Genomic DNA, 72,089 nt, shown 5'->3' on the forward strand with positions numbered 1-72,089 from the left:
AACTCTGACGTTAAGAACTGATAGATTCAGTCCTCAGTTGTATGCTTACAGATAATGGAATTATTACACTCCTCTCTGTCCAACACCAGCATCTCGTCACTTGAATTTATGTCCTGCCAATAAAGAAATAAATAAATATAGTTCCTTACACCCAGACTCTTTCCTGCCTGCTTGTAGGTATAGGGTAGAGTCTGTGTGCATCTGCCACTAGTTTACAAACGTATTTAAATGTTTTTCCTAGCAGGATAACACCAGTTGAAGAGCGTCGTCAATTTTTGAGCTGTATTGCGAGATTAGATAGTCCCTGTGTAGCGCCATGCATATAGTTACGTAATTAGGCCTAATATTTATGATTAATTATGTAATTAGGACCGATCTTTACTTCAGTTTCCCAACCAAAATAAATAAAGAACACTAACCTAGCTTCCCTCTCCTGCATCTGGACAGTTTCCATGAGTGTGTGTGTGTGTGTGTGTGTGTGTGTGTGTGTGTGTGTGTGTGTGCGTGGGGGGGGGGGGTAGTTGTGCTTTCTGTATCCAGGAGGACTGGTGTTCGAGTCCCAGAAACGGCATCGTCATTTTTAATTTCCTGCCAGTTCCCAGGTGGTGTGTGAGTGCGACATCCGTACAGCCCTGTGACAAAGAAAATCTCGCCAAAATTCGAAATTCCAGCCAAAATTCAAAATTCCTGTCAAAATTCGAACTTCCATCCAGTAGGGTATTTGGGGGTGGGAAAAAGGGAGGGGGAGGGGCCGGGTACATACGTGTCGGCTGAGGAAAAAACATGACGTCATCTGGGAGTAGGTGGGGCGATGGGGAAGCAGGGGGCTAGTTAATTGATCAGTTTAATTAATTTGCGTATCAATTTGATATTAAAATTGCAGGAGAACCGCGATCTCCCTTCTACTCACACTGCCCCACCTCAGTGTGGTGCTGCATGGGTAACAGTGCCCATGGCCTCTACTGTGTAGCACAATTTTGCTATGTGGTGGTGACCGTGCACCTGCCTAAGAAGTATGTGTGGAGCACTATGGCCCGCCTAAAGTAATAAAATGGCAGGCCCTGATGGTGATAACAAAGGTTTAAAAAAATGTTCAGTTTCGAAATCGACCAATGGACGACCGCCAAATCCCTCAACACAAGCTTGGCCTCTTTCCCTTGTACTAAAAATGTTGTTTATATGAAGTTTTACACGAGACGTGCGTCTCCTTTCATTATGAATCCGTATTTGTCCTTCTTTTCACTTATTAAATTAGATCGCTTACTGTGCTTTTTACTCTTAATAATGACTCGCCCTTTCCCGCTAGTGATTTTTCCCGTTGTTATGTTTCTATGTGTGTTCAGTTGAAAATTTCTCCTCTCGAGGGCTGACAAGTATAACAAATTCCATGCTCGTGCCGCAACAGTTGCTTTAGGGGGAAAAGAGAAAGGACAGGTAGATACGCGGCCCTCTGGCGGTCTGCTGGCTTGTTCCGACAGCCCGACGACTCAGCCGTTTTGTCAGGCGCATCCAGGCACGCCTCCTATCTGGTTACATGACGGGCTCTTCATGTGAAACGTAAGATCTCCACTCCATCTAGCTCTGTTAGAATATGGAGACGTCACGGAACTGAAAGTTAACTTAATGTCGCCACACAGGTCTTGATGGTCTCGCTGTATATTTCGATCACTTTGGTTCTTCAGAAAGCATCGCGAAAGAATTCTAAACGACACGGCCTCTCGGTGGATTTACTTTGAAGCTAGACCGCCGGCACCCGTTACTCAAAACGGTGAGAGTAACGTAACTGAAATATGTAAAATTCATAAAAAGAACTACACATACATGAAATCAACGAATCTAAAATTGGAAGCATATTCATCACAACATCGAAACATGCTGTGGTCGTTGAAAAGCTATACATCTCCAGTTGAGACAAACCATACAGGCGGTATATAAAGTAGCAGAAGACGTATTTACGACTGTAATGAAAACGGTGTCGAGGTGGCCGGGACGCGTAGCCAAGTGAATGGGCGGCACGTGGGAAGAGGATGTTCCTTGCTGGACAGGACCGAGACGACGGAAAAACCGACGAAGGTTGCATGTTCTTAGAGGACACACAGAATTAACATGGATCCGTATTGCAGAACACTGACGCTTGAAAAAATTTAGAGCCGTTAATTCATCAGTGGATGACAAATGGCTCGTGATCTAACAAACCCAAAACGTCCGGTGTACGCTGTTATCGATCGTGGGTATGTCCACCTACATTATCGGTAAGGCATCGTTTCTACAGAAGTTAAACTGAAACGACGTGGAAAAGTGTACAACTAACCATTAATAAGACATGTCGATACACTGCTCCAGTAATGACTGAGTGTAAACACGTGTAATTACACAGAACAACTCTGAAGAGTTAGTCTAATTTGTCATTAACGGGAGAAACAATAGTATAATGAATTTTTAATAATAAAAGGAAATAAAACGTTCAGAAATCGTAAAATGGGTAATTTATAATTAAAACAATTAGCTTTGATTAAATTTAAGCACATGTAACAATTAACAGTTCAAGTATGTGCGATAATGATCATTACTAAGGAGGAATCTAATTTTTGTAGGCAAAAGATCACAAAATTACTTAGCTAAATCTAAATATATGTTCAAAACTTCAGAATTCTTTAAAGAACTTACAGAAGAAGTCCAAGCTAAGTGAATTATTCCATTACGCAGTGCAGTAACAATTATATTGTCTAACCTCATGTTAATTTTTACTGTTGCTATTTTTAATTAACCATGCTTGCAAATAATTATCATTCACTCTCAAGACTATAATACTTACATATAAATTACTTCAAGACAACAGCAGAATACTAAGGCATCGCTAAAACACGATGGCCAACACATCGATACACAAATTTAGTAAAACGCATAAAAATAATTGGCATACTTCAATGAAATTCAGAATTCACTGTTTTTTTCCAGGTTCTGTAATTTCAACAGTCATTAAATATTAATTTCAAAGGTTAATTGAGATTTTTCTTGTACAAGAATTTCGTGCTGACTTTGAGTAACTGACAAAAAATGAACTTACAATTTAAGAAAAATGTAACTATACTGTCTGGCCAATTGTGATATGTTATTTTAACATTTCATTCATGGCGTGATTCACCTAGACTTAAGATAATAAGATGTGGACCCCGTTTATGGTGACAATGACTTGGGTTAACGACCACTATAAATTTATGACTGACGTTCATGTAAGTAATATACTGTTTAAAGAAAGCTCTAATACATCGGCAAGTCTTTGAGGCACTTAAGTGTCTCAGATGGTTCAGTTTTACCACATGATGAATAAGACTGCTTCAGCTGTATGATAAATCTTTATTTCTGACCCAGTTATTTGAGCGTCATCAGAGCCACGTCTTCAGGGATACAGATTCGTTTCATTATTTATTCCAAACGATGAGCAGATGACCGAACATCCTTTGTCCAACAGTGATAAGACTGTTTAACCGCCAAGAGGTCGTTAGTCCAATTTAAAATAGAGCAGAATGCCGACAAAACATCCCGATACAGGGCTACTAAGACTTAAAATCATCGTGACAAAATGAGGTCCGCAGTGACCACCTAGACGAACTCACGATGCTGCGGATAACCAACAAACAAAATGCTCTTCCTCGGTTTTACTTTCTGCGAAGCTGACGGTGCGACGTACTAACTCGGTGCCAACAATTACAAACAATAATCGGGTCTCAGTTTCCAGCTGTAAAGATATTTTATGAGATGCTGTGGTCAAACAACACTCAACTTTTATAATTCTCTTGAAGCCCCCATATAAATCATCAATGTACTGTGGTCCATGGAAATTGCCTTTCATTCACAGTTAAAAGGCATTCCTGCAATCATAGCCACTATGCCAGCCTTACACACACTTTCGCATTCGCTTTCTCCCGCAACTAAAAGACGCCGACTTCTGCTCACTATTATGTCGTATTCTCCCTGAGTACACCAACGACTTTACTTTCACGGCTCAGACAGCATCATACAGTTTTTGCGAAACTACATTCCTCACATTGCCAATGTGTCAACTACTCTTATAAAAATGTTACGAGATTTGTTTTTAATCGTTTACAACAAGAAACAAGAGAAACATACCGTTCATGAAAAGGCACAGAATTCAGTAATCCAAAATTCATGTACTAATATAATTTGACATACTGTGTTGTAGTGTCACAGTGAGATGATTACGATAATCAAGATCGTGAAATTTATATAAAGAACCAGTCACCCTGAAAGCCTGAAATACATAAGTAATCAGACTAATCAAGCTGGTAGGAGCACTGCGGCCACACAAAATTTTAACAACTGTCTTCCATTCGACCTATTATCGTCTAAAATCTAAAATAAGATTTTTGGTAAGCCAAAGGTTTCCCTGTTGTCATTATATAGGGTACAGGACGTTAAAAAATCGAAGTACTGTGAATTCTACGGCGCAAATACTTCTATCGGGTGGATCTTCTTGTCGTAAGAGACACGCGTAATGTCCACTGAGACGGCCAGTAACAAATATTTCCCCACTCCTGTGAGAATGGATGGAGGTGCGACATTGGCAGATTGTCAAATTTGCCACCCTCTCTCATGGCGCAACAGACTACAGGAAGATGTGCACTGAGTAACAGCGTTTTCGTAGGTATCAGCCTTTCCAACTTTGTCATTTCGTTTGCCTCGAATCGCATATGTCCTGATGACAAACAGCGTATCTCTTTCGCTTTCCTTTGTAAAAGGTCGGAATGCTATATCTGCTTCGGTAGAGATACATTATTAACCCACACAAATATTATAGGCCTATATTATTTACATCATATCCCGTGTAATAGTTAAAATATCGCACTAGGAAGTTTTAGCATCAATGTTTGAAAGGTGTCTTTATTGAGTATCGAACTGGATTGTTTATGTTCAGGCCCTTTAAGAGACACACATATACGAACATCTACAGGATACACTCACTCTTACGCGTGAAAAAGGAGAAAATACTGGCTCTTATGTGTAAAGATCTGCCTTTCGTAATACTCAAGGTCACGTGGCTTATGCACGGTAGAAAGCTAGTCTGCTTCAAAATAATCATTCTAGAATAAAGACAAGACGAAGCATAGCGTTTCTCGAGACACTTCTCTTCGCCGGACTTCAATTCTCTTGACGTTTTTCTCAGCGATGACCTGGAAATTCTCGGTGATGCTCTGCCAGGCTTAAACATGCTGTACCTTGAACAACGTATCAAAAAATCGTATAACGTTATTCGGTTACTAGTGTGAGTATTCGATTCATCGTGGGACGTGCGGACGTTTGTATTTCATTGCATGAAGAGCGTTTTGAATATCTGTTCCCAAATCGGCATTAATACAAACAGAATAAATGCACCGTGGAAGACTAACCATACCAACTATTTTGTTCTGTTCCCGATAAGCAGTGTACTTCCTGATGTTTACAACAGTAGTTTCTACTCACCTACATACTTCTCAAGTTGACGTGTGGTGTATATTTAATTATGCGCTCCATTTATGATCCACTGTCTCAGTACGCGAAATAATCTGCTTTGTCTCGACTTACTAGTTATCATGCAGTTATATGGTGACGTAATACGACCGTTTTACGCTATGTTTGAAACAGTGATCCTTTAGACATACTCAGAAAGTTCACCTCGAAGTATTTGGCCTGTTTACTTTTTAACTGCACTCTTTTAACCTCTCTGGACATCGTCGTGATAGTATCACACTGGCGGATCGACACTAAGAAGGATATCAATTCCTCTGATCTCTTCTTTGAGCCTCCCCTTCTGCCTCCTCGTACCTTCCTTGTTGATTACTTACTCTAATGCCGTTCAGCTGTAGGTCACATCAGAATTAAGTATGTGACCTACTTTTAAAATTTATAGCTCTAATATTTCGGACGGGCAACGGCCTTGCCGCAGTGAATACACCGGTTCCCGTGAGATCACCGAAGTTAAGCGCTGTCGGGCGTGGTCGGCACTTGGCTGGGTGACCATCCACGCCGCCATGCGCCGTTGCCATTTTTCGGGGTGCACTCAGCCTCGTGATGCCAATTGAGGAGCTATTCGACCGAATAGTAGCGGCTTCGGTCATGAATACCATCATAACGACCGGGGGAGCGGTGTGCTGACCCCATGTCCCTCCCATCCGCATCCTCCTCGTAGGATGACACGGCGGTCGGATGGTCACGATGGGCCACTTGTGGCCTGTAGGAGGAGTGGTAATAATAATGTTTCGTACAACAAGTCAAAGTTTTACAAGCGACCGTTCATATGTTTTCGCAATGCAATCCCCCAAAAAAATGGGAGCTGATCGATACGCCGCAACCCACCTACACGCAGAAACCGGTCGGCAGCAGACGTCGCGACTGAAATACGCGTCGGTGCGGGGACAGCAATATTGCGCGTGGCGGCGGCAGTTTCCTGTTTCGGCAGCCGGCTGAATACCACGTAAATCATAATTAGGACCGGCAGGCAGTACGTTATTCTCAACGGCTCTTTTCCCCTACTCACTTTCGCGACCTCTGACCCGCCGTGCGACAGTAGGGGTCGCATTTAACGCCTGGCCGAGGCGCTTCCGCGACATTATGTGACCGCTCACTTGGCTATGCCTGCCTGGCGAACTCTAATCACGAGCCCGAAAACCCAGGAGGTTGTTTGCATCACCAGCTAGTTGCTTATTAATGTCAAACACTACTCCAGTTGTCGTGGGACGTGCCGCAGTGGTAAAAGTTCCTTTAACCTCAATATGAAGAAGCCACTGGTGGAGTGGTACCGATCGCCCGTTTTATTATATCTAATTGTACTGTTCAGACCAGATCAGCCAAAAATATTCATGATGTTGTTCCCTGTTACTATCTGCTTTGCAGCTCTCCTTCGGACAATCTGTCATATTATTTAACCATGATTTATTCCGTCGAACATCTTCATACCTAGTCTCATACATTGACGAAACTGCTCGAATTGCTCTTCCTGCTGTTAAAAACGTTATAAAATTATGCTAAACTAGAGAATAAGTATGATGTCTACCACTACTACCTTTCTTGAAGGTTTCGCAGCCAGAGGTTTTGATGCTGGAAACACGTGAAATGTTCTGGAAGGTATTTTGTAGAATTTGTTTTGCAGCTTAGGGAGCGTCTTCGTTTGTGATAGTTTATCAGGAAAGAATAAGACGAAATTGTTCTCCAAAACTAATTACAGTTGGTAACGATACGAGGGGCACGAATTTTATCTGTAAATTTTTTTCTAACAACATAGGGGCTATAAGAAAATTATGGCGAAGTACTGATGACATAGTCTGACGACCCCGTCGGTAATTTGTGTTGTTCTGAGAGGTAGACCTAAAACCGTAAATAGCTTAGAACAGTGTTAAGTAAGTAGATAGATCAATATTTAGGAAATTTTATTTCTTATGATTCATAGGTTTAGAGACAATATTTTATTAAAGTGTCAACTAAATCTTTACTAACAGCCAGTATTCACTCAATATGTGCTCGTATGCGGATATACGGAAGACTATACACGTCAGTGGTACACCTCCAATTAATCTTTATCAGGGTTGTGTAAAATTCAGAAATGAGAGAGAGATCAGGCAAAGACACATCATCAAAACTATTACAAAATTGGCTTATTTTCCATCTGTAGATCGCTACTTTTACTATCTAAAAGTGATTCATCTCAGACAATGTCATCTATCGAATATCATTTCTCGTAGTAGCGATCAAGTGACGGACAGTAAGTATACTTCCCGCAAATAAGAATCGCGGGTAAATCCTTACGACAAGTTTGTCCAGTTTTGACAAAACAAAACTATGCTCAGCAACCGTAAAAGAAATTCCTAGATTCCTAGACCTGGAAAACAGAGGACGAGGAGGACTGCATATTGCTGAAATATATTTGAACCACCCTTGGTTTCCTGACAGCAGTACTATTTGCTTAGGGCACAGAAAAGCTGCAGCGAAAAAGCAAAAAATTTAACAGAACAAGTTTGAAAGTAGGTGCGAAAAACCTTTATAATATAACTAAAATAATAAACACATCAAAAAATAACAGTACAAATCAACAACAAACAAAGCCAGTTAACGAGTTTAGGTATTTCGGGCAGATAACGTAATGAGTATTTAGGGAAGATAAGGTACGGAATGGATGGAGAGATAAATAAATACGCAGAAGAGCGAAAGCTGCTAGAGTGTTTCTGGGAAACAAACTACTGCATTCAAAACTAAGCTTCCGGTACCTTTGGAAAGACCATTAAATTGATGGTTCCTGACTGATATGCATGCTGAGCCCTGTTAGGTGACAGGAATCCAAGAACACGGATCAGGGAGGATACTTGATTGGAAGACGAAGCTATGAAAACAATTAAAAAATTGGTTGAGATTGGCGGGGACGTGACGTCAGGCGAATGGGTGGTAGGTGGACCAAGAGAGTTCTCTGCTTGATACGAGCTTAGAACGAGATGACGGCGTGATACAAGATGTGTATATTTAATTAGAAACCTTACAGAAGCAACGCGGTGAAGATCGTAATATATTAGAGAGCTAGAGAAGACCTTTACTCAACCATGGATGTCAAATGGTCCACAGTGATGATCATAATTGTAGTTAGCCTACAGCAGGCACTAGGGATATTTTCTGTATGCACTCGTTCACAATAAATGCTGCGTTGTACTATCCTCACATACTCTCTGCCTGTCGCGGATAAATTCCTTGATCCTAACTTACAACCACGAAAATAATGTTAATAGAAGCTCGATGTCTTGACCGCAGTCCCTCTATGAACAGGATGAAACACGTACGTGTGAAACTGGATCTGCATTATTCTAATCACTTGTAGCATATATTCTCTGATTATTATCTATCGTAAGAATAAGGCGTCACACGATCGTTCAAAACACTGTCCTTTCTTCAATACTGCAAGGAGAGGCAATTAATTCTTTTCTTGCCCTAACGACTTTGGGCATGAGACTGAAAATTCTTCTGATAAGTGAATTCAAGTCTGACTTGAGCAATTCTGAAGGTGATTAATCAGATATCAGGCGTGCAACTACAACTCAGTCCATCCCTCGCCTGTGTACTCGAAAACTTCGGCCGTCTTCTGAGAGAACAAACGGATCTTGCATTATCCTGGAGAAATACGACAATGCACAATTCCTAATGTGTTTCTCCTCATTCTCACATCAAGCAGATCAATATCAAGGTACATTAAGGGGGTAGACCATGTTGATGCTTGATTCTGGAACCGATATTCAAAAACTATTTTTTCAATCAAACAACAACCAAATTAAAAAAAATAAGTTTAGACCTTTACTGTACACTTCTAAAATTGTATTACGTATTTTTTTAAATAATGAGCTAGCACCCAGAAGACACAACACGAAATCGACGAATGACCTTCGCGAAATGCGAGGACGGTTGGTTGGAGTTTTGTGAGCCACAGTTTTCAACCTAGAATAAAATTTCAAAAACTGCTTTGAAACTGATTATAACGTCTACGTTAGTACTTTGTTGTTGTTGTTGTCTTCAGTCCGAAGACTCATCGGATGCAGCTCTCCATGCTACTCATTTGTGCGAGCCTTTTCATCTCCAAAAATCTGCTGCAACCGACATATTTCTGAATCTGCTTACTGTATCCATCCCTTGGTCTCCCTCTACGACTTTTTCTTCCCACACTTCCCTCAAATACTATATTGGTGATCCCTTGATGTCTCAGAATGTGTGCTATTAACCGATACCCTCTTTTGGTCAGTTTATGCCGCAAATTTCTTGTCTCCCCAATTTCATTCAGTACTTCATATAATCTTCAGCATTTTTCCGTAGCACCACATTTCGAAAGCTTCTATTTTCTTTTCATCTAAACTGTTTATCGTCCGTGTTTCACTTCGATACATGGCTACACCCCAGACAAATATCAGATAAGACTGCCTAACATTTAAATCTATATTCGATGTTTATAGATTTTTCTTCAAAAATTTTTTTCTTGTCATCGCCAGTCTACATTTTATATACTCTCTAGTTCGGCCATCATCATTTATCTTGCTGCACAAATAACAAAACTCATCTACTACTTTAAGTGTCCCGTTTTCTAATCTGATTCCCTTAGCATCACGTGATTTAATTCGACTACATTCTATTTCATAGTACGTAGGAATATTTTAAAAAATTGTTTCTAGTGAAACGGCGGCGCTCTTAAATAAAAGTAAATATTTGGCAAAAAAGTATAGTTATAAAAACGTGCACCAAGAAGCAAAAATTACAGTAGAAGAAACGCCGACTCTCAAGTTACAAAAGATATAATGACTTTCAACTGGCGTTCTTAATATTGAAACTGAACAAACCTTTAATCGCCAGTACCAGCCAATGTTGAACAACTCTCATTTTACGAAATTAAACCGATTAACTGGCTTCAGCTAACCAATCGAAGAGTTTTTCGCACTACTGGGATTACTTTTTCTGTCCATTAAATACGTTTATTTGTCATTTTCGAACACTCACGTTTTATTTAGCACTAAAAACAAGTAAACTGACAAGTTCAGCTTACGGGAGGCAAGTACGTGCTTTCAGACAGATTACCATAAACTAGTCATGTTACGAAGGTGAATCTTGTTGAGAAGAGTATTTTATTTTATACTAAAACCCCCTGTGTTACTATCGGAAACTAACAGCACCACTATTCCGTCATTATCTACACAGACAGAAAAAAATCGCAACACCAAAAAATTTTGGAAATACATTTCTCTAGATAACACATTTAAGCTATTAACATTGCACCATCAAAGGTCAATATATATGTGACAAAAGATGTTACAAATGTGAAATTTTGGTATATTAATTACTGGTGTCACCTGTAGATTGTTGAAGCAACCATGCAAACGTGCATGCATTGTGTTTTACAGGTGCCGGATGTTAGCTTGTAGGCTGGAATTCCATGCCGGTTGTCCTTGGTCGATCTATACAGGGGCAGCTAATGCAGTTTGTGGATGACATTGGAGTTACCGTCCGATGATGTCCCATACGTGGAGGAAAATCTGGTGATGGAGCAGACCAAGGCAACATGTCGACACTCTGTAGAGCATGTTTGGTTATAACTATGGTAGGTGGGCGAGCGTTATCTTATTGGAAAACAGCCTCTGGTATGTTGTTCATAAATGGCAGCACAGCACGTCGAATCACGAGACTGACGTACAAATTTTCAGTCCGGGTGTGTGAGATAACCACAGTCATACGAAATCGCACCCCAGATCTTAACCAGATGTAGGTACAGAGTGTTTATCACGTAGGCAATCATTGGCAGCTTTAATAAGAAAACACGATAAATCGCCGTCCTGCCCTTCAATGAACTCTCGTTTGACACCAGTGACGTCTCAAACTGCTGTAATTTGGGGTAAGTGGAATGCACGCTACAGGGTGTCTGGCTCGGAGCTGTCCTTGAAATAACTGATTTGTAGCAGTTCGTTGTGTCACGTTGGTGGCAACTGCTTCTCAGATTACTGCTTCAGATGCCGTACGATGCGCCGGAGTCAGACGCCAAACATTATGGTTTCCCTTTCGGCAGTGTCACGCGGCCGTCAGAAACCGTTCTCCTTCTTGCGACTGTGCATTCTCGCGATCACCGCTGCCAAGAATCATGTGAAATTTTTGCCTAGTCTTTATGTAGTTTCGCAGATTGAACGCCCAGCTTCTCGTAGCCCAGTTACAAGACCTCGTTCAAGCTCAATGAGGTACTGATGATGGCGTGTTTGTCTCCTTAAAGGCTTTCTGGACTGGCATCAACTCATTACGTAGAAAGTCAAAGGTAACCAACGCTCACGACATCTACAGTGTGTGTTTACAGCAAACCTGATTTGCAACCCCACAGTGGCGCTACTAGCGCCACCCTTATGCGACTGGCATGAATTCTGAACAAACATCGTCTTTCAGATGTACGAGGGGAAGTAAAAAAAGTAAAAGGACTTTTAAGAAAAGGAATTATTATTATTTTCGATTATTCCCTTCTGAGAGAGCGATTGAACTTGAGTAGTCATGATTTCTTCTTCTTTCTTCGTTCTTCCCAAATTCTCTATATCCGTTCACTGTGTTCTCTCTTGCGGTCTTCCGACCATCTTTTTCCCGTTCTGTTCTCCGTATGTTCTTGTTTAAGTGTGTGTTTATTTATGATGTTTCTAATCTGTTCTCTATTGTTTATGTTGACTTGTGTGATCCCCAGTTCTTTAATATCTTCTTCTGCTTCAGTGATCCACTTGTCTTGATTTTGCTCTTGTTTACTATCTCAAAGATTTGTCTTGTGAGCCTGCTTTTATCATCCTGCTGTTATGTCCATAAAATTTCATCCTTCTCTTTCTAATTGTGTCTGTTATTGTTTCTATGTCTTTGTAAATCCCTCTAGTTGGCCTCTTCATCCAAATTCCTTCCCGAAATACTGGTCCATATATTTTCCTCAGAATTTTTCTTCCCTGCTTTTCAATCTCTCTGATCTTCGTATGACCATGAATAACTGTAGTTTCTGCAGCATAAAGTGCTTCTGGTAAGACTACTGTGTTGTAATGCCTTAGTTTCGCATTGACAGAAATAGATTTCTTATAATAGTGATTCCAAGTGAGCTTATATGCTTTTTGTAATCTGGAGATTCTATCTTTATTGGCTATTGAGTTCATTACTAATGATTGGATTATCTCTCCCAGATATCTGAAGTGGGCAACTTGCGCCACTTTCCCGTATTGAGTAGTAATGGAGAGACTATCTGCAGGTTTGTTTTCCATATACTGTGTTTTCTCGAAGGAATCTTTATTCTAATGATAGAAAACTGAAGTATACATTACTTTTCTAAATAACCTCTCTCAGTTTCAACGCAATCCATCCACCGTTTCGTAAGTTTTTTGACTCTGTTGTGGAAAAAGGTTTTTGTTTGCACTTTTAACCAGTTTTGTACCGCATCGGTGACTTCTGCACCGGTTGCAGTTCTTCTCCCCCAAAGCGCTTCCTTCGGTGGCCCAAACATACGGAAACCGCCTGGAGCCGGGTCTGGACTACATGGCGTGTGTTCCAGCAATTCGAATGTCAACTCTTTTATTGTTTCAGTTGGCAGTCGGTTTGGCAGACTGTGGTCGGACGTTATCTTGCTACAGGATGACACATTTTCACAGTTTTCCTTGACGTTTGGATCTTATTGCAGGTTTCAGTTTAGTTCGCAGCACGTCACAGTAGTTCTCACTGTTGACAGTTTCGCCGCTTGGGGTGAAATGAACAGCTACCACACCTTCCATGTCCCAGAATATTGTTAGCATAATCTTACCGGCTGATGGTGACGTTTAAATTTCTTAACTTATCCCATTCTCACAGCCTTACTTTCCGGTTTGTGATTATGCAACCAGGTTTCGTCTACAGTAACGATTTTCAGTAAAAATCCATCTCCCTCGTGATGATAACCCGTCAGATGTCCATCCTTTGATCCTGATGCCGCGCTGACTATTCTCCCAATAGTCACCTTGCGCACACTTTGCGAAAATGTAGCCTGCCGTGTTAGATACACTGAACAATGACTAATATTGTAAGTAGGCTGTTTAGGTTTTCTTATTGGTAACGCCACGTAGCGCTCTGTATGAAAATCACTGGCTGTGCTGTGTGCAGTCAGTGGCTAGTTTGCATTGTTGTCTGCCATTGTAGTGTTGGGCAGCTGGATGTGAACAGCGCGTAGCGTTGCGCAGTTGGAGGTGAGCCGCCAGCAGTGGTGGATGTGGGGAGAGAAATGGCGGAGTTTTGAAATTTGTAAGAATGGATGTCATGAACTGCTGTATATATTATGACTTTTGATGACTATTAAGGTAAATACATTGTTTGTTCTCTATTAAAATCTTTCATTTGCTAACTTTGCCTAATAGTAGTTAGTGCCTTCCGTAGTTTGAATCTGTTATTTAGCTGGCAGTAGTGGCGCTCGCTGTATTGCTGTAGCTTGAGTAACGAAGATTTTTGTGAGGTAAGTGATTTGTGAAAGGTATAAGTTAATGTTAGTCAGGGCCATTCTTTTGTAGGGATTTTTTGAAAGTCAGATTTCGTTGCGCTAAAAATATTGTGTGTCAGTTTAAACACAGTCATGTATAATTGTTCTAAGGGGACGTTTCAATATCTAATGTATTGAAGATTTCGTCCACTGTGATTCGACTGTTCTCCATCACCATATCGTCAACGACTTACAAATTGTTCTTAGTTTTTGATGTCGATGGCCTGTCCGACGTTACCTCGTCACATGGAGAAGTTTTTCCCTGTCTGAAGCGTTCAACCCATTCGAAGACCTTGTTTCATGTCTGTAACCGACAAAACTTGGACATATATTATGTGACATATTGTATTGGAAGAAGCCCGTATTAGTAAATCTTATTCTTGAAAAAATACTTCATATATGTGTGTGTGGGTTGATAGCAGCAACTGCGGCATAAGCTTTAACCCTTTACATGAAAAAATAGACATAATTTTAATTTTTTTTCAAAATTAACATTTATTATCATAGTAAGCAACGAATACAAAACGAAATTGGCAAAAAGTAAACATTAGATTGTTTTAAAGAAGTGGTTTCACTCTGGAATATAATTTTAAAATTTTGAACAAAATTAACTTCTATTATCATAGGAAGCAATGAATACATAATGAAACAGACAAAAAGTAAACAATCAGTTGTTTTAAGGAGGTTCAAATGGCACTGAGCACTATGGGACTCAACTGCTGAGGTCATTAGTCCCCTAGAACTTAGAACTAGTTAAACCTAACTAACCTAAGGACATCACAAACATCCATGCCCGAGGCAGGATTCGAACCTGCGACCATAGCGGTCTTGCGGTTCCAGGCTGCAGCGCCTTTAACCGCACGGCCACTTCGGCCGGCATTTTAAGGAGGTGCTTTCACATCGCAACCACTAGGACATACCACTCATCATTTCATATATTAAATGTGAAGGAAAATTCTCTTTTTTCCTAGACAAAATCCCACCTCTGGATGCTTTTATGAAATCATAATGCCTAAAACGAATTAAAGTGCAAAATAAGAAGCAAAAATGGGACTTAAATTCAATAAACTTTGTGTCAAACTACACAATGCGACAGCCCTTCCATTGCGAAGCCAGTCGTAGAAGCAGTAGTGCAAATTCTAAGTTGCTTTACAATAACATTAGATATACTTGCTTTCACTGCCAATGATCTCAGTATGGCCACTATAAGAAAAACAACACATCACAATCCCCTACAAACACGTAGCACCATCTCCGCGCCTACTGTCGATTTGAACACTGTAAGTGACTGGTACGGTGGACTATATTTGTAGAAGTACATCTGTGAATCACTAGATCCCTCGGTCTTGCATCAGCATCGGCGGTTTCATGCTAAAGGCACTATTTCTCGAAAAAATTAGTGAACTGGTGGTTTCAGGTAGAAACCACCGGTATCGCTACTAAAAGGGTCAAGAAAACGTCACCTGCCTTTGGCAAAGAGCCCGGCTGGCGCAAAAGCGGCCCGGCGCAGTGTCGGTGCTGACGGGTCACGTCGGAGGCCGCGTATGACGCAGCGCGACCCTCTGGGTACACACTACACGTCACCGCGGCCTCCCGCTGCGCTAGCCATTATGCGGAGAGGGGCCGCTGAGGAGGTCGTTGTTGGTAATTAATAGCTAAACACGTGTCTGGCGGGACGCTGACAGCGGCCTGCCTAAGCCGAAGACATTCAGCCGTCTGCTTGGCTCGCCGTTGGAGGGTCGGATGTCTCTAGCAGCCGCACCTGTGAGTTAAGCTTTGAGCTTCAGCAGTGTGAATATTGAAAGACTTCTCAGTCGCCTCTTTCGCAAGATACACAGATTAATACTCGCTTTATGACGAAATTTCTGTATTATGTCTCTGCACAGTCGACAATTGTATTAGCAATGGAGCAGGTAATTTAAATAATAATCAAATACAAATTTAAGTGTTACCATGTCTTTAGTGAAAGTATCTGTCTGGAATGCAGTCCCGTACGGAATTGAAACATGGACGATAAACAGTTCAGACATGTAGTTATAATGAAATGTAGACCTTTCGCTGCAGCGAGAGGTCTAGATTTCATTGCAACTTCATTCTTCGAGAGTTGCAAGATTACCAATGATATCTGTACAGATACCAGCTTCAGAAGAATGGATGTGGTGCTACAGCAGAATGCCGAAGATAAGATGAGCAGATCGGATAACTAATGAGGAGGCACTGAATCGAATCGGGCACACCTTACAAACGTAGATCAGTTAATGGGTAACAAGGAATATTATCAGATTGGTATTGGAAGGAAGTATGGGTAGTAAACCTCGACTACTGCAATCGAGTTCAAATGGTTTTAGGCTGCAGTAGTTACGCAGGGACCAAGAAGCTTGTACAGGACGGACCAGTGTGGAGAGATGTATCACACCACTTTTCAGAGCACTATTATACACTCAAGAGTCAAATAAACTGGTACACCTGCCTTATATCGTGCAAGGCCCGCGCGACGACGCAGAAGTGCCGCAACACGACGTGGCATGGACTCGACTAATGTCTGAAGTAGTGCTGGAGGGAAATGACACTATGAATCCTGCAGGGCTGACCATGAATCTGTAAGAGTACGACGGGGTGGAGAGCTCTTCTGAGCAGCACGTTACAAGGCACCCCGGATATGCTCAATAACGCTAATGTACCGGGAGTTTAGAGACCAGCGGAAATGTTTAAACTCAGTAGAGTGTTCCTGAAGCCACTCTGTAGCAATTCTGGACGTATGGGGTGTCGCATTGTCCTGCTGGAATTGCCCAAGTCCGTCGGAATGCACAACGGACACGAATGGACGCAGGTGATCAGACAGGATTCCTACATACGTGTCAGCTGGCATACTCGCATCTAGACATATGAGGGGTCCAGTATCATTCCAACTGCACAAGTCCACACAATTACAGAGCCTCCACCAGCTTGAACAGTACGCTGCTCACATGCTGGGTTCATGACGCTGTCTTCATAGCTGTACACGTCAATCCGCCCAATACAATCTGAATCGAAACTAGTCCGACCAGGTAACATGTTTCCAGTCATCAGCAGTCCAATGTCGGTGATGATGGGCCCAGGCGAGGCGTAAATCTTTGTGTCGTGCAATCGTCAAGGGTACACAAGTGGGCCTTCGTCTCCCGATCTTAACCAGTGGCGTCATATGTTCTTTTTTTGATGGTTTGGGAGACGGGTGTGATGTAGAGTAACGAAAAGTGAGCATATTACAGTTCTTTATTAATTTGGAGGAGGGAGGAAATTACTGCTTAACGCCATATCGACAAGAAGGTCATTAGAGACGGAACACAAGCTTGAATTAGGGAAGGATGGCGAAGGAAAGTGGCCGTGCCCTTTCTAAGGAATCATCCCGGCGTTTGCCTTGAGCGACTTAGCGAAATCACAGAAGATTAAAATCAGGATGGCCGGACGCAGGTTTGAATAGCCATCCTCCTGAATTCGACGGCAGTGTGCTAACCACGGCACTGATTGTTTACTTTGGACAGTCACTGAGGCGCACCCTCGTTTCTGGCGTGGTTTAGCACCGGCTCGTAATATTCCAACTTGAATCGTCTGCTGTGAGAGACGCACCATGCGCTGTCCGTGTGCTGCAGAGTAGACGGACTGCTGAACTAGTGTGGCAGGCACGTCGGGAAATGAGTCGACAACGGCGGCCAAACCACCACAGAGCTCTGCTGTGGACATGTGGCAGGCAGAATAGTCTCCTCCCTTGTGACAGGTCATGACATTGCCCAGAGTATAACTCTGGAAGAAAAGCTGGAAAGCAGCGGTAGGCAGTTGGGAGACTCCGGGTGCACAGTGTTGACTGCCAGGCCCTCGGCAGTCAGGCGGTGGTCCTTGGATCGTTACCAGGAGATGGTACTGGTAGTAGCGACATAGTTGTGCCGTAAACTCCAAGTCTTGCGTCAGTAGAACTCGCAGCAACATCTGACACACGGTAGGTGCCGTTCATAGCCCTTTCATGACGATCATCTCCTACTGGGGTGGGTCGGGCTGAGATACAGCTGCTCGGTGTTGACTTCGTGGAAGGGATTGCATTTCTGTGTCGTGTGAGGTAACGGGCGAGTTGTTGCTCCCTGGAAATATTCTAATTTTGGGGTTGGCTTAGCCGCGTGGTGGCATCTCGGCGGGCCGCGGCCCGGCAGCAACCACATGGTGTCGAACGTTAGCGAGCATGAGGTTTTGCCCCAGCTCGTGGTCTAGCCACTTGGCTGGGAATTCTATGGTGACGCTTTGTCGATGAAGGAGATTTCTAAGCCGGGAGTACCAAAGATGGCGGACTTTGTGGAACCTTAATGGCACACATTTCACAGTTCGTATAGAAATTAATAGTAGCCAGATGAATCATGATACTTCAGCAAGAAACATATACATTACTATTATTTGCACAACCATTCTGATGGTGTAATCAGATTTTCGATATCTTCATTAGTTTAAAGTTTAGTATCTGACGACAAATTATACAAGTAACACCCAGCAACGAATTTCCAAAATGCAAGCGGTTCATACGATTTCGTCGATCGACGTGTCTTTAGAAATCTATTAGTGTAAACCTAAATTGGTATAAATTACAGGCATGTAACCTGAATAGTACAGGAGCTATTGGAGGTCAAAGTGGCCCATTACTATCGATCGCGTCAGGCCGTAAGTACTCCACAGTTACACGAAAAAACGGTAGCAGCATGGTTATAGATATACTTATTCATCTATGTCTTCGTTTATATCCGATATATACTATTCATGAAGAAATTGGTCAATTATTTACTGTGTTTTAAAAAGCACAGAGACATTAAGCTACTGGTCTACTTTTGCTTGCTATTCCTTTGATAATGTCTATTTAATTTATTTATGTATTTAATAATGTGTGTTTGAGCGTGTTTATGGTCCAGCCGTAGGAATATTTATATGATTTCAAGTTATTTAAATGTAAATTCAGTACTTCGAATGCGTTTTATGTTTGTGACTGTGCATTGGATTGAAGACATGGCGGGAGCGCTATAGCCAATCACGGCGCTCGTTAATTGTGAGACTGTATGGAAATGGTTGAGGAGGATGGTTTCGAGGGAGGACACGAGGTAGTTTGGGACAGTGCGGCGCGAGGGACAGTCGCACAGGACACGTGGAGTGCTGGACACGACGGCACAGGACACGGGAGTGAGTGCTGGACGCGGACAGTACTGCGCGACGGACGCACTGTCGGCGGAAGGACTTGGACGGAAATATTTCCGTGTGATTTCCGTGGCTTCTGCAGTGAAGACGTAGTATGCGTTCAGATGTGAATATCTCGCGATCTATGTTGTTGTTCATAACTAATTACGTGAAGTAGGAATCTATTGTTACCCTGTTATTCAAGTTATATTTTATTTAATTGCTGGACCGTCGATACCAATAAGTGTTTTGCAGGAATATACCACATTCTCAAAAGTACTTGTACTATTGTACTTATCATTTAAAGTCGTTAAGATAGTACCTGCAGATTTTATTTAATTGCAGTCTTTCATTTATAAAATACTAAGGTGCATGAAAAATTCGCAATTGCCGAGTGATCCTTCGACCATTCGATTCAAGTGTATATTCATATTGCGTACTGTGGACTCAGGAGTATTTGACTTGTAATGCCGCAACTACATATCCCAGCCCCTGGACAACGAAACCAGCCAAAACTTTTAATATTTCAACTTTGAGTAAGAGGGTACGTGGTTGAGGGCCACCACCTCGTCATTTCATCAACCTATTTGAAAGCCTGCAGTCCCCACCCAAATGTCTCGAACAGTGACTGTGGCCGTGGTCTGTCTGTTGTCAAGTGCCAGCGTGTAGGACTGTAGAAGCTTCTTGATGTCCCAAGCCACTGGCATGCGGAAGTTTGCTGACATAGATAAGGCTGCTTGTGCCGAGGTGCTGAACTGAGCTGGGCATCTACCGGAAGCGGTCTATTCCTGGGTCCCAATGCTTTGTCCGTGGCTCTGGTGTTGTCTAATCCAATACAGTTTCTAACAACACAGGATGCAGTTTCTACAAGCTCTTCATGATGGTGAATTCACTCTGCATAGAGACGAAGGATAACAATTTCGTTTAGCGTTTATTGTTCAGTGATGATGCTAGGTTCCATATAAGAGTAAAAGTAAACCGCCTCAACATAAGAAAGCGAGAACACAGCAGACACATACAACAGTCGAACAAAAAAGAGACTCGCCATACCCTCAGCTGTTTTGCGACGTTTCGTGAGAAAAGAATGATGTGCTTTTTTTTTTTATCTGCGTGCGTCCCAACAATTGTCGCAAAGCAACAGCAGTCAATTCAATAGCAACTCCATATTATAAGCTCTCAAAAGTAGAGGACGAGTTAGACTATCATCTGGATGTTTGTTGTGCGTGGGGTGGAGGACTCATTCATCATCTGTGTAAGGGAAATGAAGACTTCGATCCTAAACGTAAGTGTAAAAGATACCCCAATGGTCTTTCTGTGTGCAGATATATACAACTTAACCTTACTCTGCAAATTATAAATCACAATAGCAAATGTCTAAAAACTGTTTGAACTTCGGAATCATGAGTAAAGTTTCACCTAAGTTTGTTTTTAAGGAACAACAGAACACAACGAAATGACCCCCTCGGATAGCCGCCCGCCTTAACACGCCGCTTCCGAGATTCGGGGAGGCGCGCCGGACCCGCATGGAAGCAGTCCGGCATAATAACGACGAGAGCTACTGTACAGGCCAGCTTCAATGTAGATTTTAGGCGGTTTTCCATATCAGACTAGGTAATTACTAAACTAGTAACCAAGTTTTGCCTCAATTACACGATTCGCGATCATTTCGAAATAGCGTTGTCACACTTTCACGGGGATAAACCTAGGCGCAAACAAATGCGTTACACATTTTCCGTCCCTTGGTAGAAAGGGGTGGCGAGGGGAACAGCATTTGGCCGCTCTCTAGCACTAACGTTGCCAAATGCAGATGTTTACCCCCTCGAGATACGGGTCAAAGGCCATAAAGAAGAAGAAATATTGAACTCAGTAAAATACACATGGTTTTTGATAGGGTGCTTAGACTGCGAAAAAAAAAAACAAATTAAGTTTTTTAAATAAATGCACACCACTTAAACTGCATATCAGTTATTATTACAGTCAAAAGTATCAATCAAAATTAGACATGTACGGTACACGTTTATGCTGATTTTACAACAATGTCATTTCATTCTTGTATTATCGACCGCCCTTCAGTCCTTTATGGGCTAACAATTTTTAAATGAGTACACTTTCAAATTACCCTATGTCTTCGGAAATAATATCCGGATAACCTTTACGTAACTATCACTCCAATTACAAGTTCTATGTGCAATAATAAGAATAAATTACACCTCACGTCTAGAAAGGGACTGCCTTGCCATATATCTCAACAAGAATCGCCTAGCTCCAATTCACCAATTAAACACCCACTGTACCTACAAATAGCGGCAAGTAAGCCAAAATTAACATCTCAGAACCTTCCTCGGACAGCAGAGATATTTTGTTAGTCTTAACGATGAAAAGTAAGTAACAGAAGCTTCCATTTATAATCGCACAGTATATCGCATTACAGAACCTCTAGAGTGCAGAGAAGATTTACACAATCAGCTATTGCCTGAATTAACTAATATTAGTATTGTTAATACACGTCCACAGAACAAGACCGTAGTGAAAGAGATTGTCATGCAGTCGGCCGGCCGCGTTATACATTAATCACTTTACAACCAAGTTCATCTCCAATTAGGTTTTTTCTTCTCCATACCTTCACTCTCCTCAAAAATCTCATGTCTGCTGCTTGCATATTGCTTCCGCCTTCCATCTTATTTACACAACCATCGCTTACATACGACGGTAGCAGTGTCGCCAAAGTTTTACGAAATTGGATTTTCGCATCTTTGCAAGTGTTTTCCTAAATGTTCCGTTTAATTTAAATGTTCCATACATTTCTTGAATTGATCCAATTCCTCATCTATAACATCAGTTGTAATAGATGGTGTCATATACAGCTTTAGTATTTAAGAAATGTAAGCCTCTCACTTACGATTTTCTTAATAACGTTTTTCGTTCTGTACATTTAATTTTCGTCTTAAGTAACAAAACGTTTAGCATTATATTCTGGATGTATTTCGTTTAGCCTATGCACTCAGAGCTGGAGCTCATCTATACTTTCTTGTATTATTACTTCAACATCTGGGGACAGCAGTTCGCCTGAATAGTCGTACTTATGTATTTCAATTTCTACTAAGCTGCTTGATTTCCAATTTTTAAAGACATTGTCAGTACAAATGTTGACAACCGAGGGTAAACGGCAGCACTCATAAGTGCTCACAATCTTCACATTTTTAACCTGGAAGGTTAGGTGAAGGCGAGTACAGGCTTTATGTTAAATAAGAATGATAATGTTGGCATATTTATCAATTCTAATATATTAGTAACAATAATTTTTGTATAGTTAATGTTTTAATATATTATTAATAACAATATTTTGTATAGTTAATGTTTTAATATATTATTAATAACAATTTTTGTATAGTTAATGTTTCGCCTCACACATAATGGGATTCCACAGCTATTGAAGATTATAATAAGGAAACAGTAGAACTAGTTACACGATGCCTTATTGGCATGGGGGGTTTTAATCAGTGATTAAACCACTTGAGGTGACAGTTTGTTTTTGTATTTTCTAGCTGAGCTGACGGTTATACTTACCTAATTACATGTCATTAGTAAATCGTACCGATAAACGTCAGAAATAACACCTTAAGTTGTATATAATGTTCTGCCGTAAATGAGTGTCTGAAAATGAGTGTCGCATTAGAATAGTTGTTTCCAATTAATATGACATACAAAGTCCAGCAGTACGAGATCCTATATCTCCTGAGTCGATATGTTTCCACGCTCTACATACTCGCTTTGTGTGCTGAAGATCAGTATCTCCTGCTGGCATGTTTATGCTAATCTTGTAAGGACATTATGTGTCTAGTAAGCCAAAACGTCACTATATTCAAAGACTTTTTATTATAATCTGGTGCTATAAGTTTATTTCAGCTCCATGTCCATTATCAGGCCCTCTGTAAACAGAGGGAGTTGTTGGGGCATGAATCTGTTTCTGTTTGTAACTAGTAACTATTTTGTATATATCTGTCGTAGTATTTACTTCGATAAAATAAAGTTAATGCTATCAAACACCTTGTACTGCTGAATATCGCAGGAGTTAACGATGCGTTGCCTTTGTCTTCAGATAAAGTAGCTTGATAACTGTCACGGAGCCGAAATAAGCATATAGCACCGGAAAGTAACATCATTAAAAAAATCTTTGAATATAGCAGCGTTTTGGCTCACTATGTATATTACGTCGTTCCAATAGATCTATAATGCACCAACCCCTGGCGAATTAAAAGTATGTAATACGTTCTTACGTATTACGGAAAAAATTGCAGTCATGCAAATTTCACAAATTCTCTTTGGAGGAGGTACGTTTCGTTGAACACCTGAGAACGATCTGTCAGTACAAGGAACTCACTATGTCGGTATATCATATCAGGAAACTGATGTGAATATTTCTTCATTACGTCTGTTTTAGTAAAAATAAGAATCAGTTGCAATAAAAATCAAAAGCTCACTAACTGTCGGCAGTGACTGGACTTCATTAGTTTTACTGCACTCGGTTTGTTGAAATCACTGTTATTAATGTCTAAACTTAACTTAAATGATCATGTCAGTAGGAATGTTTATTGCTTACGAAGATGCAAGAACATGTTTGAAAATCATTGTGTCGCTTGTAAATGTCTTGGAGTAACTGAACGTTTTGTTACTAAACTGTGTTTCCCGCTGACAGCAACAGGATGCTACTTACATACCCTTTCTTTATAGTAGAGTTGCGAATGACCGATTTATGGCACGCTAATAATCGAACCGTTCATCAACGGAAACAATGCACTCCCTAAAATGTCCACTAAAGTGGAAAAATCATAAAATATACCTAAACTTCACCCATTTTCTGTTATTTATAAATACAGTTGCACACTATATGTTTGCGCCGCCCGCGGTGGTCTAGCAGTTCTAGGCGCTCAGTCTGGAACTGCGCGACTGCTACGGTCGCAGGTTCGAATCCTGCCTCGGTCATGGATGTGTGTGATGTCCTTAGGTTAGTTAGGTTTAAGTAGTTCTATGTTCTAGGGGACTGATGACCACAGATGTTAAGTCCCATAGTGCTCAGAGCCATTTGAACCATTTGAACACTATATGTTTAGTCGACTTACTTGTAAAATGATGTTCTCCGCTGTATTACTGGCTGCTTCCACGGTCGAAAAGTAATACACAGGACTGTCCGTTATTGTCACCAGGCAAAAGAGAACAGAAGGAACAAGATATTATTCTTGTGTTTATAGTTGCACTGTTGCCACCAGACAGAACGTGGACACTACCAAACTGTTGATTATTTGTGTCAAATTCTTTCCTAGAAGCCCCCAGGATAAATAGTGTATTGCTGCGGACGCATTAAGTTTAATTTTATGTTTTACTAATGAAGATTTAAGCAATGTACGTAAAACAAAACAGCGTAATAACGTGAAAGATAACGACTTCCGATTCTCACCATGGCCGTCATGCTACTTCTGGGTGATAACTGTCACTTTACTGCTGAACGTCGAACTATCTTGTAAATGCATCAACTTTTTTAAGAACAGTATCGTCTTCGTAACAAGATATTGGTGGTCATCACAATCCATTTCGTTCAATGGCGTCCCAGATTAGTTCATTACGCCTCACATCGTTACATTTAATCCATTCCAACGTCCATAGAGTGCGACACAAACTACTATGATAATTCAGGAGTAATGGGGTGGTACATTGGAGGCATACTACTAGACTTACGGAAAAATATCATTCACACAATCCCGGATATACTCAGGGCGACAAGCACGGATATTATCGCACAATCAGCTTCATTCTTCACGCTTCAAAGTTCCTAACAAGATTATTATATAGAAGAATGGACGGGAAAATTGAAGACGTGTTGGATGGCGATCATTTATATGAAAGCGTGGCGTCTGCTCTTTATAAGCAGGGTAGTCCACTGATCGTGACCGTGACAAATATCTCACGAAATTAGTAGGACCACTTTTTTCGCTTTGTAATAGATGTCGCTGTAATAGTCACAAACATATGGCTCACAATTTTAGACGAACATTTCGTAACAGATAGGTTTTTTAAAATGAAAATACAGAACCTAGGTACGTTTTAACATTTTATTTCGGTTGTTCCAATGTGATACGTGTACCTTTGTGAACTTATCATTTCTGAGAATGCATGCTGTTACAGCGTCATTACCTGTAAATACCACATTAATGCAATAAATGCTCAAATGATGTCCGTGAAACTCAATGCATTTGGCAATACGTGTAACGACATTCCTCTCAACAGCGAGTAGTTCGTCTTCCGTAACGGTCGCACATGCATTGACAATGCGCTGACGCATGTTGTCAGGAGTTGTCGGTGGAACACGATAGCAAACATCCTTCAACTTTCCCCACAGACAGAAATCCGGGGACGTCAGATCCGGTGAACGTGCGGGCCATGGTATGGTGCTTCGACGACCAATCCACCTGTCATGAAATATGCTATTCAGTACCGCTTCAGCCGCACACGAGCTATGTGCTGGACATCCATGATGTTGGAAGTACATCGCCATTCTGTCATGCAGTGAAACATCTTGTAGTAACATCGGTAGACATTAAGTAGGAAATCAGCACACATTGCACCATTTAGATGCCATCGATAAAATGGGCGCCAATTATCCTTCCTCTCAAAAGTCACACCATGCACTAACCCGCTAAGGTCGCTGATGTTCCACTTGTCGCAGCCATCGTGGATTTTCCGTTGCCCAGTAGTGCATATTACGTCGGTTTATGTTACCGTTGTTGGTGAATGACGCTTCGTCGCTAAATAGAACGCGTGCAAAAAATCTGTCATCGTCCCGTAATTTCTCTTGTGCGCAGTTGCAGAACTGTACACGACGTTCAAAGTCGTCGCCATGCAATTCCTTGTGCATAGAAATATGGTGCGGGTGCAATCGATGTTGATGTAGCATTCTCAACACCGACGTTTTTGAGGTTCCCGATTCTCGCGCAATTTGTCTGCTACTGGCGATTAGGCGTGACTGCAGCTAAAACATCTACTTGGGTATCGTCATTTGTTGCAGGTCGTGGTTGACTTTTCACATGTGGCTGAACACTTCCTGTCCGGACACTTGGATGATGTCGCCCAGGTTACCGAGCAGCATACATAGCACACGCCCGTTGGGCATTTTCATCACAATAGCCATACATCAACAATATATCGACCTTCTCCGCAATTAGTAAACGGTCCATTTTAACACGGGTAATGTATCACGAAGCAAATACCGTCCGCACTGGCGGAATGTTACATAATACCACGTACTTATACGTCTGTGACTATTACAGCGCCATCTGTCACAAAGCGAAAAAAGTGGTCCAACTAAAATATTCTTATTTCTTTACGTACTACACGAATATGTAATAAAAATGGGGGTTGCTATTTAAAAAAAACTCAGTTGGTATCCGTTTGACCTATGCAGCCCCATCTAGCGGGCCAACCATACCGCCATCTGGTTTCTCTCTTCAAGCTGGACGAGTTTCGTTCTTGGTAGTTTTTTCGTTTGATGCTTATTTCGTGAGATACTTGGCCCGGTCACTGTCAATGGACCACCCTGTATATCTTACGTCCGACCTCCTGTGGGAATCTGTAAGCAGCGAGTATGTCGGACTTGGATTAGGACTGTGGATAGGTGGCGCTGAGTGGGAATGTGACAGTCCCTCCCCTTTCCTTTCCTTTCTCCCACTCCTCCTTCAGTTTACATAAAGTGACGATCAGTTTGTGTTTAGGAAAGATAAAGGCACCAGAGACGCAGTTCAGGCGTTGACGTAGCATTTGATAATGGAAGACAGACTGAAGAAATATGTAGGAACGTTCATATCATTCATCGACCTAGAAATGGCGTTCGACAATGTGGAATGGTGTACTATCCTCAAAGTTCTTAGGAAAATAAGTATACCCTACAAAGATAGACAGGTAATATACAACTTGTACCAGAGCCAAGACGTAAAATTATAAGAATAGAAGACCTGGAATGATGTGCTTTGGTTGTGAATGGTATAGGCCAAGGATACCTTCTTTTGTCCCTCCTGTTCAGTCTATACATTGAAGAAGCAATGATGGACATAGAAGAAAGCTTCAAGAGTCGTTTTAAAATTCAGGGTGGAAGAATATCAATGATGAGAATCGATGATGACATTGCCCACTTAATGAAATTGAGGAAGAATCGTTGGAACTGTCTAATGGAATGAACTGTGTAATGAGCAAACACTGTAGATTGACAATAAACCTAAGACGAGGAATGTATTGAAGATTAGCAGAAAAGACCCTAACGATAAAGTTAATATGAAAATCGGTGACAAAGAAGTAGAAGAAGCGAAGAAATTCTGCTACCTCTAAATCAAAATAACATATGACAGACGAATCAAGTAGGTCATGAAAAGAAGATTATCACGGGAAAAGACGACATACGTGGCCAAAAGATGTCTACTCGTCTCTAGCATCGGCCTTCATTTTACGAAAAAATTACCTATAACTTACGATTGGAGTAGAGCAATGTGTGGAAATTAATCATAGACTGCGAAAGAAACGAAAAATTGTTCAAATGGCTCTGAGCACTATGGGACTTAGCGTCTAAGGTCATCAGTCCCCTAGAACTTAGAACTACTTAAACCTAACTAACCTAAGGACATCACACACATCCACGCCCGAGGCAGGACTCGAACCTGCGACCGTAGCGGTCACGCGGTTCCAGACTGTAGCGCCTAGAACCGCTCGGCCACCCCGGCCGGCAGAAACGAATTAAAGGAGAATCAAAGCATATCGTGGTATGGAAGATAATAAAAAATATTGGACTGATAAAAAATAAGAAGAATCTCCACGGAATCAGCGAGAAAAGGAATTATGTAAAGATTTCAGGAACTAACTACATGGTACTAGAGGGAGTTGTAGGGGGTAAAAATTGTAGGTGAAGGCAGAGACTGGACTATATACGATAAATAACTGTGGACATTGGGTGGAAGTGGTACTGTGAAATGAAGAGCTTGGCACAGGATAGGAATTATTGGCGGACCGCAATAAACCAATCTGAAGACTGACCCATAAAAAACACGTGATATACTGTCTTGCTGAATGTATAGGTCGACTAGGCGCCTGGACACAACAAACGGATTCTGTTGGTCGAATATTGCGTTACGGAATCGTAGGCTGCTGAGAGCAGATGTCAGATATATCATCCCATATACACATCAGACAACACAGACCACACAGACTGCTGGAATGAACGATGCGCTATTTGTAAGCCGTATGAGTCTTCCCGTCGCAACATTAGCATATACTTCTCATGCTTCGAGAGGCGAATCGTGGTTTTTATGGGCGCATGCCAGCTGCTGTGATCTGTGGTGTGATTCCTATTCCTTAAATGAACAGACTTGTGACTTCTGACAATGAAGCGAGTTAAGGTTCTGTGCTTCCGTTAAGCGACCACTGTAAAACACTGGAAACATCAGCTTCATTTTTCAGTGATATCGGGTGTTTCCATAAACCAATGGCAGGAAAAAGTCGTATATTCCACATATTCGATATAGAATACAGAGAATATTATCAGTTATAGTTGCTTCTCCTCCATTGTCTCCAGTTTCTTTTTTAATTGTTCAACTTTAGATGAAAGTTTTTCACTGTGTTTTCAATTAATTCTGGTGAATGCCACGATTATTTGTTTAACTAGGTCATGGTCCATTTTCCTCCTCCCTTTGTGCATCTGAACACCACAATGTCAACGGGCCATTCATCTCTGTTCTCTTTATCTTTCCTAAGAAAGGTTCAACAACGCCCGAGCGCTACCGTTCACGTGCTTTTATCCGAAGACGAAGTCGAAGTCGTTGTTGAGACTTCGCGTGGAACGGTTGTACGCAGTTGAGTCGCACCAAAAATATATGAACTGTTGGCAGATACTGATAAAATATAAGTTTGAAAGTTTCCCGTCGAATGTCAGGATACCACTGAGTGATTAAGTGGTTTATTCGCGGAGGGTACGACTAATTACACACGGAAGAAGTGGAGAAATCAGTATCGTCATTCTTAGTCAGAAGCATTTGTTGGCAGGCTATATTATTGTTTGAACATTTGTTGGGGCTTTCTAGTTGGGGCTTCATAGTTTAATTTGGAAAAAACATATGGCAGATTTTAGTGTGAGAGTGGAACTTAATTTAACTGCTGACATGAGCGGGGTTCGGTCTAGCCACCGTTAAGAAGTGTGTTAATTCAATAAATAGAGTGAACGGTAGGCTGCTATAACTTCAAAGGAACCTTTCCCCCTAAAAACTAGAAAACTTGAATAATCTTGAAATAAGCAGACACGTTTTCGTTTTAGGCAGCACGGTTCGGTTGCGTACCAAGCGTGTTCTCTTTGTTAATCTTCCCTGACCCCTGTCCAGTCTGCCCAACTCTTGCAGTTACGAATCAGTGATGTAGTGGGAAGGAGGTTGTCGCGGTTATCTTTCTTACGAATGAAACTAAGCTTGAACTTAAGTTAAAAAATCTTAAATGTTGCCTCCTTTCCCGTGCACTAAATTTAATATAATCTGACTCGGGTGAACCTCCAATACAACTCTAAATAAAAATAACTAGCCTGAATAAAAACGCCGTGAGAAAAGTAATTTGCAACATAAAAACCGTAACTGAGACCCAATAATTTTTTTAAGTTTATTAGCTTTCGGGATGTGTCCATTCCGTCATTTCATTAGTGGAATGTCAGTAATGACGATAATAACGAAAAGACAACACAGCACCCAGTCCGCTAGGGGACAAAAATCTCCAACGCGACGAGGAATCGAATCCGGACCCAGTCGCTCAGCAATCCTCCGCGCCGAACGTGCAGCTAAAGAGGCGGACAGCCCGAGAATTCGCATGTCTGTAACCAATAACGTTTCTTCGCTCCGGGCATTGCTAACAAAACCAAAGAATGTTAAATGTAAAATCAGAAAGTAAATATTTTACTTGTGGCAGCTGCACACAGCTAATTAAAAACAGCATGGTATGCAATTTAATTGGAAAAATTGACCTCAGTTTCACGTCAATTCATTTTGAAATGAAAATGACGGACTACAAAACAGAATATATTCTCTTAGTACCACTGCGGGGAGTAAAGCTCGTTTCACAACAGTTCCCGCGAACGTGACGTCATTTTGACGTAACGCGCAATATCGACGACTGCATGATCGGCTGTCGACTTTGTGACAAGGAAGAATATGAATATTATAGCTCCTCAATTAACTCGCAGTAATGTAAGCAGTCGTCTTAGATTCTTGCCTAGCCACACACTCGGAAGGCACTACATATTGGGAAATAAACATACAAATATTTGTGAGAAGAAAAAATAGTGATTTTATTGCAGCTCGTTCTAGTCGCAGGATTTAAAGCTGTACTCTTAAATTCTAGCCTAACCACACACTCACAAATGGCCACATATTCGGAAATAAGGAGCCAAATATTAGTGAAAAGGCAGAATATTAATTTATTTCAGTCGCAGTTCAGTCCTCTTAGGTTTCTGCCTGGCCACATACTCGGAAATCGCTGAATGATGGTGATGATGATGAGGATGAATTACGGCGCAGGGCGCTAAACAGCTAAACATTTATTTCGGCCTTCTTTCTAAGATCAGACTGAATGTAAATAACACATGCTTGCTTTACATTCATAAGAAAGTCACAGAACGTGTTAACAACGCCAAAATGAAAAAAATTGCATGCAATGGAATGCGAACTAACAACTTTCGACACCAGAAACCACACGTCCTTCATCACGCTAGCACTTAACCATGAGATGTTCAGCTCCGGTTATGGTTATCTGATTCTGTCTTGAATACTTGTACCGTTGATGCGTTATTAATTTTATTTAATGATTATGGTGACGTTTTTGTGACAACGTTTCCGTGCTCCGTTACATTGAAACGCCTTAGCCAACTGAAAATTATAAAACTTAGTTTTTCAATCTTAATTTGCAAATTATTGAAGATAATAACTCTCTCCTGAAAGGAGGAAGGAATTAACCGTCGATATATTATTGTGTGACATTTTATTATAGCAATAATTACAATAAAACATTCCAAGAATAACGTGCTTTTGTAAAGGCGCGCATGAAATCTTGTGAGAGGCTCGAATCGAATGCTAACGAAAGTCGATCGCCGATCATGTGGTTGTCGATATTGCGCGTGACTTCAAAATGACGTCGCGATTGCGGGAATTGTTGTGAAACGAGCGTTACCCTTTTTACGGGCACTGCGCCTCGTAGAGCTGAACTTCCTAGTAGTCCTATAAAATATTAAAGATAACTGAAATAGTCCTGCGCAAATATAAACAAGTCGACGCAGATATGCTTTCATCCACGTCTACATACATACTCGACAGGCCACTTTATGTCAAGAAAATCGGTGGTTTCCGCCTGTTGTATAGTCAAGACAAACGTCTATCTGTTATTGAGAAAAATGGGTCTTAACAGAAGTACAGATAAACAGTAGGGTAACAAATGACAAACATATACTTTTTTGTGATATAATCGTAAATCAACAATTTTCAAATTTTTTCCTTTGGCTGTTCTGCGAAGCCTTGTTTCTTGTCCAGTATCATGATTCTAGGTCAACAGGAAGTACCCTATAGGTTTTGATGACTGAGTTTGCGACTGTCGAAATATATTACATAAATAGCCGTATCTTTTGACTGTATTGACTTTGAAGGCAAGATTTTGTACATCGCCAAGGGACCGTAGATCTCAGTTTGTGACATAAATATCAACTAGATACGTCTAACCGTCCCTGAGAAAGAAGTTTCTTTACAGTCGGACAGATAGACTTTTACATACTCCAAAGCCAACTACGGTTCGTGGCTGTGAGTGCCCTGTACTGGTCATTACCTTTCTTGTTCCACTCGCAAATACAGACTGGGAAAATCGAGTGTCTACACTCCTGGAAATGGAAAAAAGAACACATTGACACCGGTGTGTCAGACCCACCATACTTGCTCCGGACACTGCGAGAGGGCTGTACAAGCAATGATCACACGCACGGCACAGCGGACACACCAGGAACCGCGGTGTTGGCCGTCGAATGGCGCTAGCTGCGCAGCATTTGTGCACCGCCGCCGTCAGTGTCAGCCAGTTTGCCGTGGCATACGGAGCTCCATCGCAGTCTTTAACACTGGTAGCATGCCGCGACAGCGTGGACGTGAACCGTATGTGCAGTTGACGGACTTTGAGCGAGGGCGTATAGTGGGCATGCGGGAGGCCGGGTGGACGTACCGCCGAATTGCTCAACACGTGGGGCGTGAGGTCTCCACAGTACATCTATGTTGTCGCCAGTGGTCGGCAGAAGGTGCACGTGCCCGTCGACCTGGGACCGGACCGCAGCGACGCACGGATGCACGCCAAGACCGTAGGATCCTACGCAGTGCCGTAGGGGACCGCACCGCCACTTCCCAGCAAATTAGGGACACTGTTGCTCCTGGGGTATCGGCGAGGACCATTCGCAATCGTCTCCATGAAGCTGGGCTACGGTCCCGCACACCGTTAGGCCGTCTTCCGCTCACGCCCCAACATCGTGCAGCCCGCCTCCAGTGGTGTCGCGACAGGCGTGAATGGAGGGACGAATGGAGACGTGTCGTCTTCAGCGATGAGAGTCGCTTCTGCCTTGGTGCCAATGATGGTCGTATGCGTGTTTGGCGCCGTGCAGGTGAGCGCCACAATCAGGACTGCATACGACCGAGGCACACAGGGCCAACACCCGGCATCATGGTGTGGGGAGCGATCTCCTACACTGGCCGTACACCACTGGTGATCGTCGAGGGGACACTGAATAGTGCACGGTACATCCAAACCGTCATCGAACCCATCGTTCTACCATTCCTAGACCGGCAAGGGAACTTGCTGTTCCAACAGGACAATGCACGTCCGCATGTATCCCGTGCCACCCAACGCGCTCTAGAAGGTGTAAGTCAACTACCCTGGCCAGCAAGATCTCCGGATCTGTCCCCCATTGAGCATGTTTAGGACTGGATGAAGCGTCGTCTCACGCGGTCTGCACGTCCAGCACGAACGCTGGTCCAACTGAGGCGCCAGGTGGAAATGGCATGGCAAGCCGTTCCACAGGACTACATCCAGCATCTCTACGATCGTCTCCATGGGAGAATAGCAGCCTGCATTGCTGCGAAAGGTGGATATACACTGTACTAGTGCCGACATTGTGCATGCTCTGTTGCCTGTGTCTATGTGCCTGTGGTTCTGTCAGTGTGATCATGTGATGTATCTGACCCCAGGAATGTGTCAATAAAGTTTCTCCTTCCTGGGACAATGAATTCACGGTGTTCTTATTTCAATTTCCAGGAGTGTATATGCGTCCGTACGACCCCTAATTTCTTTTATCTTATCTTCGTTGTCCTTATGCGAAATGTTCATTGGCGTCAGTAGAATTATACTGCAGTTAGCTATAAATGGCGGTTTTCTTATTTTCTCAACGGTGTTGCTCGAAAAGAATGTAGTGTTGCCCCCATGCATTTCCCTCTTGAGCCAGCATTGCACAGTGTTGTGCCAGAAAAATTTATTGTAAGAGCAGATATATATGCGTTATCCGGCGACTTCATTGAGGTAAGAATTTTTCTTTTTTATTCAGAATGATCTTTCAGGGCCATGACGCAGCACTGCTGACGTCCAAAATTTACCAGGTTAAATTCACAGTCAATTATTGAAAAGTTATAAGTGAGAGACAATTTAATTGAGAGGTTAGTTACATTGTATTATTACCAGGTTACTGAATTTATTTTTCGTTGGGACGTTATACTGAATGTGAACGACATAATTATAATTTTTACTGTTGAGAAGTTTAGGAATTTTTCTGTTTTGAGGTTACACTAAATGTGAATTATTTTTGTATATATTATATTATTTTTATTTTTGTGGCGAGGTTACACTTGGCGACAACCGGCCAGGATCGTATTTTCTTTGTGAATTTCTGAGAAGTAGTTAATTATATATCTGCTCTTCTTTACTTAAATGAAGTTAGCATCTGGCGCAACGCGTTTACTAATTTGTCACTCTTTCTTTCACAGATCATCGGCAATTTATTGCTCTTTGTTGTAATTGTGTTTGTTCCATTTTGCTTCGTCTTTGTTTCATTTTGTGCTTAATTTTGATTTGTGAAAAATGCCGCGAAAAACTGTTAACAGTACATCGCGTTGTGCAATGAGTGAAATCGCCGACTCGAATAATTTGACCGATAATACTTTCGACACTCAGTGTAATAGTGATAATCCCCTAATTACAGATAATCAGTGTGTGCCGATCACTAGTAATAATATTGATCCCAATGATGAGCAAACCAATTCAATTATGTCCACCGTAAATGTAACAATTGATGACGCGGCATGTTCCGTTACAACGAACGCTTTCCAGTTAGACACGCATGATTTGCAAAATATACGGAGCGAACAGATAATTGTTTCTAACGAAGGTGAACAATATTCACAAAATACGTAAAATTTATTTGATTCCGATGTAATGACCAACAGTGCACATCCGACTGGCAAACCTTTTTGTGAATCAAACAATGACCAAATGGTTACACAAAACGCGACAAATGCAGATACATGATCACACAGCACAGAGAATACGGCAGCTAATTTTGGCGTGGATCAAGTTACGGCAGTATTGCTACAACTTAATGAAAATCTCAAACAGTGGAAGAAAGAACAAAACAACCATTTCAAACAACTTAATGAAAAATACGACAACCATTTCAAACAACTTACTGAATCGTGCAAACTACTTAATGAAAGTTTTAAACAGTCGAATGAAAAACACGACAATCTTAACGAACAGAACAAACAACTTAATGAACAGATTACAGCCGTTACCGTGCAACGTCATGATACTAAAGAACAACTACGTGAGGAAATTAAGGCTTGTGCTAGGAACAGTAGTGAAAGAATTAGATCTGTTGCACAAGAATCAAGTAGTACACGTGTAGCCACAACGAAATTACTTAGAGATGAAAGTAGTGCAGTCACTGAACAATGTTCTGAAAAAGCAACACAGTTACGCGACGAGTTTAAATTAATGTCAGCAGAACTTCCACGCACGCTGGATGCGGAAGTCGATAAGAAATTTGAACAACAGAACAGCCAAATTGACGAACGTTTTAAAGTGACGGAAATGAAAAATGTTTCAGTCACTAACACGTCACAGCATACGCCACATTCCGAATATTTCTCACACTCACACAGCCAGTGTAACTTAGGTGATTTAGAGAGAGTACGTGACTTAGAAGATTCCGAACAGACACAGGCAAACAGAGTCTCATGCAAGCCAAAACATACTCAGACACTCAGAGACGAAAATATTGATTAAAAGCACTTTCTATCCGTTAGAAAATTTAAGGCATTTAAAAATGACAGAACAAAGATTCACCCTTTTGACTGGCTACAACAATTTGCTTTTGAATTTTCACCGGCATCGCCTGTAACGCAGAAACTAAAATTTATTTGCAGCGCGTAAGTGACCTCAGGGGATTCATTACACTTCGATGAATACGTGCCGTAGCGTGCAAAGGGCCCCGAGCCGTAGTAGTGCTATTTCATCTTTAGTTTTCTGCACTGCTGCCTTTTCTTTTACTATCCTTTATATCTATCAAAACAGTTGTTCAACTATCGATCTATGTAGGATTAGAAATGTTTAAAGAAAAAGTGATATGACCAGTTTTTTTCTGAAAGTGACAATTTTCATTAGACACTCCAGGAACGACAACCACCAGAACTTCAATAACAGACAAAATTTTAATTATCAGTATCGACAAAATTATCAGCAACTTGAAACAAATTTTGGCAACAATAGAGGCTTTTCTCCGCAACAGCAACAAAATCAGCCGGTTAGCATACCTAACCAACAATGTAGTTTGCAAGGTCAACCAAGTCTTAATGTTTCGCCGCCTACATGTATAGCGTCGGCTCCGCCAAATAGTAACGCACAGCAACAAGGAAATTACTACGTACAGAAGACACATCATTTCAATTCGTATCGCAACGCGCCGTATAGCAATGACTATCATGACAGACGTAAAAGTAATGAGCACAATTTTCAGCGTACATTTAATGACAGCAGGTCCTATTAGCAGCAGAATCATCCGCAACAACAGATTATTATGAATGAACCAGGCAGCCGGTATCATCCCGAACGTAATACGTCAGAAAGAAATAACAGAATAGTACAAATAGTCGAAACGCCACAGCATCCTCCCGCAGATAACAGCACGTCAGATAGAATTTGACTAGATACAGTACAGGTTGCATCTTCCAGCAACGCAAGCAATACTTTTGACACAGAGAATCTTGTTCACGAAAATGTTATTAGTTTTGACGACATCCGATACACACTTTTGCATGAAAGACCGAATCACAACGTATGTAGACGACATTCTTATTGCAGAAGCTAACTGGTCCGAACATAATCTGATTCTGGAACAACTGTTGCAAACTTTTAGTGCACAAGGACTCACAGTTAATCTTAGTAAATCGCACTTTGGCAAAACTTCCATAAAATTTCTTGGACATGTAATTTCAGCAGAAGGCATTGCGCCTGACCTGGAAAAACTTCAAGCTTTACGTGACATTACTGTTCCAACGACGAAGAAACAACTACGCAGCTTTCTGGGTTTAATTAACTTTTTCCGTAAATTTATTCATTACTCTGCTTTAGACACCCCTAGATTATGCCAATTGACGGGTAAAAACGCTATTTGGTCCTGAGATACCCAAGCACATTCTGAATTTGTTAATTTGAAACATGCCTTGTTGAATGCACCTCTTTTATCACACCCAGATCTTACTAGAAATTTTTCCATTGCCACCGACAGTTCTAACACCGCTTTAGGCGTACACATTTTTCAGGAAATTGAAGAAGATGGTACTACAGTAATTAAAAACATCGCCTTTGCGAGTCGCATTCTGTCACCTGCTAAACGCAATTATTCTGTTACAGAACTTGAAACATTATGTGTTGTATGGGCATTTGCGAGATTTAGGCATTTTCTTTATGGAAGACATACTACCGTTTACACAGATCATAGAGCTATACAGTTTTTACTTTCCGCAAAATTTTCACATGAAAGATTAAGCAGATGGAAACTTTATTTACAGGAATTTAATTTTACAATTGTTTACATTCCCGGTACACAAAATGTTCTAGCAAACGCACTATCCCGTTCTCTCAGCAACAATCAGCAAGACATCGCAACCAACTTCTGCCAAGCAAATTCTAGCGTCATGTATATTCAACAAGTCGCATTTGAAAACTTCATTTCATCGTCATTACGAGACAGCACAAGGAAAGAAATTAAACACCTTTGGCAAGATAGGAATAATGTTACCATTAAAAAAATATTATACTGTACGCAATAATATTCTGTTTCGCCGCTCTCACCCTGACAGCAACAACTGGTTATTATGTATTCCTGACGAGCGTGTTAACAAATTAATTTGGTATACTCATTTAAGTTACGCCCATTATGGAGCCAGAAAATGTTTTCTTATACTGAGACAGAACTGTTATTTTGCCAACATGGAGAAACGTATTCGACGAGTTTTAGCGTCATGTAAAATCTGCCAGAAAGCTAAATCAGACACGACTTCACATATTCCTCCGTTACATCCCAGTGTACCCGTTAAATTGAAACACATGGCCGCTGTAGACATTTTTGGTCCAATTCCCAGATCTAATAGAGGTTTTTGCTACATCTTTGTCGCTGTTGAACTCACTTCGAAATATATTACCTTCACTCCGTTACGCAAAGCTACTGCTAAAAATATTTCGAATGCATTTGTAAAAGATTTTTTATTTCATGTAGGGCATATATTGAAAGTAATTTCCGACAATGGACCACAATTTCGATCTGCAATATGGACCCGTATGTTACGAGCTAGAAACATTTCTCCGATCTATATATCCAAGTATCACGCTTCTTCGAACCCTTGTCAACGACTGATGAAAGAAATTGGTAAACTATGTAGAATATACTGCCATAAAAAACATATTGATTGGGATACACACATATTCTCATTCCAGGATGTAATTAACTCCATACCAAATGAATCTACTATGCAATCTCCGACTGTTATATTGGAAAATGTTGAACCACCTAACAAAATGAAAGAATTAGTATCCTTTCCTACATCTCGTCGACTACGCCACCATGAAATAATTGACATAGCGCTCAACAACATCAAACGTGCCGCAGAGCGCCGGAGAAGACAGCAAAATCAGATTTGTGCACTCCGTGATTTTCACATAGGACAAAAGATATTAGTACGTACACACTATTTATCCAACAGAGGAAAGAGTAGATGCAGTAAATTTGAGCTTCTACACGCAGGTCCATATCGAATTTGCAGCATTCTTCACCCCAATGTAGTACATGTTGAAACTTTGAGAACCAGAAAAAGCAATCACCATGTCTCCAATATTAAACCCTTTATTGAATGAATATACTTTATGATTTATCATATTGTAATGCCATTTCCTGAATTTTATATGACCACTTATGCAATTATATTTATATGGAGACTTACTGATGATTATCATATTTTTTTCTGGCAAGTGCCCGGCAAGGTAAAGTTAGCTTGTCGCTTTTCTTGTCGTTACACATCGGACTGTGCACATCTTTTCATATTTCGTGTATGTATGATTGTTTTCCTGCTTTGTCTGTATGCACTATGTAATCTTTAAGATATAACAAACACCAGTTGACTTTGACATTTTTTTCTTATGATATCTCAATATCTTGACTATTCTACATTTGTTGCTAATGCATTATGATACTGTGTATACATTTTTTGCACTTGAAAACTGTCTATGTTTTTGACATAATACGTTTTCTGTCTTGCTATGCTGTATGCTTAGTTGTATCACTAGAAACAAGTTTTTATTTAATGAGTATGTAATTTAAATGCAAGATATTAATCCTTATTCATCATTTTCAGAAAGCAATAACGTGTACAAGAAATAAATTAAACAAACCACAGTGGTTTACTCTGAAATGGAAATTTTACCATCGGAATGAACGAAAGAAAATGCAATATCCTGTCATGAGGAGTAAATGGATCAGAATTAACAAACATTAACCAGAATATACTATACACATCGTATGATAGCAGTCTTGACTAATTATTTTTCTTTCAGAATACGAGGCGATTGATGCAGGCTTTCGGACAGAACTACACATCTTAGTTTTAGTGACGAAATATGCTAGAAATAAGAAACTCTATAGTATGAATAGTCGTATGAAGTAAATGGAAGTGTCCCTTTTTGCAGATGATAATAAATGATGATGAATGGTTGTATGAAGAATATGGTAATATGAATAATGAAGTTTTTCTTTGCAGGTGATGATAATGATAAAGTTATGGTAATATGAATAATGAAGTTTTTCTTTGCAGATGAGAATAATGATGAAATTTATATATTTACTATTAGTTAAGAGATGCTATGTAGTTATTTAAGTATTTGTTGCAGTTCCTTTTGACAGTATGTCTTATGTCGCATGGTATAATGACTGAATGTTTTGGAAAAGATAGCTAGATTACATACATATTGAGTACACGTTTCATTACCTGTTAATTCGAAGTTCACTTTTTGCAGCATAATATGCGTTTCTTCTTTCAGCTCAATAATCCATTTTGTGTTTTTTCCAGGAGAAGCTATTCATGAAATTAACGTGCTATAAGCAGTTAGTCATTAACCCTGTTCTAGTACCTGCATTTTTTTATCCATTTGTGTGTATCATTCATGAATGTGATCACATATACTCTACTTGTTTCATAACCTTGCTACAGCTGACTCATGACGAATGACGTTATTAATCCTTATTTCCAGGAATAAGTCAAAAGCAAATAATTTCGTGCCCTAGCAATTAATTATCGATCCCAACGCAATGCATTGCTAACACAAAAAAAAAATTATTACCAGTCCCAACTATTACCAGTATGCAACCAAATAATGCTACCAGTTTAGGATATATTTCTAGTCCCAAATGTAATGAAAATTTCTCAGATGTATTGAATCCATTATATCTATGTATTATTGGACCACAGACCTTGAGTAATAGTTACAGTGTGTAACATTTTAAATATGTCCTATGTCACTTGAATGATGAGTTCTGAGTAATACTGAATGATGTTTCGTAATAATGCATAAATGCTATGCCAATAATTTCTGTAAATAATATTTTTTGTTATACTCTATAAATGCTATGCCAATAATTAACTCTTGTTTTGAATGATGACTTCTGAATAATACTGAATAATGTTTTGTAAAACTATATGAATACTTTGTAACTGGCCAATGAGTGCCAATAATTACCGCAATCAGATGAGTTAAGAATAGTGTTTTGTAATATTCAATACTTGTTAAATGTTTAGTAACTGGCCAATGAATGCCAATGATTACTATAATTAGATGAATTATATATAAATGCTATGCCAATAATTAACTCATTTTGAATGATGACTTCTGAATAATGCATAAAAAAGGTTTGTAACTGGCCAGTGAGTGCCAATATTTACTATAATAAGGTGACTTATGAATACTGTTCTGTAATACTCCATACATAGTACAGAAATGTTTAGTAACTAACCAATGAGTGCCAATAATTATTCAAATCGGTTGATACACTAATGTAATTCTCAATTATGACTAGCATAAGACTTAATGTCCTTCACCTTCTGATCTAATTAGCTGAAATTACTGCAATATCCGTTTGTCCTGTCCATCCTCATGATCATGGAGCACTATATTTGGTTTTTGCACTAATTCTACATTGATGTGAGAGTATGGATTCTACAAGAATGTGGTGTTGACACATCAAACTGTCCACCACCGTGACTGAAGGAGATGTCATTATGGTCCAACTGTTTGGTGTACCTAATGTACTACCAAAATGATAACATTGAATATTAATACAACATTTCAGTGTATTGGCTACACTGATAAATACTTCAGGACAGAGAACTTCAGATTGTCTCACTTGGTGTTGTGCTTCTGTAGAAAGATATGGACTTTCGGTGCAACTACGTGCAACCTACTGTGCTACAACCATGATGTAATCCTTCCCATTCCTTTCCTAGTTCTTGTAAAATGATAAAGATTTTTACAGTGCGTGTGCACTTCATTTCAATTGTTAATATGATCAGTCGTTCTAAATATGCTAAAGAATTCTACAGTGTGTGTGCACTTTATGTCATTGGTTAATATATTTTGTATTCAGTGCGTGTGCACTTTATTTCACTCCATGATATGTTGTAAAAATGCCAAAGACTTCTACAGTGCGTGTGCACTTTTGTTAATATATTTTGTATTCAGTGCGTGTGCACTTTATTTCACTTCATGATATGTTATGTAAAAATGCTAAAGACTTATACAGTGCGTGTGCACTTTGTCATTTGTTAATATCTTTTGTACTCATTGCATATACATTTTGTCATTTCTTGATGTATTTTGTACTCAGTGCGTGTGCACTCTATTTCATTACTTAATATGTTCTGCACTTATCAATAATGTATATACTCTGTGACTGTAGACTTAGTAACTAAATAGATTTTAGAAATATTTGTTGCTCATGGCAAGTCCAATTGACTCACCATCGCTGCCAAATTTTTGCCCCCCCCCCCCCCCCCCCAGTGGAGGGTTATGTAAGAGGTCCGAGCAAATGTAATTTCGATGTATTGCTCACGCGCTGCCTGCGATATGTAAGGTATAAGAGAATCTCAGACCAGAGAGCAGTGTTAACTGCAGTAGGAACTGTGTAGCAGTAGCAGTAAGTTCTTGCTAGTCTGCAGTCTAGTCTGGTCTGGTGTATCGTGTTGGCTGGGCCAGTCGTGGTGCAGCGATTCCGGAGCCTGAGCATTATTCTATAAGGTAAAGAAGCAGCCTCGCGCATATGTAGTATTGTTATCTCAAGTCCCATGTAAATGTTTTAAAAATCTCCTAATAGTAATCTTTGTCATAAAAAGTAACTTTTAACAACCATTCATTCCAATTTAAAGAATTTACTAATTTCTCCAATCCATGATCATCCCGATTATTGCGAAAGAAAAATCAGTTGTTTCCTTTCATAAATGACAAATCTATCGGCCAGCATTGCACAGGGCTGTGCCAGAAAAAATTATTGTAAGAGTAGATATATATGCGTTATCCGGCGACTTCATTGAGGTAAGAATTTTTCTTTTTCATTCAGAATGATCTTTCAGGGCCATGACGCAGCACTCCTGACGTCCAAAATTTACCAGGTTAAATTCACAGTCAATTATTGAAAAGTTATAAGAGAGAGACAATTTAATTGAGAGGTTAGTTACATTGTATTATTACCAGGTTACTGAATTTATTTTTCGTTGGGACGTTATACTGAATGTGAACGACATAATTATAATTTTTACTGTTGAGAAGTTTAGGAATTTTTCTGTTTTGAGGTTACACTAAATGTGAATTATTTTTGTATATATTATATTATTTTTATTTTTGTGGCGAGGTTACACTTGGCGACAACCGGCCAGGATCGTATTTTCTTTGTGAATTTCTGAGAAGTAGTTAATTATATATCTGCTCTTATTTACTTAAATGAAGTTAGCATCTGGCGCAACGCGTTTACTAATTTGTCACTCTTTCTTTCACAGATCATCGGCAATTTATTGCTCTTTGTTGTAATTGTGTTTGTTCCATTTCGAAAAGAATGTAGTGTTGCCCCCATGCATTTCCCTCTTGAGCCAGCATTGCACAGGGCTGTGCCAGAAAAAATTATTGTAAGAGCAGATATATATGCGTTATCCGGCGACTTCATTGAGGTAAGAATTTTTCTTTTTTATTCAGAATGATCTTTCAGGGCCATGACGCAGCACTGCTGACGTCCAAAATTTACCAGGTTAAATTCGCAGACAATTATTGAAAAGTTATAAGTGAGCGACAATTTAATTGAAAGGTTAGTTACATTGTATTATTACCAGGTTACTGAATTTATTTTTTGTTGGGACGTTATACTGAATGTGAACGACATAATTATAATTTTTACTGTTGAGAAGTTTAGGAATTTTTCTGTTTTGAGGTTACACTAAATGTGAATTATTTTTGTATATATTATATTATTTTTATTTTCGTGGAGAGGTTACAATGTATATGGAGAAGAAGAGCAGTTCTATCACAATTCCCCGCTGGACTCCAGAAGACACTCTTTGTCGCACATGAACTCTCACCGTCGAGGACAACGTGCTCTGTCCTGCTACAATATAATGGCTGAAACAATATCATTATTTTGTTAGTTGTTGCGAGTCCAACGGTTGATGTGGATGCCCTGCCTCGTACACGATTGTTCCACGTCTCCACCAAACTCATAGCAGACTACCGGGTACTGCATTACCCAGAACACGAAGCTGTGTTTTGCCTCGGATGTTCTGTGCAGATTGTATGAAATAAATTTTTCGAAAGTTATAAATGAACGGATTTTTCTCCCTCTTGTCCCACTTATGTCGACACTTAGCAGCAGTTTAATATTCATGGTCCTATGCTTAAATGAATATCTTAGCCGGGCGGAGTGGCCGCGCGGCTTGAGGCGCCATATCACGGTTGGCGCGGCCCCTCCTGCTGGCGATTAGAATTCTCCCTCGGACATGGGTGTGTGTGTTGTTCTTAGCATAAGTTAGTTTAGGTAGGGTGTAAGTCTAGGGACCGATGACGTCAGCAGTTTCGTCCCTTAGGAATTCACACACATTTGAACTTTGAATATCTTAGTGGAGGAATAGAAACCACATATGTAACAAGATAGTTACAAGGCTACAATTTCTTTGGTGCAACCATCATCCATTCGACTCGCTTAATATCTCACCCATCTCAATTTCTTTTTATTACAGTTACAGTTACGTATTTCATTCCAAATGGTTCGCTCATCCATTTTTGTTTTGCTTTTGCTGTCTTTCCCAGTAATGTCTAACGTACATATCTACCTTCTTTTCTGAGAAAACCACATTTTTATTTTTTTGGTCACATTAAAATCTGTGTTTCAGTGCCAAAAAATTAATTTGAAACCTCTAATGTAGTCTACTAGAAACATTCCAGTCCATTTTTGCTTTCATATTTATTCATTTTGCTGTCCCTGCAGTTACCTTCAGCTACTTTGCTAAAGTATCAATAGCTAAGTGCTAGCCTGTATTTCCACGCAGGCGACGGACGCAGTGTAAGCCGTCGGCACACGGACCGTGCATTCGAACATTAACCTTTGAGGATGCCGAGCTGCCGACGTTATACCCTGGAAAAAGTACATTGGGGAGCTTTTTCGAAAGTGCAGAGCAATATCTAGCATGTCAGGTATTCTAAACGTGCATTTGAACGTAGACCAATGACAGGGAAGAACGCGTCCAATGTCACGTGAGACCACTCTCTTCAGCACAGGGTCGTGAGACGTCATATTAGCTTTAATTTCAAGCCCGTATTTATACATGCCGTTCCTAAGGATCAACAAGGTGAAGATCTTTCGAAAAACTTTCGTTAATTTTTCGGTTGTAATAAAATGACTGGAAACATCATATTGGTGATTAAAGAAATATTGTAAGATGTGTGTTATGAAAATATGACATTTCAAGGCAAGGGCACATTTAGGATGCATCAAAAACACATTGCTCTTGGAATATTTGTTATAATTAAATGTCAGTTAATAACACACTTACCAGTAAAGCTTTAATGAGTCGTTAACTTGTTAAGAGTAGGTTTTTCTTCATTCGTGGTCGGCATAGCGTAAAAAGTCGCCGGCTCGGTAGCTTAGCATGTTCGGTCACAGGGTTAGACACCTTCTGTAATAAAAAAAAAATAATAAAAAGAAACTGACTGAACGGCTCAACGCAAAAATTGAACGGGTGTCATCGGACGTCCGCTCCGAACAAATGCAACGAACAATATAGAGTAAAATGAAACAAAAAAAGTAGACACAGAGACTTATAAGCTAATACGTAGTACTGATTCGCGTCCCACTACATTCAAACATTTTTTTAAACTAACCTTCGCGTTTCCTAATAGGTTCTCATGCTCCCTTATTCGTTCAATAGAACTATATTCTGTTTTATGCTAAATATAAGTGCGCTCTGTCTGAGGAGTAAGTTTGATTGACTGGCTTTATCTACAAGCCGCCCTGTACTTCATGCATTAAGATATGTTTCACGTCCTTGTTTAAAGTTACGTATTTTACATGTTGTAAAGATTCTGCTACTAAAGAGGAACAGTGATCAAGGAAGAATGATCTTAGGGTTTTACTGAAAGATAAGAATGATAAAATAATTTTTACTGTATGTGAGAACTATAGTAAATTTGTGCCGCACTCTTTGAAATAGAACTCTTATAAGCCGATGTACTTCGTGACAGGACGTGGTACTTTAATTTTTGTCTTATAATATGTTCATGGACACTGAAATTTTTATTTATGTAGGAGATGTGATCAAAAAATAACGGATTTTTTTTTTAATTTCTCGGACTTTTCACATTCGATATCAATTTTTTTAGCTTATTGGCACACATGTTCCTGATGCATGTTTGCGTTATAAGCTGTTTTGAATATTTTGTTTGTTGTTGACAGTCGAAAAGGTTTTACGTGTTTTCGAGTGCTTCACGAATTTTTATCTTCGACAAAGATGGTTCAAAGAATTGCATTAAAATTTGGTTAAAAAATGGAATAAAGTGGGACATAGCATTCGACATGTTGACTGTGGTCCTTGGCGAATCTACTATAAGTAAGACAAGAGTTTACGAGTGGTATAAACGTTTCAAAGAAGGTCGAGAAGACGTTGAAGACGACGACCACCCTGGACGCTTCAACACATCACTGACGTCGGTGTGGAATAAGTAAAGAAAAAAGCTGTGGAAAACCGCCGAATCACCATCAGAGAAATTGCTGATGATGTTGGCGTATCCTTTGAATCATTCGAAGCAGTTATTTCGGATGTTTTGGGCATGAAACGTGTAGCAACAAAATTTGTTCCGAAACTGTTCAGTTTCGAACAAAAGTGACGTCTCGTTGAAATCGCTCAGGAATTGCTGAATGCAGTCGACAATGATGCTGAACTTCTAAAGAAGGTTATCACACGTGACTAAACATGAGTATACGGGAAACCAAGGCCCAATCGTCCCATTGGAAAGTACCTAAAGAGCGAAGACCGAAAAAGATCGACAAGTTCGATGACACGTGAAGGTTCTTCTGACTGTTTTCTTCGATTACAATGGGGTAGTACATTATGAGTTCCTTCAGATGGTTTCAATGTCAATAAGGAGTACAACCTGGAAGTTGTGCGCCGTTTGCGTAAAGCAGTCCGAAGAAATAGACGAGAAATATGGCTAAGCCACTCGTGGAAACTGAATCACCATAATGCTCCCGCCCACACCTCATTACTTGTTCGTTATTTTTTGGCAAGAAACAAAACCGTTAAGTTGCCTTAGCCACTGTACTCGCCAGATATGGGCCGCTGCAACTTCCTTCTATTCCCGAGGCTGCAGAGAACCATAAAAGGACGTCGTTTTGCCACCACTGATGAGATATAAACAGAACCGCCGAAGGAACTGAACACCATAAAGAAAAGTTAAGCTCCGGATGTGTGTATGTGGGCTGCTTCTGTGTTGGCAGCGATGTGCAGCGCTTTGCATTTGCTCTCTGACTGCGCTCTCTTTGGAAGAGACTCTGTGGCTGGTCGGACACGTTGTTGGAAGTTAATCGCAAGTAGTGTTGGGCAGTTGGAAGCTAGTCGCAAGCAGTGATGGAAGTACTGCTGGGCAGTTGGAGATGAACTGCCAGCAGTGATGGATGTTAGATGTGAGAAGTTAGCATTGATGGAGGGTAGAGGTCTGAAGTGTTAGCGTAGGCTAACGATCTGTACATGTTCGACTTGAAGATTGAATATTATTCATGAATATATGTCTCTGTACTAGATGTCAATGACGATTTACATTCGTGTTTGAACTGGATGTCACATTATTAAGGTAAAAAAAAATACATTATTTAGTTTGCAACAAAATCTTTCCTTTCCTAATCACATGCCTATTAGTAGTTAGTGGCTTTAGAAGTTAGAATCTTTTATTTAGCTCGCACTATTGACGCTCGCTGTATTGCACGTAATAAAGATTTTTGTGAGGTAAGTGCTTAATGAAATGCATAGGTTATTGTGAGGATCGGTTGTTATTGAGGGCCATTCTTTTGTATCAATTATTTGAGGTCAGGTTGTACCTTTTTTTTTTTTTTGAGCAGTCAGATCGTGTTGCGCTAGAATATTGTGGGTCAGTGCTGATATGATAAGAAAAAGTAAAGAGAAAGTAGGCTCAGTACGTTTTAGCTTTACTCAGCAGTTTCAGAACCAAATAACGTAGAAGTTTCATCTTCTCAGTCATTCAGCAATTTGAAGACAGATTCACACATTTAAATAAAGAAGTTTCAAGTACTTCCAAGGTTGGAAAAAGTGCTGGCAAAAGAGTATTACATCTGAGGGGGATTACTTTGAAGGTGACAAAGCTGATGTTGATGGATAAAGATTCTTTAAAATGAACAAAAATTGCCCTTAAAATTCCCGTTACTTTTTGATCACACATCATATACTACAGACATAACAATAGGACTTGCCTATTGAAAAAGGGAGGAACTGTGCGGTTTGGTGGCACTAACCTAGGAATTTTACGCCATTCCTCATTTCATTTCGTCTACAGTGTGATTTCTGTTCTAGGTACCGCTGGAGCGCGCTGTGATCGCTTATCCAACGTAGAGGCACACGTACGGTACGCATACATCGCGTGGTTTTTGAGCGTTCGGCAGAACTCGGAACGCGGCTCACTCGACGTTGACGTTCGAAATCACAGTCCGTGTGCCGACGGAACAACGGAGGCCTGGCCTGGCTGCCGCCACTGGATGGACGCAGCCGAAACGAGCGCTGACAGGGCCGGGGGGCCGTCAGCGGCGGTTACGCACGCTCCGCGGCCCTCCGCTCGGCCCCTGCTGCCGACAGCGTCGCCACGCATTCGGCGCCGCCGCCTCCGCTCGCTTCCACTCCCTTTCTTCGTCTCCCGTGGTGCAGAATTCAAATCAGTATTAATTTCGCAATCTCGCGCGGACGCACTGCGCATATCACGCGACTGGATGCGGAACACCAAGGAGAGCGAGTCTCGGCGCCGCAGTTCACTTCCCGCCGCTTCTCTTCCTTTTTTCCACTTTCCACTTCATTTTTCTCCCCCCTCCCCCACCCTCCCCGCGGCGCCCCTTCCCGTTCCGCAGGGGACGCAGCACGCGGCCGGCACTCGCGTAACGGTCCGTGCGACGAGTCGGTCAATTTGAGCGCGCGGGATGTCCAAGGCCGCGGACGCGCACGCTAATAAAAAGGCGCTTATTTTAGAAAAGCGGGGCTCGTCGTGACGCTCGCGGCCTCCGCCGCCGCCGCCGCCTCGGCCGCATAAATGCTATCGCTTCGCGGAAGCCCGCCGCGAGCCGCGGCCGCCACAATAGCGCCGCGCAGAGTTTCGGCGAGGCCTGCCGGGAAAAGCTCGGGGCGGGACCTCGCCGCGGGCAGCCGTTCCGGATGCCTCCTCCGTCTCTCCGTCGCTCGTGTACTCTGCGTCGATTTCGAAACATACACACTGCGACCGTATAAGGTGTGAGCATCAGTGTCTTAGAATGCCTGCGCGTGCGGATTCCATGGCCTGCGGAAACCAACGGACTAAGATCTGCTTTGCACTGCTCAAACACTATTGACCAATCCCTATACCTTCACCATTATCCCCTGTCACACACGGGATGAACTGACCATTCTGACATCCTACACACTCAAACTAACCGCATGTTATGTTACCTCTGAAATCGTAATGTGGGGAAACACAAGAACAGCTTGCCACAAGGCACAGTGCTGGAAAACCTCTACGTTATTTGATTTTCAAACAGCTGAGCAAAACTGAACGTACTCAGACATTCACTAAACTGACACACAATATTTTTAGAGCAACGCAATCTGACTTTCAATAATCCCTACAAAAGAATGGCCCTGACTAACAGTAACCTATACCTTTCATGAATCACTTAACTCACAAAAATCTTCGTTACTCAATCTACTGCAATACAGCGTGCGCCAATGCTGCGAGCTGAATAAAAGATTCTAACTACTGAAGGCACTAACTACTGAAGGCACTACCTACTGATATACATAGTAGCAAATGAAAGATTTTGGTAGAGAACAGACGATGTATTTACCTTAATAATGTTCAAAAGTCATCCTATGTATATATCAGTTCATGATATCCAATATTACCAATTTACTCTTTCTGATGGACACATGTCCAGATCGTCCGCTCTCAAAAATCTGCCATCTCTCTCTCCACATCCACCACTGCTAGCGGCTCACCTCCAACTGTGCAACGCTATGCGCTGTTCTCCTCCAATTCCCCACCACTACAATAGCAAATATTCCAACAATGCAAACCAGCCACAGATTGCACGCAGCACAGTCAGTGATTTACATACAGAGCACTACGTGGCGTTACCAACATAAAAACCTAAACAGCCTACTTACAACTGTTCTTACACCAGTTGTCTTCAGTATTTATAGAGAACGACCAGACCCTCCCAGAGGGTACAACAAGCTGTGTATATAGTGTGTCCTAGGAGGACTCGTCAATACAGTATCCTAGGAGAATTGGTCAGTATTCAGGGATACGGAAGGAACGATCATTCGAAGCAAAATTGTCTAGTAAACATATCATCTAAAATGCATACGTTAACAGGTATGCGCACTTCTTCAGTAGAAGACAGGTGTTTCATAGTAGCGAAGCTGAATAAGTGTTTATAGCTCTGAAGATAGGAATTAAGAGCCGATGTTTATCAGAAATTTTTCTTGTTTTGGTCCATACAAACTCCGTCCACAAATAGACACAAACATCTTGCAGCAGAAGAGATTCGTTCCACAGCATTTCATGTAAAGAAGTGCTCATAGTCCTTAAGGTATGCCTTGTAGAGCACGCGTTTACTAGACTTTCCTGCTTCGAATTACCGTTTCTGTAACAGCCCGGAATACTGACATTCGTCCTGGGATACTTTCTACTTGGATGATCTAGATATCGCCATTCAGACAGCCCACTTCGAAACTGTACAAGGAAAGCTATCGAAAGCCCTATCTGAACTAACAATTACAGAGAAAATCAACTGAAACTCAACGTAACAAAAACTCTGGTGTGTGCATTCCATATATATAAACGGGCTTCAGCCACAAAGCAAGTAGCGACTCAACACCTAAGTACACTACTGGCCATTAAAATTGCTACATCAAGAAGAAATACAGCTGATAAACGGGTATTTTTTGGACAAATATACTAGAACTGACATGTGATTACATTCCCACGCAATTTGGGTGCATAGATCTTGAGAAATCAGTACCCAGAACAACCACCTCTGGCAGTAATAACGACCTTGATACGCCTGGGCATTGAGTGAAACAGAGCTCGAATGGCGTGTACAGGTACAGCTGCCCATGCAGCTTCAACACAATATAACAGTTCATCAAGAGTTGTGACTGGCGTATTGTGACGAGCCAGTTGTTCGGCCATCATTGACCAGACGTTTTCAGTTGGTGAGAGATCTGGAGAATGTGCTGGCGAGGGCAGCAGTCGAACATTTTCTGTATCCAGAAAGGCCCGAACAGAACCTGCAACATGCGGTCGTGCATTATCCTGCTGAAGAATAGAGTTTCACAGGGATCGAATGAAGGGTAGAGCCACGGGTCGTAAAACATCTGAAATGTGACGTCCACTGTTAAAGAGCCGTCAATGCGAACAAGAGGTGACCGAGACGTGTAACCAATGGCACCCCATACCATCATGCCGGGTGATACGCCAGTATGGCGATGACGAATACACGCTTCCAATGTGCTTTCACCGCGATGTCGCCAAACATGGATGCGACCATCATGATGCTGTAAACAGAACCTCGATTCATCCGAAAAAATGACGTTTTGCCTTTGGTGCACCCAGGATCGTCGTTGAGTAAACCATCGCAGGCGCTCCTGCCTGTGATGCAGCGTCAAGGATAACCGCACCCATGGTCTCCTAGCTGATAGTCCATGCTGCTGAAAACGTCGTCGAACTGTTCGTGCAGATGGTTGTTGTCTTGCAAACGTCCCCATCTGTTGACTCAGAGATCGAGACGTGGTTGCACGATCCGTTACAGCCATGTGGATAAGATGCCTGTCATGTCGACTGCTAGTGATACAAGGCCGTTGGGTTCCATCATGGCGTTCCGTATTACCCTCCTGAACCCACCAATTCCATATTCTGCTAACAGCCATTGGATCTCGACCAACGCTAGCAGCAATGTCACTATACGAAAACCGCAATCGCGATAGGCTATAATCCGACCTATATCAAAGTCGGAAACGTGATGGAACGCATTTCTCCTCCTTACACGAGGCATCACAACAACATTTTACCAGGCAACGCCGGTCAACTGCTGTTTGTGTATGAGAAATCGGTTGGAAACTTTCCTCATGTCAGCACGTAGTAGATGTCGCCACCGGCGCCTACCTTGTGTGAATGCTCTGAAAAGCTAATCATTTGCATATCACAGCATCTTCTTCCTGTCGATTAAATTTGGCATCCTTAGCACGTCATCTTCGTGGCGTAGCAATTTTAATGGCGAGTAGTGTATTTAGATGTAACAATGGATCTTGCCCTCACTTGTCACTTACAGAAAGCACTTTATAAACACAGAACAGAAAGTGTCCACTAGAAGTATCATCGTTCGCAAACTGCCTGGAACGAGAAATGTGATACACAACCGGAGACGTGGAGAATTACTTTCCTGGCTCTGCTCTGCGCTACTCCGTCATAGTTTACGCTTGCAGTGTTTGGTACACATCAAATCATGCTCAATAATCCGACACCCCCTTAATCAAACACGCCGACTCTTCACTGATGGCTTCAGACTAACATCAGGTGATAAATGTTACTGTTTGGCAGAAATCACTCCACCAGAAAAGTTGTGTCAATGAACGAGAGATCTGAAGCACTTGCCTCACACGCCCATCTATTGTAAGGATATCAACTTCCCCACCAACAGCAGCGGAGGGTGAAGCTTTGAGAATGCCCTCCACTCGTTCTAGCGAAGCCTCAGAAATATCGTCAGAAAGAGGTCCGCCGAAGAACCCGTGGTAGAAGCCACAGGCAGTATCTCAGTATTTCATATGTTTTGCATGTTTTGTCATTAAATAATGCAAATTGTATTATTGTCATTGTGTTCTTCTGATACGAATCAATAAATAAACATACACGCAAGAACATAAGTAGGACCGCCTAGGTCGCTACGGTTACCAACCCTGAAAAAGCATAGCTAATAGGGGTGTAACTGTTTTTATTACAACTGACACATCCCACCTACCATAACATTTCGATAACTTTGCAGAAAATCTCTTTATAATTTATGCTATAAATAGTTTTACTAAAACGACTAAACAACTAGTTGGAGAAAACCAACGCCCATGGAGCAGGACGATTCACACACGAGCTCTCATCAGTGTTGTGTAGTACCGTAGTCAAACCTATCCGACAGGGTACGACTCTTGAGAGAGAAGACTCGCGCGTTAACCATTCTCGGGAATGCCTGACGAAGTGTTTTCTCCAGTAGGATCTTCTAATGACCAGCCCGCGCAATGAATTTTTTTCTGCCAGTCAGTCACGGGGCGGTACCTGCTTCCACACTACTTTAGCTTTCAATTAACTTCATATTGACTGCAACTTTGAAGATGTATTTAATGTTTGTAGATGACCTGATGGGAGAACGAATCTCTTGAATTTAGGAAGCAGATTATACCTTAAATACGACATATAGAGATTAAATGCAGCATTGTGATTAGTTAACTCAGTTTTTGGCGGACTGTGGCATTTTTAGGTGCGCAAGGCTGGATGGATAGGTTTCCTACCAATTGATGAAGAGAGATTTTGCCTGACGCTAGACCGTCACCAGCCCGTTGCTGGTCGCCCTCTGGGCAGCATTCTGCCGGGCCGCGTACACTCCAATCAGGAGAAAAAGAGAAAAACAAAGGACGCACCACGAAGGGATTATCCGAGTGAAAAGTAAATCGGTATATGTCACGTACATGTACCAACAAACAAATAATTACACTTTCAGAAAAAATGGATGATTTATTCAAGAGAGAGAACTTCACAAACTGAGGAAGTCAGTAACACGTCGGTGCACTTCAGGCTTTTATGCAAGCAGTTATTCTACTTGGACTTGATTGAGAGAGTTGTCAGGTGTGCTCTTGGGCAATATCGTGCCAAATTCTGTCCAATTGGCGCCTTATATCGCCAAAACCACGAGTAATTGGAAGAACCTGCCCATAATGCTCTAAACGTTTTTAAATGGGTAGAGATCCGGCAACCTTTCTGACCAAGGTAGGACTTCGTAAGCACGAAGGGAAACAGCAGAAACCCTCGCCGTGTGCGGGCAGGTATTGTCTTGCTGAAATGTTAGCTAAGAATGGCTTGGCATGAAGGGCAACAAGAGGAGGAGTAGAATAATGTCGACGTACCGATATACTACAAGGATGCCGCGGGTGACAACCAAAGGGGTCCGTCTATGAAATGAATTTGCACCCCAAACCATCATTGCTGGCTGTTGGGTCGTATGGGTGCGAGGGACCGGTTGGTATCCCACCACTGTCCGGGGCGTCTCCGGATACTTCTTTGACTCTTTGACCAAGAATCTCATTGATCGGAGTATAATTGTCTTCAGCCATGAGTCATCTTCGAAAGGAGCCCCGATGGCCAGCGCAGACGTTACCAGACACGCCACAGACAGTGGTGGAATACCAACCACATTGTCGTCCGCCATGTGCCTCGACAGGTAGCAGTAATGGTCTGTGTTGCCCTTCAAGGCAAGCCATCCTTGATTTACATTTCAGCAAAGTAATGCCCGTCCGCACCGTGAGAGCACCTACTGCATATCTGAAAATGTGTGTGAAATCTTATGGGACTTGAATGCTAACATTCAAATGGTTCAAATGGCTCTGAGCACTATGGGACTTAACTTCTAAGGTTATTAGTCCCCTAGAACTTAGATCTAGTTAAACCTAACTAACCTAAGGACATCACACACATCCACGCCCGAGGCAGGATTCGAAACTGCGACCGTAGCGGTCGCGCAGTTCCAGACTGTAGCGCACAGAACCGCTCGGCCACTACGGCCGGCTCCGAATGATATTTTGGACTGTTAATCACCAAGATTGTTAATTGGGATAAGCATTTACGATTTAGAGTGTAAACAGTGCAACCTGCGATTTTCCTTTAATCGTTTCAGAATATAGTTGTTCATACCAGACGTCGAACAGTGTTGTGTTTTAACGTTGAGTGACTACCCTAAACCCGCTTGTATAATTCGATAGATAATTTCAGGCAAGCCAACAGCAGTGTGGAACAGAACAGTACGACCGCCGCGGGATTATCAGGTACGTGGTGTGGACAGGTCGCACGGTCAAGAAAAGCAGAAGCGACAAACAGTTTAAAGGACCCCATCCCCAATAGTACCCCCGGGCATGTTACAACTGGGTATTGTGTTATCCTCATCATCCTTTCACCGTCGTCACCGACACGCAAGTCGCCCAATGTGGAGTCGACTGGAATAAGACTTACACCCCGATGGCTGGAATTATCCGGACGAGGCCCCTCGGCCGACTATGCCACACGATCACGTCATTTTTTCTTCACACGTTACAGGCAAAATACGCGACATCGGTGGCGGGTTGTTCCGGGCAAAATTAGTGTCCTTTCGTTAATTACTTTTCAATGAAGTCCGCGAACCCCCCTAAAATGTTCATTCCGATCATTTTTCGGCTGCTAGCAATATTTAACTACTAAAGCTGCTCGGGTCTGATCAATTTACGTTTCCGAACAATCACGTCTGCTAGCATACTCAGTGGCATAACACGGTGTTATACGGATAAAAATAAAGAATGTGGAATCAGCAAGATAAATTGTCGTGTTAAAGCAGGGAATTTTTCCGTGACGCACTACATTGTACACTTTCCAGTAAAATCATTCATCCTCAGTGAAACTTCCCTTCATGTCGTGGTAATTATATTGTTTCTAATTTGAACCATTTGTAAACTATTAAATTCTTGCCACTTCTTTGAGTAATGCCTCATATGGCTCTCATTAAGGCATTTAAGGGGCAGGTGGGTTGGGGAGGGGAAGGGTTGGAACGTTTCAACAGAAAACGTTGGTACGCCTGATACAAGCACATGAGTAACTCGATATACATACCAGTGACGTAGCGCCTACAAATGAAATGCAGTACCAAAACAACAAAGTACATCTGTCAATGTTCGCGTTATGCCAAAGAGCAAATTAATTCCCAGGAAAGGTATCCTGATACAATTTGTTAATAGTCATACAATGCAGACTTTATTAATATCGGTTTCTTTTTTTAATCAAAGTGCGTGATCGAGGAATGTTGGTTCTTTTATGGTGAAAACACGTCAGAGTAACTTATTAAATATGTAAGGGGACTATCAAAAATTTGACAATAGTCCAAAACTGAATAAATATGGTAGAAATGAAAGCAGTTAAGATGTACTTTCATTAAAATTCTGCAGATATTTACTTAATGCTTTATTAATATCTAAGTGAGGCAAGTGTTGTACTTAAATGTAGAGATGTATTAGTATCAATTAGGCGAATTTGGATAGTGTAAAACTTCATCACCACATGAATAGGTATGAAAATGTGCTTAGCAGAAGTTAACTATATAAGTTACTTTCCAGATGTGGCTCTTAGATATTGTTGACCCCAGTGAATGAGCCATGAAATGGTTACATATTTATTTTGAGGCAGAAGGCATCGTCTGTATCACCAATGGAAATTACAACATTACAAATCGTTCAGACTTTTAACTGTGTAATATTTTATTGTAATTGGCCCTATGCAGAGATCGACAAAATCTGAAACGAGATACTGATGAATTGTGAAACAGCTGTCCTTGCCAATAGGAAAAAAGTGATACGTGGAAACTAAAATGTTGAGCAATGAAAGGATATCTATTCCGCCTTGGTCACGCACTGAGTGCGTGATCGGACACGTGATGTTTTTGTTGTTGTGGTCTTCAGTCCTGAGACTGGTTTGATGCAGCTCTCCATGCTATTCTATCCTGTGCAAGATTCTTCATCTCCCAGTACCTACTGCAACCTACATCCTTCTGAATCTGCTTAGTGTATTCATCTCTTGGTCTCCCCCTACGATTTTTACCCTCCACGCTGCCCTCCAATTCTAAATTGGTGATTCCTTGATGCCTCAGAACATGTCCTACCAACCGATCCCTACTTCTGGTGAAGTTGTGCCACAAACTTCTCCCCAGTCCTATTCAATACTTCCTCATTAGTTATGTGGTCTACCCATCTCATCTTCAGCATTCTTCTGTAGCACCACATTTCGAAAGCTTCTATTCTCTTCTTGTCCAAACTATTTACCGTCCATGTTTCACTTCCATACATGGCTACACTCCATACAAAAACTTTCAGAAACGACTTCCTGACACTTAAATCTATACTCGATGTTAGTAAATTTCTCTTCTTCAGAAACGCTTTCCTTGCCATTGCCAGTCTACATTTTATATCCTCTCTACTTCGACCATCATCAGTTATTTTGCTCCCCAAATAGCAAAACTCCTTTTCTACTTTAAGTGTCTCATTTCCTAATCTAATTCCCTGAGCATCACCCGACTTAATTCGACTACATTCCATTATCCTCGTTTTGCTTTTGTTGATGTTCATCTTATATCCTCCCTTCAAGACACCATCCATTCCATTCAACTGCTCTTCCAAGTCCTTTGCTGTCTCTGATAGAATTACAATGTCATCGGCGAACCTCAAAGTTTTTATTTCTTCTCCATGGATTTTAATACCTACTCCGAATTTTTCTTTTGTTTCCTTTACTGCTTGCTCAATATACAGATTGAATAACATCGGGGATAGGCTACAACCCTGTCTTACTCCCTTCCCAACCACTGCTTCCCTTTCATGTCTCTCGACTCTTATAACTGCCATCTGGTTTCTGTCCAATTTGTAAATAGCCTTTCGCTCCCTATATTTTACCCCTGCCACCATTAGAATTTGTAAGAGAGTATTCCAGTCAACATTGTCAAAAGCTTTCTCTAAGTCTACAAATGCTAGAAACGTAGGTTTGCCTTTCCTTAATCTTTCTTCTAAGATAAGTCGTAAGGTCAGCATTGCCTCACGTGTTCCAACATTTCTACGGAATCCAAACTGATCATCCCCGAGGTCGGCGTCTACTAGTTTTTCCATTCGTCTGTAAAGAATTCGTGTTAGTATTTTGCAGCTGTGGCTTATTAAGCTGATTGTTCGGTAATTTTCACATCTGTCAACACCTGCTTTCTTTGGGATTGGAATTATTATGTTCTTCTTGAAGTCTGAGGGTATTCCGCATGTTTCATACATCTTGTTCACCAGATGGTAGAGTTTTGTCAGGACTGGCTCTCCCAAGGCCGTCAGTAGTTCCAATGGAATGTTGTCTACTCCGGGGGCCTTGTTTCGACTCAGGTCTTTCAGTGCTCTGTCAAACTCTTCACGCAGTATCGTATCTCCCATTTCATCTTCATCTACATCCTCTTCCATTTCCATAATATTGTCCTCAAGTACATCACCCTTGTATAGACCCTCTATATACTCCTTCCACCTTTCTGCTTTCTCTTCTTTGCTTAGAACTGGGTTTCCATCTGAGCTGTTGATGTTCATACAAGTGGTTCTCTTATCTCCGAAGGTCTCTTTAATTTTACTGTAGGCGGTATCTATCTTACTTCTAGTGAGATAAGCCTCTAAATCCTTACATTTGTCCTCTAGCCATCCCTGCTTAGCCATTTTGCACTTCCTGTCAATCTCATTTTTGAGACGTTTGTATTCCTTTTTGCCTGCTTCATTTACTGCATTTTTATATTTTCTCCTTTCATCAATTAAATTCAATATTTCATCTGTTACCCAAGGATTTCTACTAGCCCTCGTCTTTTTACCTACTTGATCCTCTGCTGCCTTCACTACTTCATCCCTCAAAGCTACCCATTCTTCTTCTACTGTATTTCTTTCCCCCGTTCCTGTCAATTGTTTCCTTATGCTCTCCCTGAAACTCTGTACAACCTCTGGTTTAGTCAGATTATCCAGGTCCCATCTCCTTAAATTCCCACCTTTTTGCAGTTTCTTCAGTTTTAATCTACAGGTCATAACCAATAGATTGTGGTGAGAGTCCACATCTGCCCCTGGAAATATCTTACAATTTAAAACCTGCTTCCTAAATCTCTGTCTTACCATTATATAATCTATCTAATACCTTTTAGTATCTCCAGGGTTCTTCCATGTATACAACCTTCTATCATGATTCTTAAACCAAGTGTTAGCTATGATTAAGTTGTGCTCTGTGCAGAATTCTACCTGGAGGCTTCCTCTTTCATTTCTTATCCCCAATCCATATTCACCTACTATGTTTCCTTCTCTCCCTTTTCCTGCACTCGAATTCCAGTCACCCATCACTATTAAATTTCCGTCTCCCTTCACTATCTGAATAATTTCTTTTATTTCATCATACATTTCTTCAATCTCTTCGTCATCTGCAGAGCTAGTTGGCATATAAACTTGTACTACTGTAGTAGGTGTGGGCTTCGTATCTATCTTGGCCACAATAATGCTTCACTATGCTGTTTGTAGTAGCTTAGCCGCATTCCTATTTTCCTATTCATTATTAAACCTACTCCTGCATTACCCCTATTTGACTTTGTGTTTATAACCCTGTAGTCACCTGACCAGAAGTCTTGTTCCTCCTGCCACCGAACTTCACTAATTCCCACTATATCTAACTTTAACCTATCCATTTCCCTTTTTAAATTTTCTAACCTACCTGCCCGATTAAGGGATCTGACATTCCACACGTTCGTCGTCTTCCATTGGCTGTCCAGAGCACGCCCTCATCAGGAAGTCCTGTCTTTACCAGCGTCTGAATGGCTGTCATTCAAGAACAGAGTGTCAACAACGGCCTGACTGGAAGGGGGGCGAGAGCCTGAGTTTGAGCATATATCTCCATACATGTACGTAGCGCACGCACGTGCTGTAAACAGTACGAATTTTAATTTAGCTTTATTTCAGTTGTAAGTGATTATGATTGAAAATGATTGCGATTGCCATTGGTACTCAATGTCCGAGGATACTTCTCGTAATAAATAAAAGGTATCTTGGCATGCCCAAAAATGTTTGAATTCTGTTTACCAACGGCCAAGCTGCCTATTAATCATTTGTAGCGACACTGCACTCCAGGTAAGAGCTATCAATGAACCTGTTACTGTGCAATATCATCTGCGTAAGGGACAAAATAGATAGGGTGATCCCGTGATGATCTTACAAACTTTCAGACCTGATAGAGAAGGGTAAATGTATCAACTTGAGGTAAGGGACCCTGATCTGGAAAAGACCGAATCGTAGTTACAACCGAAAATCGTTTTGATTCCTCTGACAGCGAAATACATGTACCGGTAATGTTGCTGGTAAGGTGGTAGGGTAGTCAACTTTCAGAGTTGGTAGTATGGACCAAAACAAGAAAAATTCAAGTAAACATGGGCTCTAAAATATATACCTTAAGAGCTACGAGCCCTTGTTCATTTTCGGTACTGTAAAATACATCTCTTCTCGTGAACAATTGCCCATAGCTCTTAAGGAAAGCGTTTCCGAGCCCATATTTACCTCTGGAAGCTGGCTACATTATAGTCTTAGCAACCTGAGGTGGTAACATAATGTAATGTTTAATGGGAACTACTGTCTTCAGTGGAAGATGTCATTTGCTACAGATTTGCGCTCTCTGAAACTTAACCCTTAACAACAAATCATACTCAAGATTCCTCTGTTTCCGGGTTGCAAATACATCTGTTTGGACAAAAACACTATCCTTATGAAACATAGTCATTCTCCTCTCCCTGGACTTCTTTTTCAATGAGCTACAACACAAGACCAGCATTTCTAAATTTTTGTTTTATTTTTCACAAGTTATTCCAAAAGAAAATCCCGGGGAATAACGACAACAACTTTTGGGGCCAGTGCAATTCAATAAACCGTTTTGTGTGCATGGACACCAGCTTCCACACATAACTTAAATTCGTGCTTCCTTTCTGACACGTAATGGCGGTCTTACGTATCACCCACTGCAACAAATTACTGAGCAAATTAAGTTGAGTACATTCCTAAAATTCAGAAAGACATTCATTTGTGAGTCTCCTTTGTCATCATTCAGAAAATGTGCACTTGCCTCTCACTAGACCTTTTTATTATTAAGGCTCAGTATAACTGTACGATTTTATCTCATATAAGTGTGGATTCATGCACTGGATCATTTACGTACGCGGCTGGCCATTAAAGCTGCAATACTACGAAGGATAACAAATAACGATATGTTATTTATTGTGGATATACTCCGTAACATCTTACTGCCTTGCAGAGAAGCCAGATGCAATTCCAGATACTTCCAAAAAGTTTTCCTTGGTGACGGGATTGGAATGTGGTCCATTGAGCCTTATGATAACAACTGAGGCTACTTCAATGACATGTGATTGCTTCAATGTTTGGAAAGTCGACAACGGCCGGCAGAGTGGTACACTCAAACCTTGCCCCCGTTTTAAGATCCGAATGATACCATATGGCGGCAGCTGACATAGCGGCCGATAGGCATGAACGGCTCTCTGGACCTGGTCGTGCAATGGGTCCTTTCTCTTTTAAAAAAGAAATTGTATGTATGCAGTATATTAGGGAGAATATATGATTAAATCTGCACATGATTTGGGGCTGTGCAGCGAGCGAAGTCCAGTACACACAGGTTCCATCTCTGGCAGCCAGAACGACTCTAGCCCAGCAGTGTATTGAGTCGATGTGAGCTTGGAACAGATACAGGTACGTCACTGCATGCTCAACTCCATCCGCGAGTCCGTCAGTCACAGTGGCTTGAAAGTCGTGGTGCACCAGTCTCTTCGCATCCTGTGACCAGATGTTTACAATTGGTGGGAGGTCTGGAGCAGGCTAGCCCGGAGCAAGAGTCGAACACCCTCTGTATCGAAGCTGGTCACTACAGCATTGGCAAAACGCAGTCCAGCGTTATCTGGTTGAAAGACAACATCACGGCGAGATTGGACACCATATAGAAACTGCCGAAGATATCCTTACGAGTGACCTAGGGATTCTCAGCGAGTACTTTAGAAAATGGAGGCTAGAACCTAGTGCTACAAAGACGGAAGTATCTGCCTTCCATTTGAACAACAAAATGGCCAACAGAGAACTACAAGTCTATCTAGACGGGAAATTACTAAATCACAACAAACACCCAAAGTACCTTGGGGTTACCCTAGATAGGACACTAACATTCAAAGAACACCTGACGAAAACTGCAGCGAAACTTAAAACACGCAAAAACATATTGCAGAAGCTCTGTGGCACCACTTGGGGCTCCACAGCATCTACCTTAAGAACATCCGCACTTGGCTTGGTGTATCCAGTGGCAGAATACTGTGCCCCAGTGTGGCTCAACAGCAAACACACACACATGGTAGATAGCCAACTTAATGCAACAATGCGTATTATATCAGGCACAATCAGGCCAATACCTACAGTGTGGCTGCCCGTTCTCAGTAACATAGCCCCTCCTAACCTGTGCCGTGAACACGCTCTAGTTAGAGAATTTCAAAAAATCATGACCAACCCTCAATTACAAATCCATGAAGATACGACATCCAAGGAAACTGACTCCGGTCTGGGCATCCTCCACTAAAGACCGCACAGGCTCTGCACCAAACCAACTTTAAAATAAATGACCGATGGAAAGAGGAATGGGAGAGCAGAACAGCAGTAAACTGCCACAGTATGCCATGCATCTTTAGTAAACCAAAAGGATTTGATTGCCCTCGCAAAGTTTGGTCAACTCTTAATCGCATCAGAACCAACTGTGGGAGATGTGCCGACTCCTTACACAGATGGGGTAAACTTCCTTCGGCCGCTTGCGACTGTGGCGCTGAGAGACAGACGGTCAAACACATCGTGCAGGAATGCCCACCAAGGGCATACGAGGGTGACCCACAGGATTTCCTAATAGCGACCCAAGAGGCAATCGACTATTTATTATCGAAGCTGGACGTCTGCTTGTGATTGCTCTTCTGTGAGTGTAAATTTACAATTGGCGGTGTCCTTATATACAAACTGTTATTTATTGCTCTGTTTATACATATGTGATTTTTTTTAAATCGTGTTGTTCCTGAATTTTTACTGTGATGTTATGAGCCATACGCTAAATAAATAAATAAATGGGCACCGCCACCTGCCTTGTCACGTCACACTGTTGGTGTAGCAGCTGGTGTCCAAATCATCAGCTGCCTCAACCAGGGGCGGCACTGTGTGTACCCAGAGGTACCAGCCATTACCTTATTAGATGTTGGGCCTCTGTCACTATGATGAATGCAATGTGGCAACGTACGTTCTATTCATGGCCTCCTCTCGTGGATACGTCCATCGTGCATAATCGGGATGAAAGGAATGTAAAAGGAACTCCACGGAAACGAATGAGGAAAGATATTAAGTCTCCCAGCCGCAGAAGGCTTTGTGGCAGTACTACGGCGAGAGTTGAAAATTCGTACCGGACCGGGACTCGAATCCAGATACTTCCATTATTCAGAATGTTTGCCTTAGCAAGCTCGGCCACCAGGAAACATTTCCCATCAGCCGCAAATTCCTAACTTCCCACTCGTCTCACCGCAACGACCCACGCTTGTTAACCTCCTACTCACAGATTTCTGGTTTCCGTCGGACTTTGGGCGTCGGTTGTGCAAACCGCCGTCTCGTCCATAGAATAATGTATATGAGTGGTGTCTCTTCAGCTGGACGTGTCCGACAGAATAGACACCACACATGATGAAGCAGATGGAATGTATACATGAATAATTGGGGTGAAAGGAATGGAAAGAAACGGGTTGGGAAACAAACAGCAAGGAAATAATGAGTTCCAGCCGCACAGAACATTGTAGCAATGCAGCAACGGCAAGAGAAGAAATTAGGTGCCAGACCAGGACGCGAACCCAGGTGCTCCACTTCTATAAATGTTTACCTGAACAGCCTCGGCCGTCCCTCTTTACTTCCCTATCGCCGCACCGCAACGACCACCGTTCATCAACCCTCTACTGGAAGAGTTCTGATTTCCGTAGGAGTTCGGACGTTGGTTATGCATCCGCGCTGAAACTTTTTCATGGAGCAGTCGTCGCGCCCATAGAATTATGTACATGAATAGCGCCTCTTAAGTCGGACAATTGTAGTATTTTAATCAGCGCGTGCTCAACTCTGTGATGCGGTGCTTCTCTCTGATACACTTGCAATATCTCGCGCTACTTCACTCACAACACGCCATGGATAACTTGGCGCCCAACGGGCTAGTTTCATGGCAGAGAGACGTCTGGAGAAAAGAGTCTGAAAGCAACGAGTTAGTTTGGGATAGAATAAAACGTCAGAGAGATTAGGTGCATAGGACATATACGTGCGCGCCACCGGCCCAGCAACAGATGGCTCTGAGCACTATGGGACTGAACTGCTGTGGTCATCAGTCCCCTAGAACTTAGAACTACTTAAACCTAACTAACCTAAGGACATCACACACATCCATGACCGAGGCAGGATTCGAACCTGCGACCGTAGCGGCCGCGCGGTTCAAGACTGAAGCGCCTAGAGCCGCTCGGCCACACCGGCCGGCCAGCAAAAAATGTGCATTAAATATTCTCTATCTCGCAAACCATTTGGGGTAGGGCATAATTCCACATGAAGATTTTTGCTTCCTATGAGAATTCCTGTAATATCCGTGAGTATTGATAACTTCTCCTGGGACACCCTTCATAGAAGGGTTCTAGAAGGGAAATGAACTAGAAGACAATATTAAAGAAAACGAAGAGGAAGCAGATGAAGATAGGATAGTAGATATGATACTGCGAGAAGAATTTGACAGAGTACTGGGAAATAAATGGAAAGAAGGACACTTGGGTAGACAACAATCCCCCAAAATATGTGAGATCCCTGAGGGGCCCAATAATGACAAAATTATTCCACCTGGTGTGCAAGGTATGTGAGAAAGGCGAAATATACTCCTGCCTCAAGAAGAATGTAATAATTCCCATTCGAAACAAAGCAGGTTCTCGAACGTATGAATATTACCTATCAGTTTGAAATACCATAGCTGCAAAATAGCGAGACGAAGACTGGAAAGTGTGGTAGATGCAGACTTGTGGGAATATCAGTGTTTCAGTTTTCCGACGTCCATTACGTGACCATTGTTAGGAGAAATATGGCTATTATGAAGTTACTTACCCGTTTCTTAACTATCGGAAACTTGCCATTAAACTTCTTATAAAACAAAATTACTATGGATGGATTTATTTTGGTGATAAACCACCAAAACCAAAGAATGATTTAACGCACGAATCTCAGCTTATTTATTTGAACAAACAAAATTCTTGTTTTTACAACCATTAAAAAACTACGTCCCACGCCAAGTTTTCATTTGACACTTACTTTATTGGGTAACATGAGCCTACATTTAAGAAATTCATTGGCATCCATGACATACCTGTTGCGGACAGAGAAATGTTTGTTGGAACTCTATGAATGCGCCACAAATAAGACCGACGTTAGTTGGCAACTGACATCGTCTATATGTGAAAATACTTATCGAGAGGATTATCACAACTTCCTACTATAAACTTCATCCAGAGTACAAATTTTTAGTATTTTCGCGTTTTGCTATTGTCTAAAGTGTGGGTCTTGTTAGGCTCCATGATATTTCTAGCTCCTCCCCCCCCCCCCCGCCCCCCCGCCCAACCCATCGCACCAAACACTTAGGAATTCACCACAGATCAAACTTATGAACTAAAAAAAAAAAAAAAAACGAAAAAAACAGCCAATTGCATCTCAACACAAAGTTACGATTTGACTTATGAAAATCAAACAACTGTCATGACATTGCTGCGGGTACAAAAGGCGAACCTATTCAGTGATACGCATTCACTAAAATTATATTTTGCCGGGAAAAGATGGGAAAGGCTGTGTTGGTTTTATGTTCTGTTGACGTCGACGACAAACACATGCTCAGACGGAATGACTTAACTAACCAAAAATACTATATCTGCGTCTACAGACCTTTCTCAAGAAACAGTTTCTTAATATCCAGCGCCATTAAATAAAATAATCAGTGAGGAGAGTAGCTGAAATACTTTTTTTCTGCATTCCTTGCTTAATAGACAAGGCGTCCAGTTTGAAACCTCAGTCCATTGTGGAATCCTGGATTTTTAAGGAGTTGTCAAGTTACCAGTTGCCTCATAACGATGAAAAATCTCCTGAAAATCTTTGCCGCGAAAATTGGAAATTTGTGGTAAGGTCTTATGGGACCAAACTGCTGAGGTCATAGGTCTACTTAATCTAACTTAAAGTAACTTACGTTATGGACAACAAACACCTCCATCCCCAAGGGAGAACTCGAACGTCCGACGGGGGAGCCGCACGGACCGTGACAAGACGCCTGAGACCTCGCGGCTATACGGCGTGGCCCCTTGCTGCATACGAGGGCTTGGATCTGTTTTTAATGTGTATCAACATTTAGTTAGTGTCTGCTGCTGTGTGTAACAGAGCAATGTAGTCGACTTGGTTGACATTTGCAACGGTATATTAGAGTCGTTACGGATGTTATAAAATATATTTAAAGGATTTTAGTACCATGTGTGACAGATGTACATCGGAACATACAACGTATTCACACATACAGAATGGGAGGAAACTGCGGGATACGATCCCTGAGATGTCAAAATACAAGTAAGTCCATGGACATACATCTGGAAGCGATAGGTTTACGTGCTGGACGACATATCACTCGTACCACGCAGCTCCCTGCACGGTACACTGCAGTGGACAACACATCGCAGTTTCTTGCGGGATGACAATGTTGTTCCCAGTAAGCGCTGAAGTACTTTGGATGTTACCATAGGGTAGTCAGTTATGTATAGAGCGTAGATTGGAATTTCACTTGGTTGAGCAACTGAACGGAGAACTCAACGGGGCTCTCCTATTGAACCGTAGGCTAAGCAAAAAGTACAAGATAATCCCTGAACAGGAGGCAAGGGTTTGTGCACTTCAGGGTGAATTAGAAAACTTGAAATCTGTATTAGATAGGTTGAAGGGGGGAGAAGATCATGGGAAATAGGTAGAGGTAATGGGGGAAGGTGGAGCAACGCTTCAACTTCTCTATATTTGAGCTTAAATTATTGAATAAATTTCCTTTATTTAAAGTCAGTGGTCACAAATTTTTAGGTCCTCAGAGTACCAGTTTCGAAACGCAATGACCATCTTCAGATCTGCAGCAAAATATGGGAAAAACAAAAATGCAACTAGCAAATTGGCTACAGCTTAAAACAATAACATAGATCATAATGAAACGTATTACTACATAAATGTGCATTTGTGCGCTGTAAATAGAACGACACGTACCTCTTTCATAAAAACATGTCCTAATATACTGGAGCCATAGTGGCATCGTCGAATGCTGAACACAAAATCAGCGCCAGCATTGTCAAACATGTATAAATAACTGTATACTCAAGAATCATCTTGTCAGTAGCACTACAGTTCAAAACAAACTGCCGCACAGTAGTGGCTACTTTGAGTTGCAAGTTCGCCAGATATCGCTACTCTAGGCGTACACATATTCTCCGATGATAATTGTGCGATGTAAAATAAAAAGAGGGATACAATGAGTAAAGTCTGTAGTGGGCTTGTAAAGTGTAAAAGGCATTAAAGTAATAAAAAGCAATGAAATGAAATATGACAAAGGTTAAATTGTTAAGAAGGAAAAAGCTAAAAGACAGTAACCGACATACGCTCAAGTGGCGATATTTTAGATAATGGCATAAATGATAAACAGCTTTCCGAGTACACAGAATAATATAGAAATTATAAAACAAATAGCTAAAGAAGCTCAGTGAATGAAAACAGACTGCCGCACATAATCAGCGGCCCCTGTTGGCGCTAACGCCAGAACAACGCATAACGGAGAAGTGGTTAGAGGAACGTGACTGCCAGATGGCCCCTCGTACCCTGCGGAGCGCCGTTCTGGTAAAAGAAGGATAAAACACCGTACCTATACATGAGCAACATTGTCCAGTTAATGAAGTTTAATATATAAACGGAGAAGGAATATTGAATAAATTTGACTTACTACTTGAAGTTGTGAGGGGTGGGGGAGGGGGGGGGAGTCCCATCCGAGCTGTACGTCACATTAGGGTTCAGCACGCTTCTAACAAAGAAAGTAAGCGTAGGTCAATAGCAAAAGAGATAGGAAGGAAAGAGTCTTGTAGCTAGGTAGTGGGCATGGGCCAGATTTTTGGCAAAGAGGATCAGGCTAATGTAGTAGCTGGAGCTAGGAACGGCCTGGCTGAGGACAGTAAATACAGCTTAAGAGAGATCTGAATGAAATGCGAGTAGCAACTAAACACACACAGGCGAGATTTATGGAGGTCCTGCAACCCCACGACCAGCTCTGGTTAGCATGACTGTGAGCTGTGTGGACACTGAGTTGAGCTGGATACTGCTGGCTGAAGTAAAATCTCACAAGGGTACAGTGCTTACTGCTACGTTTGGGAGATGGAGTATACCAGACATGGCCTAACCCGCACCTGAATAGAAAAGGGAAGATAGGTTGGCTCAGCTTTCTTGCAGAAAATTTACAGGAGCCTCCATCACATAAAGCAAGATCTTTGTGGTTACTGGTGTGAGAGAGGTACCTTTGTAGGTTAGAATGAAGATACAGGAACAGTGTTTTGAGAAAAGTCAGTGTAGCAGAAGGACCTTACAAAATGCTTAAGAATGCACAGCAACGTAAAGTTAGCTTATTTCATCATCATATTGGATGATTGAGTAAGCTTCTTGTCAGTTTGGAAAATTTAGAGAGTTCTGAAAAGATAGATCTGCCACCATATAATCATAGTGTCAGAAACGTTACATATATAACATTACACTTTAGCATCTCACCGATGCACAACTAATATAGGAAAAGGAGGAGTTATATATATTAAATCAGAAAATAAGTTCACAAACATATAGATTCTGTAATGATGAGCAAATAGAATCGTGTGCTTGTAAAATGGTACTGAAAAATAGTTCACTTTTAATTGTTACTGTATATAGATCCTACAGAGAGATTTTAACTGTTTGTTGGAGTCTGAATTCCTTACTATGCTATGTGTCAGAGAACAGCAAGCATTTAACAGTCTGTGATGTCTTCAGTGCAGATTTTCGAAAGAATTCTGATAGGAAAAATGATCTGGAAATCTTATATGGATGTTATAATTTGAGCTCGGTAATTCACTTTCCGTTATAGGTGGATAAAGACGTAGGAACCTAATTGATAATGTTTTCTTTGGTGAAAATCAAAGCAGGAAAACAACTGTTTATCCTGTAACAAACACTTAAAGCATGTATACCTGTACTCCTCAATGGAAATTGGTTGGAATGATTAATGACTCCAGGACAAATGTTTTTAAGAACAGTTTACAAGAAATGGCCTAGGATGAAATTTGTACTGAACCAAATGCTAACATAAAATTTAATCCATTCCATGGTAAAATCGTACCATTATTTTCAAATAGCTTTCCGCATCAGCTAATCAGATGGAGATTAAACAGGAATGTAACAACTGTGGATCAATAGGGGAACTAAAGTATCTTGTGAAGGGAAAAAGGAAATGAATCTGTTAGAAAGAAGAAGCAGAGATCCAGCAGTAGTTCCACACTATAAAAATTACTCAAAATTACTAAGAAAAGTTATTAAAAATCAAGGAACATGTGCATAATGCCAGAAATCAGTAATTCTGGCAACATACTTACGTCTGTATGGAATGTAGTAAACGAGAGACAGGACAAGAAGCCACGTAACAGGATAACATCACTATTGAATTGAACTGAAGGACATTAAATGGTGAGTCACTGATGGTAAACATATTTAACTAGTTTAGGGGCCGATTCTTCGTTCACATGGACTGTATGGTCTGCGAGAATTTTTTTGTTTCTCGTTAATCGAATTTTTATGTTGTTCACAAAGTATATATCTTCTCAACTTTATATATCTTCTAAACATTGCACGCTAATTGAGGTCATAGAAGCACGGCCTTTTCCGAATGTACTTCTGACCAAAAAGCTAGAGTCTAAGGTCTTTGTTAATCCTACATTTGACTTCGCGTGGTGCTATTTCTTTAGAAACTTGCATCTCCTAACGCATATTTCTTCAAAAGTTAAATACTAATTTTCTTAGGTTTATCTTCAAAACTGTTTTATTATAACGAAATACTTCTCAAACACATTTACATTCCTTATTTCATCCCTTTAGGGACTGAATTTCCAAAAAACGACTGAAACATGTATTTTTTTATTCCTAACAGAGAAATAAAATACAAATTTACAGAAATTTAGCTTCAAAAATTTTACGTAATGAAATATTTCCACAAAAACTTTCATCCCCTATTTTTCGCCCATAGGGGTAAATTTCCATTAACACTGAAATAGGCACTGTTTTGTAATTATCTGATATTGTAAGAAAAAGGGTGACGCTAACACGTTTACATTACTTTAAAAAAGCTTCCAAAATAGAAGTTTTATTGTTCAGATTGCAGTTCATTCACATCCCAATTACTAGTTTCAGCAAAGTTATATTGCCATCTTCAGATCATCAGATACGTTTATTATAAAGCCCCTGTGTGTGACACATTGCCATCTGGCCATTGAAAACATGGCGGTAAACTCAAGAGAGACTCTCCCATTCAACTCAAAGTACAGTGAAATAAAAGCCTTACCTGTATCAGTAACGCACAGAGGTGTCAAATGCATCAGATAGAGCACATCCACTGCTGTCAGATGGGTGTATGTCGACAATGGAACCAGTTACCAACACAAAAACATCTGACGCAGTTGGATGTGCTCTGCCCGATGTATTTGACACCTATGTGCGTTACTGATACAGTTATGGCTTTTATTTCAGTGTACTTTGTGTTGCATGGGACAGTCTTTTCTGTGAATTCACCTCCACGTTTTAAATGGCCAGATGGCAATGTGCCACAGGTAGGGACTTTATAATTCACGTATTCGATGATCTGAAGATATCATTATGACTGTGCTGAAACTAGTGATTAGGATGTGCATTAACCGCGATCTGTATTTTTATTACAAATACAAATAAAAATTATCTTAGAGTTAGCCTTAAAAACATTTACATAATGAAGTATTTTAATAAAATATTTCATCTCGAAATTTCACCCGCTTAGGTGTTTAATTTCTAAAACACTGAAACAGGTAATTTGTTATTTCTAACTGAGGACACCAATTCTCATAGATGTAGCTTTAACATGCTTTACAGTACTTTAATAATCATTTAGTTTCAAAAGAAATTTTCTTCTACTATTTTACGCCATTAGTATTTCAATTTCCAAAAATGCGGAAGTACGTATTTCTTTTCTGACAATAACCAAGCGTCGGCAGCCAGAGACAGTCGTCATGTGGGTGTGGGTTGCGTCTGTGTGAGTCTTTGTGTGGGTGTGTGTTTCTGTATGTTGTTTTATTCTGGAGAAGTCCATTTGTCCGAAAGCACACATTTTTGACGTTTTTTTTTTTTTTTTGTGCCTACATGTGACTCAATATTTCCTCTATGTGGTGAGTAGCAATCTAACATTTTCATAATATTATCATAACTATCAGTTTTTGTACTTCCAGCTTCAAAATTTGCCTTAATAGCGACATAATTTCCAAAACCTGTCATCCCCTAAGTTACCCTCTTAGGAGTGGAATATCGAAAAATTCGTTCTTAAACGATACCTACGATATAAACATCTTCTCCAAATTTCAAGTATCTATTCGTAGTAGTTTGGGTTGGACGACGATCAGCCAGCCAAGTTGGGATGTATAATCATTTCCTAATACAGTATATTGTAGATAGTAGGGACAAACAATTCAGGAGAATTATCAGTGTAGTATCCCATAAAATTCAGTCATATGAACGTACACATAAAACTGACATGGATGCAATGTCCTCGGCCTTTGAAAACGTGAGTGACCGCCACTCGCTTCGACTTTCCAAGAAAACATTGAGACAGCGGAAGGTGACGAGAGCACCTTGCTGGCCATAGAAAGAGACAGAGAGAGAGACGCGACTTTTTTCGGTAGATGAAGATGGAATCCGTTCTTTCGGACATGTCCGAAAGAACAGATACCATCGGTGACCATGCAGCTCTCGTAGAATGAAATGATAATTAAATCAAGAAGCTGTCGACAGGGGTTGATATACATCAACGGGGATTGTAAAATATTTGTGCCCCGACCGGGACTCGAACCCCGGATCTCCTGCTTACATGGCAGAGGCTCTATCCATCTTTCTCTTTCTTCCCTCTTTGTTTTGTTCCGTGTTGCTCGTTGCGTTTGGTCTGGGCGGAGGTCACATGACATCGGTGCAAGTTGATCGTTGATTCCCTTAATCAGTTTTTTAATTACAGAGGGCCACCGCCTCTCTGACAGAACACGCTGAGCTACCGTGTCGGCGAGACCCACAGTCCCAACTTAATGTCCAGACACTACATTCGTAGTTCCCCTACCATTACGCTCATTACTCGCGGCAGACAATCTTACCGACTCCCGTAAGAGTTCGAGCAATGCTTGTGCATCCAGCACAGTTAGCCTTAACTATATGAAGATGGTATCTGTTCTTTTGGACATGTCCGAAATAACAGATGCCACTGGTGACCGTGCAGC

The 72,089-nt window shown here is 41.2% G+C and overlaps 1 pseudogene; it reads left to right on the forward strand.

Moving 5' to 3' along the window:
* Positions 1-5,925: 5,925 nt before the first annotated feature.
* On the forward strand, positions 5,926-6,043 carry LOC126089699 (5S ribosomal RNA; annotated as a pseudogene).
* Positions 6,044-72,089: the final 66,046 nt, after the last annotated feature.

Source organism: Schistocerca cancellata, chromosome 6 (genome assembly GCF_023864275.1).
Source record: "Schistocerca cancellata isolate TAMUIC-IGC-003103 chromosome 6, iqSchCanc2.1, whole genome shotgun sequence".
In the NCBI taxonomy this organism is placed as follows: domain Eukaryota; kingdom Metazoa; phylum Arthropoda; class Insecta; order Orthoptera; family Acrididae; genus Schistocerca; species Schistocerca cancellata.